This window comes from Triticum aestivum, chromosome 2B (genome assembly GCF_018294505.1).
Source record: "Triticum aestivum cultivar Chinese Spring chromosome 2B, IWGSC CS RefSeq v2.1, whole genome shotgun sequence".
Lineage (NCBI taxonomy): Eukaryota > Viridiplantae > Streptophyta > Magnoliopsida > Poales > Poaceae > Triticum > Triticum aestivum.
This window is the reverse complement of record NC_057798.1, coordinates 675,216,444-675,287,503: the sequence shown is the minus strand read 5'-3', so window position 1 is coordinate 675,287,503 and position 71,060 is coordinate 675,216,444. Positions and strand designations below refer to the sequence as shown.

The following is a 71,060-nucleotide window of genomic DNA, read 5'->3' as shown; positions in this document are numbered from 1 at the left end:
TCCGCAGGAGACGCCATCATCAACAGTGGGTCATTGATACGTCTCCAATGTATCTATAATTTATGAAGCATTCATGCTATATTATCATGTGTTTTGAATGATTACGGGCTTTATTATACACTTTTATATTACTTTTGGGACTAACCTATTAACTGGAGGCCCAGCCCATATTGCTATTTTATGGCCTGTTTCAGTATTTCGAAGAAAAGGAATATCAAACGGAGTCCAAACGGAATGAAACCTTCGGCAACGTGATTTTTTGGAAGAATATCACCCAGGAGACTTGGAGTTCATGTCAGAAAACCCTCGAGGAGGCCACGAGATAGGAGGGCGCACCCCTACTGGGCGCGCCCCCTGTCTCGTGGGCCCCTCGAGCACCCCCCCCCCCCGACCGACTTCTTTCGCCTATATAAGCCTATGTACCCTAAAACCATTGAATATCAAGACAGATCGGGAGTTCCGCCGCTGCAAGCCTCTATAGCCACCAAAAACCTCTCGGGAGCCCGTTTCGGCACCCTGCCGAAGGGGGAACCCCTCACCGGTGGCCATCTTCATCATCCTGGTGCTATCCATGACCAGGAGGGAGTAGTTCACCCTCGGGGCTGAGAGTATGTACCAGTAGCTATGTGTTTGATCTCTCTCTCTCTCTCTCTCTCTCTCTCGTGTTCTCTCTATGGCACGGTCTTGATGTATCGCGAGCTTTGCTATTATAGTTGGATCTTATGATGTTTCTCCCCCTCTATTTTCTTGTAATGAATTGAGTTTTCCCTTTGAAGTTATCTTATCGGATTGAGTCTTTGATTTGAGAACACTTGATGTATGTCTTGCCGTGTTTATCTGTGGTGACATTGGGATATCACGTGCCACTTGATGTATGTTTGGTGACCAACTTGCAAGTTCCTCCCATGAACCTATGCATAGGGGTTCGTACACGTTTTCTTGACTCTCCGGTAGAAACTTTGGGGCACTCTTTGAAGTACTTTGTGTTGGTTGGATGAATCTGAGATTGTGTGATGCATATCGTATAATCATGCCAACGGATACTTGAGGTGACAATGGAGTATCTAGGTGACATTAGGGTTTTGGTTGATTTGTGTCTTAAGGTGTTATTCTAGTATGAACTCTATGATAGATTGAGCGGAAAGAATAGCTTTATGTTATTTTACTACGAACTCTTGAATACATCGATCAATAAGGATAACTTTGAGGAGGTTTCGTACCCTACCATAATCTCTATGTTTGTTCTCCGCTATTAGTGGCTTTGGAGCGACTCTTTGTTGCATGTTGAGGGATTGTTATATGATCTATCTATGTTATTATTGTTGAGAGAACTTGCACTAGTGAAAGTATGAACCCTAGGCCTTGTTTCCTATCATTGCAATACTGTTTACGCTCACTTTTATCATTAGTTCCCTTGCTGTTTTTATTATTTCAGATTACAAAAACCTATATCTACCATCCATATTGCACTTGTATCACCATCTCTTCGCCGAACTAGTGCACCTATACAATTTACCATTGTATTGGGTGTGCTGGGGACACAAGAGACTCTTTGTTATTTGGTTGCAGGGTTGTTTGAGAGAGACCATCTTCATCCCACGCCTCTCACAGATTGATAAACCTTAGGTCATCCACTTGAGGGAAATTTTCTACTGTCCTACAAACATGTGCACTTGCAGGCCCAACAACGTCTACAAGAAGAAGGTTGTGTAGTAGACATCAAGCTCTTTTCTGGCGCCGTTGCCGGGGAGGTGAGTGCTTGAAGCTATATCTTTAGATCTTGCAATCGAATCTTTTCGTTTCTTCTTTTATCACTAGTTTAGTTTATAAAAGAAAACTACAAAAAATGGAGTTAAGTTTGTCTCATACGCTTCATCTTTTCAATATCTTTCGTGAGAATGATGGAAAGGAAAATTGTGCTCAAGTGCTAGAAGAAGAATGCATTACAATGTTTGGTACTAGATCCTTGTATGATGAGCATGATTGCAATGTTGTTAGTATGAATTCCTTGAATATCCATGATGCTAATGATATGCAAAGCCACAAGCTTGGGGAAGCTATGTTTGATGAATATGATATTTTTAGTCCCCCAAGTTTTGATGAGAATATTTATTATGATGAAAGCATGCCTCCTTTTTATGATGATTATATTGATGAAAGTGGGTTTGGAAGAGTGTCAACTTTAGGAAGTAGTGATCCCACTATTTTGGAGGATGTTGAATCTTATTATGATGAACATGAAAGTGGATTTGGAAGAGTGTCAACTTTATTTAGTGATGATTCCACTATTTCGGAAGAGGTTCCAATTGATTATGAGAACAAAGTTGCTATCTATGATGATTATTGTGATGACTTGTATGCTATTAGGAATAATGATAACCATGAAACTTGTCATCATGATTTTAGTTTTCAATTGGATTATGCCTCACATGATAATTATTTTGTTGAGTTTGCTCCCACTATTATTCATGAGAAGAATTTTGCTTATGTGGAGAGTAGTAAATTTTCTATGCTTGTAGATCATAAAAAGAATGCTTTAGGTGCTGGTTATTGTTGAATTCATTCATGATGCTACTGAAAATTATTATGAGAGAGGAACATATGCTTGTAGGAATTGCAATAATGTCAAGTTTCCTCTCTATATGCTTAAAATCTTGAAGCTATGCTTGTTTTACCTTCCTGTGCTAGTTGATTATTATTCCCATAAGTTGTTTTGCGTAGGAAGTGGGTTAGGCTTAAATGTGCTAGTCATATGCTTCATGATGCTCCCGTTATGTTTCAATTCTTATTTTTTATGTGAGCATCATTGCCATCATCATGCCTAGCTAGAAAGGCAGTAAAGAAAAGCGCTTGTTGGGAGACAACCCAATATTTAACCTTACTGTTTTTGTGTGTTCACATGATTATGCTACTGTAGTAATCATGTTTTATATCTTTTGTTTCAATAAAGTGCCAAGTAAGACCTTTGGGATAGCTTACGGTGATAGTTGTGTTGATCCTGCTGAGAATCAGAAACTTTTGCACCCAGTAAATTAGTTTTGTTAATTCACAGAAACGTGCTTCTGATCTGATTCTTTTTGCTCTGGATTTGTAAACAAATTTCTTAGGACTTCCAAATTTTATAGAATTTTTGTAGTTCCAGAAGTATACGTTTGATACAGATTACTACAGACTGTTCTGTTTTTGACAGATTCTGTTTTCTATGTGTTCTTTGCTTATTTTGATGAATCTATGAGTAGTATCGGAAGGTATGAACCATAGATAAGTTTCAGTACAGTAGATATTACACCAATATGAATTTAGAATGAGTTCATTTCAGTACCTAAGTGGTGGTTTTATTTTCTTATACTAACGGAGCTTACGAGTTTTGTTTTGAGTTTTGTGTGGTTGAAGTTTTCAAGTTTTGGGTAAAGATTCGATGGACTATGGAATAAGGAGTGAAAAGAGCCTAAGCTTGGGGATGCACAAGGCACCCCAAGGTAATATTCAAGGACAACCAAGAGCCTAAGCTTGGGGATGCCCCGGGAAGGCATCCCCTCTTTCGTCTTCGTTCATCGGTAACTTTACTTGGAGCTATATTTTTATTCCCCACATGATATGTGTTTTGCTTGGAGCGTCATTTTATTTTGTTAGTATTTGTTTTCTGTTATTTAGAATAATGTTTTGCATCTTTATTTTCAATAAAGAAGTCAAGGATAGCCTTTACCATGCTTATTTTGCTAGTATACATGTTGCTGTTTGAAAACAGAAAGTTTACCGCTATTGCAAAAATTCCCTAGAAAAGTCAGAGAATGGTATAATGTTGAAACTTTTTGCATATTGAGCTATGATAAATTTATTACAGTGGGAGTTTTCTTTCATAATTTTTGGAGTTAGGGAAGTATGATGACTCTTGCATTCTTTACAGACTGTACTGTTTTGACAGATTGCTGTTATGGTTGCATTGTTTGCATATGTTTGCTGGTTTAATGATTCTATTTGAGGATAGGAGTATTAAATATGCAGAGGCATTTAGTATGCAATGTGGGATAATAATTTTAGTGATTTGTTACAGTAGAAAATGATAAGGTTTTGCATTGGTTTATACTAACCTATCTCACGAGTTCTTGTTGAGTTTGATGTGGATGAAGCTTTTGATAAAAAGAGAAACCATGATATGAGAGGAATTAAGAAGACACAAAAGTTCAAGCTTGGGGATGCCCAAGGCACCCCAAGATAATATTTCAAGAAGTCTCAAGCATCTAAGCTTGGGGATGCCCCGGTAGGCATCCCACCTTTCTTCTTCAACAATCATCGGTTAGTATCGGTTGAGCCTAAGTTTTTGCTTCTTCACATGAGTTGTGCTATCCTTGCAATGTAATTTTATTTTGTTTTGCTTTCTGTTTGAATACATTATCATGATTTGAAATTCTTAAATGATAGAGAGTCTTCACATAGTTACATAATTATTTAGCTACTCATTGATCTTCACTTATATCTTTTTGGAGTAGTTTGCCATTTCCTCGTGTGCTTCACTTATATCCTATGAGTAAATGGTTGAATGAGTTGAATGTCATAAATCTGAATTTATATATGTTTCATTTGCTTATCCCATGGGGAGTATTGACTTCACATCTAAGAAGTAGAGGTTGTAAATTTATTGACGGTTAGCAAGCATTGTATTGGTCATTTGAACAATTCATGAAAGAATATTGAAGGAAGAGAGATTTCACATATAAATATATTATCATAGACATCTTTTATAATTGTGAGCACTCATTAAGTATGACATGCTAAAGAGTTGATGTTGGACAAGGAAGACAACGTAATGGGTTATGTTTTCTCACATCTCAGTTAAAGTATATTGTCATGGATCATTCAAACATGTTGAGGTTGCCTTTCCCCCTCATGCTAGCCAAAAATTCCTAGCACTAAGTAGAGATACTACTTGTGCTTCCAAATATCCTTAAACCCAGTTTTTGCCATGAGAGTCCACCATACCTACCTATGGATTGAGTAAGATCCTTCAAGTAAGTTGTCATCGGTGCAAGCAATAAAAATTGCTCTCTAAATATGCATGACTTATTAGTGCGCAAAAAATAAGCTTTGTACGAACTTGTTATGGAAGCAATAAAAGCGACAAACTGCATAATAAAGGTCCATATACAAGGGGTAATATAAAGTGACGTTCTTTCGCATTAAGATTTTGTGTATCCAACCATAAAAGCGCATGACAACCTCTGCTTCCCTCTGCGAAGGGCCTATCTTTTATTTTATGTCTTTTACTTTATGCAAGAGTCAAGGTGATCTTCACCTTTTCCTTTTTCATTTTATCCTTTGGCAAGCACTTTGTGTTAGGGTGATCCTGATATATATATCCAATTGGATGTATGTTAGCATGAACTATTATTGTTGACATCACCCAAAGGTGAATACGTTTGGAGGCAACATTATAAGCCCCAATCTTTCTCTGTGTCTGATTAAAACTTCATAACCATTAGTATTGCGTGAGTGTTAGCAATTGTAGAAGACTATATGATAGTTGAGTATGTGGAGTTTGCTATTCCTGAAAATAAGATGAATTGCAATTGTTTGATGACTAAGAATGAAGTTTGCTAGTTTTCAAGAATGTTTATGGTCTATGCTTTGACATGCGAATTGCTTGTTACTTTATCGTGAAAAGTTATATGAGATGAACTACTGTTATGACATAGATTGATGCTAGTAAAGGTGATTGAAATTATCATTGATCAAACTTGTGCACCTTCTAGCATTCACACTTCATAAATTCTTTCTTTTATCATTTACCTACTCGAGGACGAGTAGGAATTAAGCTTGGGGATGCTGATACGTCTCCAACGTATCTATAATTTATGAAGCATTCATGCTATATTATCATGTGTTTTGAATGATTACGGGCTTTATTATACACTTTTATATTACTTTTGGGACTAACCTATTAACCGGAGGCCCAGCCCATATTGATGTTTTATTGCCTGTTTTAGTATTTCGAAGAAAAGGAATATCAAACGGAGTCCAAACGGAATGAAACCTTCGGCAACGTGATTTTTTGGAAGAATATCACCTAGGAGACTTGGAGTTCACGTCAGAAGACCCTCGAGGAGGCCACAAAATAGGAGGGCCCCCCTACTAGGCATGCCCCCCTGTCTCGTGGGCCCCTCGAGCACCCCCCGACCGACTTCTTTTGCCTATATAAGCCTACGTACCCTAAAACCATTGAATATCAAGATAGATCGGGAGTTCCGCTGCCGCAAGCCTCTGTAGCCACCAAAAACCTCTCGGGAGCCCGTTCCGGCACCCTACCGGAGGGGGAACCCCTCACCAGTGGCCATATTCATCATCCCGATGCTATCCATGACGAGGAGGGAGTATTTCACCCTCGGGGCGGGTATGTACCAGTAGCTATGTGTTTGATCTCTCTCTCTCTCTCGTGTTCTCTCTATGGCACGATCTTGATGTATCGCGAGCTTTGCTATTATAGTTGGATCTTATGATGTTTCTCCCCCTCTATTCTCTTGTAATGAATTGAGTTTTCCCTTTGAAGTTATCTTATCGGATTGAGTCTTTGATTTGAGAACACTTGATGTATGTCTTGCCGTGTTTATCTGTGGTGACATTGGGATATCACGTGCCACTTGATGTATGTTTTGGTGACCAACTTGCGGGTTCTGCCCATGAACCTATGCATAGGGGTTGGCACACGTTTTCTTGACTCTCCGGTAGAAACTTTGGGGCACTCTTTGAAGTACTTTGTGTTGGTTGGATGAATCTGAGATTGTGTGATGCATATCGTATAATCATGCCCACAAATACTTGAGGTGACAATGGAGTATCTAGGTGACATTAGGTTTTTGGTTGATTTGTGTCTTAAGGTGTTATTCTAGTATGAACTCTATGATAGATTGAGCGGAAAGAATAGCTTTATGTTATTTTACTACGAACTCTTGAATAGATCGATCAATAAGGATAACTTTGAGGTGGTTTCGTACCCTACCATAATCTCTACGTTTGTTCTCCGCTATTAGTGGCTTTGGAGTGACTCTTTGTTGCATGTCGAGGGATTGTTATATGATCTATCTATGTTATTATTGTTGAGAGAACTTGCACTAGTGAAAGTATGAACCCTAGGCCTTGTTTCCTATCATTGCAATACCGTTTACGCTCACTTTTATCATTAGTTACCTTGCTGTTTTTATCATTTCAGATTGCAAAAACCTATATCTACTATCCATATTGCACTTGTATCGCCATCTCTTCGCCGAACTAGTGCACCTATACAATTTACCATTGTATTGGGTGTGTTGGGGACACAAGAGACTCTTTGTTATTTGGTTGCAGGGTTGTCTGAGAGACCATCTTCATCCTACGCCTCCCACGGATTGATAAACCTTAGGTCATCCACTTGAGGGAAATTTGCTACTGTCCTACAAACCTGTGCACCTGCAGGCCCAACAACGTCTACAAGAAGAAGGTTGTGTAGTAGACATCAGTCATCAGACGCCGGTGCCAACCCCATCCAGATCAGCAGTGCCGACGGCCTAATGCAGCCGCCCTGCTCCGGGCACGACGCGAGCTCGGGGGCTTGTAGCTGTCGTCGCTTGTCTCCGGAGTCGCGTGGAGCTCGGCGGAGTCGCTGGACCCTCTGGCCCCTCCGCTGCTGCCTGAGGAGCTGCTGGGGAAGCGGTTGGCAGGCCTGGTCCTCGCCACTCCGATGCCCCGGCCGCCTTCCTTGGGGCAGCACTCCAGTCGGCGTCCTTCCGCGTCGAAGACCTTGAAGAACATCGAGGAGGCGCCATCGTATTCGAGATGAATTACGAGGGCACCCCCTGTCCGGCAGACCCGGGCGATCTCGCCCTAGCCACGGGTCAGGAAGACCTTGCCCGGGGCGACAACCTCGACCTCCGCCTCGGTCGCGGGGGTGTTGCAGTCGGCGTGCTGCAGCCAGAGCTCCCGAGGCCCCCTCGGCAGAATCTCGATGGCGAAGGAGGGAGGAAGGTGAATCCAAGATTGAGGGGGCGTGGCGGCGTGAATCACAAGCTCGCGAGAAGAGCCCTCGGCATGGACTCCAGGAGGGACGACGCGCACTGCCGTAACTCGCCGGCGTCGACGGCGGCACCGTTGGTGTCGCTCGACGCCTTCTTCTCCAGGGCCCTCGATTCGGGCGTACAAGGGCAGCGAAAACCCACGCGGCGGCCGCTCGTACCAAGGCCTCGACGCCTCCTGCCGAGCACCCTCGTCTCGGCGGCAGGGGCTGGCCGCTTCTTCGGCGGAAGCGGGTCGGGACCCTCTCGGGGGGCTTTCCCCTTCTCTTCTGCAGAAAACCGGCGGATCGGCGCCATTGGCGTAAGGTGGAGCAAGGGCGAGGAAGAAGAAGGAAGGGAGTAGCAGGAAGGAATGGATAGCGGGGGCTCTCGCCCGCCCGTACTTATAGTCCGGAGGAGGCCAACCATCGGCCACCATGATCTCAGGTAATCATGACCCGTTTTTGCATGCAGGGACTTGTCAAGTCATGCGGGTGCCAAGGCGTCGTGGGGAAGCAGAGACGCCCGCGTCCAATCAATCGTCACGCGGCGCCCGAGGCCGCAGGCTATTGGGGCCCGCAGCGCTTCACACTTGCCCCTTCGCTTCTCTGCTAAGCCAAATTCGGGCGCGCCTTGGGCCCGGGGGCTACTGTCGGCGTTCTGGAAACGGGGGTCCCCAGACTTGCCTGCCTGCGGCCTGCGGCGTGGCTCAAGCGGAGGCCCAGTGCAGCCCAGCTTCATCAGCTCAAGCTCAAGACCCTCGCGAGGGGCCAAGCCTCGCGGGGCGGACGACAGGAAGCTTCCTCAGGAGCAGCCTCGTCAGGCGGGCTCGTGAGGAGGCGGAGAGATCAAGGCAGGGTACCTCGCGAGGTGCCCGTGACGCAAGCCATGACGATCGAGACCAGGCGGGCGTGAGGCGGGCGTCGGCCTGCGCAGTGTCCTTGTTTCCCCTTCGGTGCAAAGGGGGCAAGCACAGGCCAAGGCATCAAGCAAAGGTTACCGTTTCGGTGCAACAAGACCAAGACCAGCGGAACGGCAGGATGGAGGTCACCATGGAGCCCAGGACGGCGTCACCGTCAGAGTCTTTGGCAGTCGAAGACCAATTTTAGTCAGGATAAGTATACTAGATGTTCCCCTTCAAAATGGCCAATTGTTGGCGCCCTTCCTGTTTATTATTTGGGAAGAGGCCCAGGGTCTCTATAAATAGAGCTAGCCACCACAGAATAAGGAGATCCAGATTTTGGGTAGACAAGAGAGAGAGGGGCGCCTGAACTCACCCAAGCAGTTCATCGCACCAGCTCAAGAACACCTCTCGCGGGGTTGTTCTTCCTTTGTATTGTTCATCATCAGTCACTGAGGCAATCCACCACACCACACACTGGAGTGGGGTATTACACCACGATGGTGACCTGAACCAGTATAAACCTCGTGTCCCTTGTGTGTTCTTCCTTTCAGCCTAGATTCCTGGCGAGGCTTCGAGACGTGAGTTGGTAAGGGAGAGATCTTCGCGCGCACCCCAGAGTTCGAACCTCAAGGGTCTTCCAGAACCCGAAATCCGACACCACCACCATGTCCATCTTCTCTCTCTCTCTCTCTCTCTCTCTCTCTCTCTCTCTCTCTCTCTCTCTCTCTCTCTCTCTCTCTCCCTACACGAGCAACACGGACGCATCACAAAACCATGCCCCTACCGCCTCTCCACCTTGTCGATGTCTATCCGCTATCCGCGTCCTCTGCTCCACCTTGCCGCCCACCCTGAGCATGCTGCCACCGTTCTGCTGCTCCTCACACAGCTCCACCCAATGTGGTTCTCCTCCCGCACCCTCCCCTCGATCAAGCTGGCGCAGCCGACGGTAATGATCTCGCCAGCCCTCTCGACGACAATGTGGTGCAACTCCCCCTCACCCCCCCCCCCCCCCTCCCCCCCAAATGTGAATTATATTTCGACTCTGTTTTTTAAAAATTTGTATTTTCATTATTTGAGAATTGTTTGCGCAGGATTATTTCCCCTTACTTTTTTGCAACAGGAAAACACCACAAACAGGGAGGACAAATATGACAAACAGACATCACATCGCACAGCGAAGTAAACACCAACCCCATCACCTCGTGCGTGCATGCACGGGAGTACTGGAAGGCTCGAAGTTGACGGGGACGCGAGAGGAACGCCACGGGCATGGCCCAACAACTTGCAGACACACGGGCGATCCGGCCAATCGGCATTTACGCCGGACGCAGCGCAGGTAGGTACTAGCACCGGATCGGAATCCGATCCGTCCCGCGTCAGCAGGTCACGTACGGTGACGACGCACGCACGCAAGAAGCAGACCGCGGTCCCGTGGTGGCGCGGCGGCACGAGGCAGCCAGCGGGATCGAACGCCACCAGAAATTGTGGCTTGTCTCACGGCGTTGGGCGCGATCTCGCTACATAGTGGGGGAGCGACTAGAAAAAGGGTGTACGGTGAAAGAATAGAAAAACGAACCATGGTCATCGGATCGAAGATGATTGGTACAGATTGAGTGGGAGGGTTGTAAGTGTACATTTCTTCAAAAACCCCTACTAGTATTTACATATGGAAGGTAACTTTTGCAATAACCACCCCAAATTTCTGATATATCAAACATTCTGTCCCTCATAAATAAGACAATTTCTCAAATCTGTACCGGTCCAGAAAAAATTGCATATGTACTGTACGAAATTTGATATATATTTCATTTCATTAGTAGCTTCTGCTACATTCAGAATCATGTAAGAAATCCAAACATGTTCGTCACTAAAATGTATGGGAACATCACAAATTTCTGAGACATGAGAAAATTAATCCATCCACTTTAAACCATAACTACACATACATTTTAAATTGCACGATCCCAGACAGAACAGAACAGAATAGAGACGACACACATGCATATAAAGTGTTACTCCCTCCGTTCGAAATTACTTGTCTCGGAAATGAATGTATCTAGAACTAAAATACGTCTACATACATTCATTTTCGCGACAAGTAATTTCGAACGGAGGGAGTACATAACATGGAGAGGACCATTTTTGGTACATCACAGACAACACAAAGTATGCAGGACTAAAGTAAGCACCGCTGTCTGCTGAACAAGCTTGCCGTCAGAATTTGCATCAAGTTTGCTCTGTTTGGTACACAACAGAAAAGCTACTGCCTTTTGCCTCCAGTACTAGTGCCTCTTGCTTATCAATCTTCTTGTGCTCGGAGAAGTCAGACCTAGCAAACGAGATTCAGTTAGCACAGGTCCATGCAAGTGTCATGAATGTGGTTCATGATTTTTATAATCATCGTTATCTAATGAAATGAATATGCATCAACAATACCATTTGATTGTTTGCTGCACAAACCACATGGAAGGAAAATTAGAGACAAATTCATTGCAAAACGCAACCTAAATGCGACTATGCTAGATAGAGAAAGCCACTGGACAGTTTAATCACTCAGGAGTAGTCATAAGTTCGAGAAGAACAATATTACCTATAACCAGTGAACCACAAAATGGTTATTTTTCTTTTGAAAATATGAAGATTCTTCAGTTGTGCAATTTGTTTCACATGATGATATGCTCTCACATAACTTTCATCTACCTCTGTTGATGAAGGCAAGTGACGAATTTCAGCAACTAAAAGAACAGGTAGTCTTCAAAAGCAAGAAGTACAAACCTCTATTGTTGTGTCATTTGTTTCTTAGAACATGTCCTTGCATCATGGAACACCACTTCCTTGCAAATGCTACATTTGCGTGCGACTTTTTGATGGATTCCAGGCCTTCTTTTCTTCTCACTTGACCCACTCCTCACAGCATCCCTGTGTCCCTTTATTCTAGAGCAAGTGCCCCTTGCATTGATATCAGTAGGTGTGTGGATAGTAACGTGCTTTGGAATGATGCTCCCGATAAATGACTCCTCATTTTCGTGTGTGTTGCATGCTACAGCCGGTACGAGATGGGCTAAAGCCATCTCAGCGTTGCACAAACTAGTGTGCAGGAATTCAATTCCTTCCATTGAACCTTTAGTCTTCCGAATGAGATCTTCTAGCTTGTTCCTAACGAGAGCTATCTTCCTTTTCATAGCCATGTCAACCGGGTCAATTAAATTCTCTTCAAGTATGTTCCCTTCCCCGTCGAAGATAATGTCCCTAGCAATATGAAAAATATTACATGTGATGTGTGTCAAGGCAGATAAGTATAAATGCTTCAATATCTATTTGAAGAGAAATATACCTTTTGCAATTTCTCTCCCACCGCTTAAGAACATAAATTCTTGGCAATTCATTTATTTTCGCACCCCTCAACACTCGGATAATATGGCGGCACATGATTCCATTGGACTCAAAAAGCTTGCAAGAACATTTAGCAGTCATGGATATTGTGTCATAAGACACTTCTCTAATCTTTTTGTATTGATCACTCACAAACATGATTTTAATCCCCTCACGATTTTCCGTGTCCTGAACATCACAATCATCTCTGGCAGCAAGCACCTGGGCCTGAAATAATTCAAAAATCTCGTGGGTGAATACCGCCCTGCCTTGTCTCTCTATTTCCCATGGTGTCACCAACTCACTTGTTGTGTATTCACTTGTGTTATCAGCAATTAACTCATTCTGCCTCTGACACTTCAAAGCAGTGTCAAATCTTAGCCAAAACTCAACAAAGGTAAGCTTGCGACAAATGAAACGCTTAAAAAATGAGTTTGCGCTCTCTGAAACCGAAGTTGTCCTGAGAAGACCAGCTAGGGGAATTTCCATAAAGTAAGCTGGTATCCATGTTGCACGAAGTTCATACCTTTTGCCTTTTCTTGGAATGATCAACAACAACCATACCTTTCTCGGGCCGAAATCCTTCTTTTGCACACAAGAAGCGCTTCCACAGAAGCACATTATCTACGATCTTTTGCTGTCCAAGACGTACACCAAATCCGACATGGTGTGCATATGTCTTGTAAAATTCCATTACTGAGCCAATGTCATCAAATAGCATCCCCACTTTTGGCTTCAATTCCTCATCACACTGGGGTTTATACAAAGAACCCTGCAACATCAATTCAGAGTTTAGTAACATTAACCTCACACGACAATGCTATGAACTTATGGGATCTCATTTTTGTCAGAAGCAAAAAAAATATTTCCAAACAACCTAAAAATTCAACTACTATTTGCCAAATGCAATGCTTATTTAGTGGGTATAACAAGCTGTGACCGGCATTGGTACCTCTTGAGAGAAGGCTTGTTTCTTTTTTGGTGTACTCGCATCATCAATGAGAAGCATTGGGGAATTTATTTCTGCAAATGAGGTAGCATCACTCAAATCTTGATTTTGGACACTATTGGCCGATTCCACAACTGCAAACAAATATTCAGCAAAAAAAACATCAAAGAAGGGATTAACGAAAAAATTAGGTAATCACAACATATTAGTGCTTTATTAGACTGTGTCTAGTGTTGGTACATAGTTTGGGATTACTGGAACGGTGGGCTCTCCTAAAGGCGACGTCCCACTACTTCCCTCCATTTTGAGTTCGAGATGCAGCAACAAAACAGCGGAGGACGAAGGTAGCACTAGTCGACGAGCTTTGATCTATCCATCATATGCAGAGCAGAAATTGCATTTCACTCCAAAATCCAAATATCTGACTTCTTAATCACCTCAAAACATAAAAATCTCTGTAAGCTTCCAAGATACTGTTACTCACGATTAAAATATAGAAAAAAGTCCATTTTACTACCCTGAAAATAGTTGGTGGTTCACATAACCCCTGATCTTTATTTCGGTTCCTTTCACCCCTAAACAATCCTATACCGGGCAAAATCAATCCCTGGATGGTTTTGACTCATCTTGGCGCTGACGTGGCAACAGTCAAATGGTGGTTTTGACCTGTGGGTGGGCCTCCATCAGGTGGACCGCGTTTTGTCGTCGCCTACCTACCTGAGCATCGCTCCCTCGCACCCGAACCCTGCCCCGCCTCCGACCAACGCCGGCGACTGCCGGAGTTCCAAGGCGCCACCCCGAGTGCCCCGCTTCTCCTTCCTCCCTTCTCTTTCCTCTCCCTCTCTCTTCCCTCGTATCTCTCTCTCAGGTACAGGTCACTCCGCCGCCACAAGCTCGCCGTCGTACCATCTTCACACCGCCACCGGAGTCCGGATCCGGTCGGAACCAGATCAGATGGGGGCGCCACCCTCAGATCTGGTCGTCTCTCGCCTCCCCGGGCCGCCTGCATCGTTGTGGCGCCGCCACCTCCACATCCATGGCCGGCCCTTGCTACCGCATCCACACACCCCTGGTCGGCCGCCTCTGGTCAACGGGAGGCCACGACCTCCGCAGCCGCTTTGACCGTCGCCCCGGCCTCCTTTGCGCACGTCTGCGCCTGAGCACGACTGCGCCGATGCGCCGCCGCTGAAGCCCTCCACGCCGGCGACCTCGGAGCAGGACCACGCTGATGTGGCATCATTAGTTTAGGTCCCCTTCTGTTAATCTGAGACATTGACATGTGGGTCCCCTTCATCACTAGGGTTAGTCTGAGACATTGACATGTGGGTCCCCTTCTGTTAATGATGCAATTAGGGCTAAATTAGTCCCTTGTTAATCTCCGTGCAACCGAGATGTGGGCCCCATGTGTCATATTTGACCGGGCCCAATAGTCAGTGAGAGTGTCTAGCTGAGAGGGCCCCACCCACAGGCCAAATACCGCCTTTGACTGTGTCGACATCAGCATCCGGTATAGGCAAAACCAGCCAAGGATGGTTTTTGCCCGGTTTGGGATTGTTTAGGGGGGTAAGGGAACCGAAAAAAAGATCAGGGGGTTATGTGAACCACGAACTTTTTTCAGGGTAGTAAAATGGACTTTTTTCTAAAATATATACCTTCACAAAATGTTCATATGCTTGCCGTTCATATCATTTCCAAAGATCCAGAATTTTTTAATCTTATCATAGAGGATACAACATATGCTCCAAGCACTATTTTAAAGCAAGAGTACTTTCAGATATCTATGTCAAAATATCATGTCCTCCTAATTAAAGTTGATATGCTACAGAATTGTGCTTGAAGTTTGCAGTAAGAGTTGAACCAAAATGATTTCTAAATAATATTATGTACTGCGCGTACTCTTTACGCCAAAGAAGTTTGAAGTACTAATAATATGTATGTCGTAGATGACATGTCGAAGCACAAGTATTCGGCACTTTCAGGCTTTCACACTGTCCAAGTTAGTCTAAAATTTGGCACTTTCAGGCTGTCCAAGCACAAGTCTGAAAGTTTGAATTTTGGTACAAGCACAAGTAATTTTAGATTGTCATCTTTGCGAATGTTATCTTTCAGACTGTCAGTCTGAAAGTATGAAGTTTGGTACAACCAGAAGTACTTCCAGACCGTCGAAGCACAAGTCTGGAAGTATGAAATTTTACTCCGTAGAGTACTTTCAGACTGTCCAAGCACAAGTCTGAAATTTGGTACATAATATTTGCAGAATACTTGGCACCTTCAGTCTGAACTCCAAGCACAAGTCTCTTTAAGTGTAAAATTTTGTCCATAATATTGTGTTCTTGTTTGTGAGGAGTAGATGACATACACAGTTTGCAGTAAAAGTTGAACAAAAGTGATTTCCTAAATAAATGCTACAGAATCAAGTATGCAAATTAGTATCAACCTTTCAGACAAGCATACATGAAGACTTGAGATTTCTTCTACGATGTTCCCAAATGGCGGAGTTACATGCAGGCAACGTGTGAAGAATGGGCTCATTGGGGTAGGAGAAAGAATGGAATGATAGTTTTCTATGGAGGTCGCAGCAGAGTACCTTGGAGAACTTGCCCGCACAAGGTCTCAGCTTCGGACAAAGGGGGTCCGCCAGGGCAGCCAAAACGCCGTCGAGAAGACGGTCGTGGATGGATCTGGACCTCCACCGAGCGCAATCGCCCAGCTAGGCACCGGATCTGGCCCGCCACCACCGTCGGCAAGCTGGAGCTGGCGGCTACGCGTTGGGGATTGGGGTTCGCGTTGCTGTGTTCTTAGGAAGAAGAGAAGGCCCAACCATGTTCCTGCAAAACGAGTAGAAGCAAGGGAGTTTTCTGCAAAGAACCAAGTACCTGTGCACTCAGATCCGTCCACTAGAATCTGGACCGTTCATCCAGGATCAGAAGGCCTAGACTTGTTTTTTTATTTTTGCACCTGTGGACCTTTTTCTATTGTAGTCGTTCCCGAGTGAGAGGGATCGGAGGGGAGCGGACAAGGCGGGAAGCCGAGCAGGGGAAGCGGATAGTGCGGCCATGTGATCCGCGATGGCCGATGGGGCTCACGCGCACGACGCACGGCACGCCCAGCTTTTGACGAGTTTGGTAGCCCGTGTCACCACCAGCCAGGCGCTGAGATGCATTTTTTGTTTTTTCTTTGAGAGGTGCTGAGATGCATTTTTGGTCTCTTTGATAGGCTGACCTATATTAATTTTCTGGCCCGTACGGATCTCAAAGCAGCCTTATGTCTTGCTAAGGAGGAAGAGGGATGCACTAGGCCGCGCTCGGTGTGTATCGACCGCCCATTGGTGGACGGTACGTGGACTGGGTGGGGGATGCGGGTGCCGGCACATTGGCCTTGGCGGGGTGGGGAGTTTGACTTCCCGCGAGGGTTTTCTTCTCTTACGCCAGCTCTGACGCCATCCGCTCCCGCTCCACCGTCGGCAGCGAATGTTGTAAGTAGATGCTTCTCTGATTTTGCAGATTTGATTGATTTTCGGGGAGGGCTTTTTAGACGGTCGCTGGTCCGGATCGATTGGATTGTGCATTGATTCACTTGGACTTTGCACTGATTCAAGTCGCAACTGTTGAACTGATTGGCCTAGATTACATTTTACCATCGTTTATGGGTTGTCATGTGTGGACTGATTGCTAGCAATGTGCATATGTGTAGATGTATGGACGGTTAGCAATGTGCACATGTAGACTAATTGCTAGTGTTTGCTAGGATCATAGTATGTGTTCATGACTAGAGAGATTGGTAGAATTGCTACGTGTGGAACGATCCCTAGCAATGTGCATATGTGTACGCTGTGTATGATCAGTACATTGATCAAAGGGGTGTACATTGGTAATTGGTATGGTCAGTGCATTATCAAAGCAATGCACATTGCTATGCTCGGTGCATTCATCATAACAATGCGCACATGCAGGCGTCCAAACAACACACACACACACACAAATGACCATATATACAATGCAAGCTATTAAACGAGGTGCACAACATGACCAAGAGCTTATTTCTACTCAATCAGGCACAATCGGGCCATAGATGCAGAAAGGCCTAAAATTAATGCAGACAACCAAATAAACTCTTTATTTCTTCAGCCAACACATGACATGGTGCCATGAAACCTCCTATTCCCTATGTATGCGGTGGAAACTGAGGTAACACGCTTACACGCACCACCTCGTCCCCCACGCGCGAACTTGGGTCGGCCCAGGTGCAAGGTGGCTCCCCTGTTTTTTTCGTTTCCTTTTTTATCTTTTTTTGTTTCTTTAAAATAGTTCAGGATTTCAAAAAAAATCCCAATTTCAAAAAGTGTCCATGAATTCAAAAAAATGTCCACACATTAAAAAATCAGGGTTTTAAAAAATGATCATTTTTGTATTTTGATGAACATGTTTTTAATATTTATGAACATTTTTGTATTTGATGAACAAATTTTGAATTTTATGAACAAAATTTCAAACTAAGAACATTTTTTTGAATTGGATGAACATTTTTGAAAATTAATTAATTTTCTTTGAATTTGATGAATGTTTTTTCATATGATGAACATTATTTAACAAAATGAACAAATTTTAAATTCAATGATCATTTATTAAAATTGATGGACATTTTTTGAATTCATTGAAAAAAAGATGTTCAGGATTTAAAACAATGTTTACGAATTTGAAATAAAGTAAAAAAATAAAGTAAAAAAATAGAAAAAAACCCGGTCTGGAACCTTCCCAAAACCGGAAGAGAGATCGTGCGCTGGGCGATGGTGGCGTAGCTTTTCCGATAGGGGGACAGTGACGCGTGAGGGGGCTTTTACGCGGCCTGCAGCTGGATGTTTGGATGTAAAGAGAGGTTCTGCCACCAGGAGCAGGTCGCCATCTCGCCACTCAGTTTCCTAAACCGAGTAATTCAAAGATTTTAATCCTCTATGATTAGTCTCACGGTGAGAAAGTTGTGGATGTCTTCGTTCCGGAAGACCTCGGTATTCAGGGTTAGGATTATCTACAGTAGTACACATAGACCTGGGAATGGTTTGGACTCAAACTTCAGTTTTGGATCAGTTTTCCTATTGGACTCTTTTGGTTTGGATAAAACGGGCTGAGTTTCTAATGTAAGTTGGTTTGACTTGGGTTTTTCTCCCATTGTTTGGTCTGTGACCAGACCGAACCAAACCAAACCAATAATAAAAAAAAACCAAGTCAAACCAACTTACATTAGAAACTCAGCCCGTTTTATCCAAACCAAAAGAGTCCAATAGGAAAACTGATCCAAAACTGAAGTTTGAGTCCAAACCATTCCCAGGTCTACCCAGACTATTTCAACCATGGACTGAGAACCAAATCGGCCACTAGCTTCTCCTCCTCACGGTTCGCACCTAATGACAACGTCTTCTCATAGTTACAGCTCAGACCGCGGATACCGCGGCGTGGCGGAACTCAAACCACCAGCCATGGTCTCGCGTGGTGCACCAGAAATATCAGAGAGGCGGGCTGAGGGCTGTGTTTAGACGACGTACCGGCTTAGAGCATCTACAACCGTATATGATAAATATGATCCCTCAAACATTCACGGACAGTGATCAGACGCTCTTCAAATTAGCATAACTGCATCTGGACATCTCATACTAGATTATTAAATTCACAAAAGCATGGAAACGTTACAACCTACTCTATCGTCAGTCTGACATGGTGGACGCGCTCGAGCGCCCTATACCCGCTCCATATTTGAGCTATATATGAGGAGTGCCGGTTAGCCCGGACATTTAAGGCCCGTTTGAGGCGCCTGTCTGGGTCAAAAAATTGTGACCGGATGGCCCGTTCGGGCGTATGAGGCGTGTTTGGGATGTTTGGCTGAGCATCTACAGCGGCGGACACTAAATTACGCCCCTCAAACGCCTGCAGACGTGCGCGTCCGCGGGCAGTGACCGACTGACCGGTCACACCTTATAATTTATCTAATGCATCCAAGTATCTCATATTTCAATCCCCAAAAAATGCGTCGGCGCGGACGTGGCACCTAGATCCGGAGAGGATCCCAGTGCCGGCGGCGCTGCGATCGGCTAGGGCGCACGCGGAGTAGGTGTGGTGCCGGCGGGCGCTCCTGACGCCGGAGCAGCGCCGTGCCCCCGCCTATGCATCCGACTCGCCCAACTGGACGCGCTAGTTCGCCTTCGAGCACGAGAAGGCAAGGCGATGCGGCGTCCGCGAAGTCGACTGCATTGTGCCACCGCCCCCACTCGTCGTCCGCGAGGAGGACCAGGCGGCAAGGCCGCCTACCAGGTTGCCCTTGCGGCGATCTACCGGGAGAGTGAGGAGGACGAGCAGCATAGGGCGGCGGCGGCCGAGGAAGAGGAGGCGGCGTACGAGGCGGCCATGGCCCTCTCCGCGGCGGGCGACTGCGTCCTGCCGCCGGTGACCCCGCCATCCCCTGTGAAAGCGGAGCCGGAGCCGGAGCCGTCCCCCATCGAGCGCTACTTTTTGACGGGAGTAGTGCGCAAGTGGGTCAGCGCGCCATAGGTCTGGTTTGGGGCGACGCCGACGCAGGAGGCGGCGTACCTCGAGCATTGGCGCAGCGACGGCTGGCCGAGGAGCGCCGCCACGGCGAGTACCTCGAGATGCTCGAGTGCGACGCCGAGGACGAGCAACACAAGGCCGAGGAGGAGGCGCGCCAGACCGCGGCGGCACATCTCGCGGCCGCGGATCCCGCTCCGGCACTGCCCGCGCCCGACATGAACGCCCTCTGGAACACGACGTTCCCCTGGGCTGGCCCGGCGCCGACGCTCATCGACCTCATGGAGGACTCCGAGGAGGACGAGGACGACACCTAGGGCAGCGTTGGACACACGCGCCGACCCAAACGCGGAAGCGGACGTTCGTGTCCGCCTGACCGACCCAAACGGACAAAAATGAATAAAATCACCGTCCGTTTGGGTCGGTCCGTTGGAGTTGCTCTAAGGCTTCCGGTCATGCATTTGTGAGCACGGTGAATCCATTTGTTGCAGGTATGATGAATCTGTTTGTGAGTGTGTGGCTAGCTTTAGAATCCACATGCACGCATGCATGTTTCGTTGGTCGCGCATTTGAAGGACGGCAGCGATGGAAATTAGTAGGCATGCAGCCCGCCCGACGCCTCTCTTATTAGACACTGGACAAGCCCATGGTTTGAAACTTCGGGTACAACCTGTATATAGAGAATGGTCTGGATGGGTTTGGATTGAAAATATGTACAGTTTGGATTGGTTTGGATTGCATCCCTTGCTGTTTGGTCAATCTGGTTTGGTTGCTGAACTTATACACGTATGGATTGGGCTGGGTTTAGTCTGGATTACAAACTATTCCCAGGTTTAAGTACACGATGAAATACGATCACTGCCACGTGGACCCGATACCATTTGTCATCTGGACTAGGCGGTGGCGAATTACAGAAATCTCACTAGGTTGAACCCTTTTACATATTGGTGTTTCAAAGGAACAGCATACTTGATGAAATGTGGCCATAATAGCCAGATACTCGTACTAGTACTGTATTTCTCAAGCAGAGTAAGCACTTTTTCAGAACTTTTGTCCTTTTAGAACATGAAGGGAATAGCAGCGACAAACTGAGCTTTGGACCGAATTGAACTATACATGTATCCTAAGACTTTGACCCAAACCTTTTCAAACTCTTTTCCTTCCCTTTGAAGTTCGAACTCTTGCTCTTCTCCTATTGGTTTTTTCCTTCCTTCACTTGGACTGCTTGATCTTCTACAAGCTTAACATGGACTGTTGCCCTCGCCTGTAATGTCCTACCGAGTGCTAACAGTCCACGACAGCTTAAGTTTGGTGAAGTGAGGAAATCCACCTGATATGCCATACATCTATGATTTTGACCCCTTTGTTGCAGTAAATCTACTACCTAGATATTAACATAGTAGGACTATCTCTGTACCTCAAACGAAAGTTTTTTCCTCCTTTACCTCTCGTGGACTATCTCTGTGCATAAATATCAACAAGTGCCTTTGCTGCCTCTGGGGCGAAGAATTTGGCCTGCATGGAAGGGAGTAAATTTAGTCACATATGGCATCCCCAAGATGGAAGACACTGGATTCTCTTGAATATTCCTCGGATGGAAAACTCTGTCAGTCAAGGCGGGTGTCTAATCATTTCTTGTTACTGGTATGTTTAAATAGCATATTAATTTGCAATTGACAGCTGAGAACTTTGGTGGCTTGATTACAACGAAGTAGATCTTGCTTAGTCATGGGGTTTCTAAAACTTAGTCTTCTTGCAAGTCTTGGCCTCTCTATGTATGACTGGAGAGGTGGTGGACTGGTGGTAGACTGAGAGTCCTTCCTGGATGGGGCTCTCCGTTACTTCTTCTCCAAGTCAGATAGGCTTGCCATGCTTGAATAGGGCCCCCACCGGCTTTGCATACCTAGGCCCGTAGGGCCTGTTATATGGTATACATGGTGCAAGGGCATGGTAATATGCCTACCCATCGACACCGATGGACCTATATATGTCTAAAATAGCATATTCAGACATAGGCAAGACTAGCAAAAGAGCCCGTGCATTGCAACGGGAGAGAAAACATAACACACACTCTTAAATCAACAACCATCACTCAAGACCACAATAGATTCATCTCCTTTATTTTTGCGAGGCATCATATTTGTGTTGCCACTTATCCTCCTTCTTACCCTCGCCGATGATGGCCTCGGTTGTTCACACAAAACAACAAAAACCGTGTGTTGAATATGGTTAATCCTAAGGCGTCTCTCTCTCCCTCTCTCCTCCCTATCTCTCTCTCTCTCTCTCTCTCTCTCTCTCTCTCTCGCTTTCTCTCACTCTCGCGATGAGAAATCTGTTGTTTTCCTTGCGACATTTTTCAGAGGTATGCACGTGTAGTTATCGATGTTTTCTTTTCCGTATATGGTTACAGTGGGGTGTTTATTTGCAATCAGGATCGTCGCCGGTATGAAAAAAACGGATCTTGCGCTATAAATTATAAGTTTGCTTCCATAAAAATATTTTAAAGATATTTAACAGGTAAAATTAACATCATATTTAGATTCCACACATTTTTCTAATAAAATTTCATATATAATATGCTAAAATCGAAGTTACGGTTTAAAAGATACATATAATTTAGAAAATCATTTCGTTTGACTCAAATATATTTCAAAATAATATTTAAAAATACTTAACAGGTAAAAATAATCTCATATTCATATTCTACATATTTTTCTAATCAAATTTCATATATAACATGTTCAAATCGGAGTTACGGTTTAAAAGATATGGATGATTTTAAAAAGCATTTGTTTGACTTAAATATAATCCGCGGATGAATTACCTAAAACATCGGGGGGGTTTTGAAAAATGTAAAATAACGGTTCGGGTGTGACTTAAATCCGGACAGCGGGTTGATTTCAAGAAAAAAGAGAGACTTTTGTGTAAAATACGAAAACAACGATTCGTTTTAACTTAAAACAAGACTGTGGGTTGAATTCTCTAACGGACGAAAGAAATCCAATTTGCTTTATTATTACTAGTAAAAGAGCCTGTACGTTGCAACGGGAGAGAAAACATAACACACACTCTTAACTCAACAACCATCACTCAAGACCACAATAGGTCCATCTTCTTTATTTTTGTGAGGCATCATATTTGTGTTGCCGCTTATCCTCTTTCTCACCCTCGCCGGCAATGGCCTCGGTGTTCGCACAAAACAACAAACAACGTGTGTTGAATATGGTTAATCCTAAGGCGTCTCTCTCTCCCTCTCTCCTCCCTCTCCCTCTCTCTCTCTCTGTCTCCCTCTCTCTCTCGCGCGATGAGAAATATGTTGTTTTCCCTTGCGACATTTTTCAGAGGTATGCACGTGTAGTTATCGATGTTTTCTTTTCCGTATATGGTTATAGTGGAGTGTTTATTTGCAATCGGGATCGCCGCCGGTATGAAAAAACGGATCTTGCACTATAAATTATAAGTTTGCTTCCATAACAATATTTTAAAAATATTTAACAGGTAAAATTAACATCATATTTAGATTCCACACATTTTTCTAATAAAATTTCATATATAATATGTTAAAACCAAAGTTACGGTTTAAAAGATACAGATAATTTAGAAAATCATTTGGTTTGACTCAAATATATTCCAAAATATTTTTTTAAAGATACTTAAAAGGTAAAAATAATCTCATATTCATATTCTACATATTTTTCTAATCAAATTTTATATATAACATGTTCAAATCGGAGTTACGGTTTAAAAGATATGAATGATTTAAAAAAATATTTGTTTGACTTAAATATGATCCCGGATGAATTACCTAAAACATCAGGGAGGTTTTCAAAAAATGTAAAATAATGCTTCGGGTGTGACTTAAATCCGGATGGCAGGTTGATTTCAAAAAAAGACAGGGACTTTTCTGTAAAATACGAAAATAATGATTCGTTTTAACTTAAAACAGGACTGTGGGTTGAATTCTCTGAAATAGAGGGACTTTTCTGAAAAATGGCATAACGGACGAAAGAAACCCAATTTGCTTTATTATTAGGTAAAGATATACAAATTATATTAGTTAAAACATTAGATCATTCAACCAATAAATTGGATATATCATCTCTTTGTCTGAATGTCCATGCATCGTTACGGAGAAAACGTATGAAAAATACTGTTTTTTAGAACCGTATTAAAATTACTTGTGGTGTGAGACATATACTCCATTTAAATTTTAGAAAATTGGGCACTTTCTCAAATTAAACAGAGAACAAAAAGTGTGGTTCAAAACGGGCTAAGAGAGTGCCTGATTTGTTTGTTTCACGACAATTCTCTGAGGCTATCAATTGCAACAAGAGTAGTGGTGCATTGAAGTGTGATTGTTTATATATAACTTTTTATTAATGTTTGAAAAAAATAAGTTTTTACTATGTTGTTTTAGAAAATGTTGGTTGTTTGGCTTGCAAGATTAAATTTCTTTTCTTTCTTTTTGAACTGGGCCCAAACACAAGCATTTTACGCAAACGGTAGGCTCTTTTTCTAGAAAAACACGCGCACTTATTAAAAAAAAGCACGCACACTTTTGAGCGATGCACACGCATTCTTCCATTTGTTGGCCTAAAAAAATTATATTTGTGGGATAACCACATACGGAGAACGACAGAGGCAGTAGCCAGCGTGAACCAGCTCCTCCTCGTGCTCTCCGCCTGTCTCTCTCCAAGCTTTCCTCTTCCTCCGTTCCCCTCCCCTCTCCCTCTGGCCTCCCTTGTAGGTAGTCAGTAGTTAGCAAGAGGCGCTCGCCGGCTGGAGGCGCGTCTGCAGCCTAGATTCTCTCCCCGCTGCTCCATGCTTGTCCCGGTTCTTGGTGTCCTCTTTGGAGTTGCTCCATGGTTTGCTGGTGGATTTGTTTCTCTTCTTTTTTCTTAATAAATCCCTCTGTTTTTTCTGTGCTTGATCTATACTCACCTGTTTGCGTCTTCATCTTCTTCTTCTTATCTCCGTTGAATAGCAGAGTCTCCCCCGCCGCTCATGTTCCCTTTCCCTTGCAGGAGCTCACCGAGCAACCATGGCGCCACCCCGAACTCTGGATCCGGCGCCCCCAAACCTCGACGGCCTCCCCCGCGCGCCTCCCTGACCCTCCTCCATCTGGATCCGTCCGGTGGCAGCCGGATTGTCGCCGTTCTCTGGAGTCAAACCCGGATCCAACACGCGCTGATTATGCCGCTGCCCCGCCTCCCGCGCGTCCTCCTCCTCCCAGTCGTGGCCCATGGCGGCGAGGAGCGTGTTGAGCAGCCCGATCGTGGTCGGCGGCGTGCGCTGCAGCCAGCCGGCGCGGGCCTGGAGCGCTGCGGCCTGGGCCTCGCTGTCGGCGAACCGCGTGCGGCGAAGAGGAGGCAGGCCGTGGTGTGGGGAGGAGGGCGCGGCGGAGAGGAGGTAGGCCGGCGCGCGGGGATGGCGTCGCGGATGATGCGGACCGGCGGCGGGGAGGCGGAGGATCCAGATCGGGGTGGGAGGCGCGGTCGCTCGACTCTGGGTTTTTTTTTTTGGCAAACCGCACACGCGTCCACGGATGGATTAGAAATACGAAACATTTTTTTTCACATATTTACTGGACTGTGGGTTAATTACTTAATATCATAGGGTTTTTTCTGTAAAAATGCCGACGACGTACGGCAGAAACCCAATTTGCTTTATTATTATATTATATTATATTATTATTATTATTATTATTATTATTATTATTATTATTATTATTATTATTATTATTATATTATATTAGGTAGAGAAGTGTTCTACAGACAGCTTGGCCAGTCCTTAGAGGTAGCCCCAAATAAGTGGAATGGAAATCCCCTCTTCTGCAATTTAGAGTGTTGGTGAAGTGCTCAACTCAACTCTATCCTTCTGGGTGTTATTAGGTACCATAACTGATTTGTAGTAATTAATTTTGAGGCCAGTAGACATTGAAACCGTTGGTATGTGATGCCACAAACAAAAACGAAACATGCTCTTGAAAGGAGATATCACAAACGAAGACAATACCTGAATAAACATTCTTTCTGCATCACCTGCCTTGCCATTTTGCTTCAGTATAGCTCCCTGTGAAAGTGAAATCAAAATGTATACCGTCACTTCACAGTAGAAACAAATAACTGGTCAAGATTAGACTATTGAGAGTCCACAACTATTCAAAGTAGTGACTTTGCTTAGTGGTAAAATCAAATAGCTGAATCATGGTATGTTCTAAATATCTCCAACAACAACAACAACAATAAAGTCTTTAAAACCCAAACAAGTTGGGGTAGGCTAGAGTTGAAATCCATAAGATCTCAAAACCTGGTCATGGTTCTGGCACGTGGATAGCTAACTTCCATGCACCCCTGTCCATGGCTAGATATGCCCCCTTATTTATTTTGCTAATATTGTGTATAATGAATTGGCATGTCGAATCTACTGAAAAATTAAGGACCTAGCTGATGTTCACTCTTTATGTTGTCCTAAAAAGCACACTTCAAAGTTCCAAATTCCTAGCTAAAGCGCAAAGTATGCATCTTATCAATACCTTCGCCAAATAACCACGGAAGTCTTCAGGATGTTCAGTGATTAAGTTATCATAAACAGTAACAGCATCACTGATATGGCCCCAATCAGAATAGGCCTTTCCAAGAAGCAGGTCAACCTGCGATAGCACATGAAAATAACTGAGCACTTTGAGTTTTGTCTAACTCCCATGTTAACAATCAGTAACTCAAAGTACATTGTCCTAACAAACAGTGCTACAGTAGCCGCGCCAGGATTTCAAGCGTGGGTTGGAAATTTGGAATTGAGGAACTTGATAGAATTACACAATTACACATACATGTTGGCATATATAGAAAAACTATTTTTTCCGAGAAAACACAAAAGCTTTGCATTTCGATGTATTGAATAGGTAGGAACAAAGTTAATTACACATCCAAACGGGCAGAGCAAAAAGGGAAATGAAAACACTGCTCGAGAAATCGATGAACATCCCAGCCCTCAGGCCGGCACGCTGTCAACCGGGTGGCTCCCGCTCTAACCCACTCACAACCCTCATGAATGATATTGCTGAGGACACGAGAATTTGGGTGTGCATTGCGAAGGTGCAGGCGTTTCTGTGCTTCCAGATCATCAAGGACGTGAGGAGCACAGTCCTAGCAAGGCCCTTGTGCCTCTCTTTCGATGTCCTCTGCTTAGCTTCAAGCCACTGGTCAACGAGGGTTTCACCAGGGACAAGGCCTCCGAAGGTGGCACAAATTGAGGAGAGAACCTCATGCCAGATCACTCTGGAAAACAGGCAGTCGGCCAAAAGGTACTGCATTGTCTCCAAGGTTTGGCCACGGAATAAGCAGGCTTGTTTGTGCGGCAAGTCTTTGAGAGCGAGATGCTGCACTGTCCAGCAGCGGTTCATACCAGCCAGCCAGAAGAAAATTTTCACCTTCCATGGAGCCCAAGACTTCCAAGTTAGTTTCCAAGCATGACAGCAGATGGAACCGTGAAAGGTCGCCCTGTAGCAATCAGGCGGAGTAGACCCCAGACTGTCCAGCGCCAGATAAGGCAATCTGGCTCATCGGAAAGGTTGGTCGCGTCCATAGCCCACCCCCACCAGAGCAGCACGAACGGTTGCAGTTCTGTCAGCAAAAGGCCACCAGGGATGTCGTCAATCCAAGTCCCGTTATGGGGCCGCTGTGCTATGGTGCAGACTTCGGTTGATGCTTAGGGACCTTGGCAAGGATGTCAGGTGCAATTTTTGACACCGCATGTCCGTCGAGACATCATTCAGACTAAAAACGGCAGGACTAACTATTACCCAGCTTGGTGTAGCTAGAGGTGTGGAACAGGGCATGCTCTGAGGATGAGGTTTGAGTAGCAAGCCCGTTCCAAGGCTTGCATGGGTCAGTTTTGCTGAACCAAAGCCATGTAGATGTAGGGCGCAGATACATGCCCATTCTGTCGAGGTCAAGGATGCCTAGGTCGCCTAGCTTGAGAAGGCAGCAGACGCAGCTCCAATTGACCAGAAAGTTGCCGATGTTAGCCTCCTTGCACCCTGCCCAGGTAAAGCCGCGTGGAATTTTGTCACACTGACGGCTTTGGCCAGGAACTGCGCCTTCCAAGTCTATGCCTATCAAATTCCTCACAGCAAGCCCTCTGGCTGTATTCAGCACACTAGCTATCCCATTATGAATAACAGTTCAACATGTATGCTGTCAAATTTTTTAGCAGAAAGCTTCACTAACTCTGCTAAAAACCAAGTAATTTACAAAAATATTAGTAACAGCTGATCCCGTGATGAGAGAAACAACATACTTGGATAGGATCAATATCTCGAAACTCCTGACCACCATTCTCATTTGCAGCCTCCAAATCAGGTTGCCTGGTTTGACGCTTTTCACTCAACTTGCGACGGCAAGACAGAATTACTTCGACTGCCTATCAGAAATTAAGGCCGGTTAATTGTGAAAATATGGCAGATATTTTGATATGTACAAACTGGGCAAAATTAGAGTTTAACTTCAAATAAGTTATATGTCAAGGTATGTCTTGATCATAATTTTATTTACAGACCTGATCAGGCTTCTTAGCAGCAACTAATGAATTTGTCAGCCCACGGAGAACGTCAAAATCAATGCTGTCAGATGACTGTATCACAAAGTATTAGAGTTAGAAAACCTGTATTGTGATAACTAGTCAACGACAACATATATTTTGTATAAATATAAATGTGCATCAATACTTGCTTACAGATAGAGAGTTCCTGTATGATGAAGAACTCCCATCATAATCCTTGAGCTCAAACTTTACTTCACCTAACAAGCGGTATGCTTCTGCTTTCTCGGGGATTACCTACATCAAGTAAAATGTGCATTTCTGCTAGATAAGTTCACAAGCTAGACAGAACCTGCAAATATTTCCGAGGTGGCTGCAGGGGGTAGATAAGTCGTTACGCTTATTATGGTCAGGCTGCCGGTTTTTTGGCCCATTTGGCTACGTAGAAATGATCTTGTGTTTGTGAAAAAGGAAGTGGAAATGATGTTATGTTTGACAAAAAGATGAGTTCAATCTTGTATGCAGGTTTTGCTCTCGTCTACCAGTTGGCTGTGGTCCTGAACGTTGTTACAGAAAGTGCAACACAAGGAGTCGATGGAGCTTGGCGCCAAGAAGCTCGAGTGGCTTACCAGGGAGTACATTCCCTGTTCTCTTCAAATAGAAGAATTGAGGAACTCTTCGTAATTCTATTCATGTGCAATGGCAGGGTATAAATACAAGTACATGGCTTGGTTACAACAGTTCGCTATACAACTGACTGAGCTATAGACGCGAATGGGCGCACGATATGCGCACGCTGTGGGTGCGATGGGAGCACGCCGAAGTGGACGAAGTCCATGCAAAGGACTCGGGGCTAGTTTGGTTCGATCCCTGGGCATCGTGCCTGGCAAAAAGTGCAGCCTGGAAGCTGCCTGGCAATCTGTCCATTTTCGCCTGGTCAGGCACGCCTGAGTAGATGCTGTTTGGCGGAGGACCTGGCCTGGAGAATGTGTTACGCAGGTGATGAGGTACTAGTCTCTGACAAGTGTACTAGAAATCACTTGATTTGGCCCAGGCAGCTGTGGTCAGTCGTCCCAGGCGTCCAGTTTCGGTTGCCTGGGCCAGGCTAAGCAAGGCCAGCAGCTTTTTCACCAGGCTAAGTATCCCCCCGATGACCCAGGCCAGGCTAGCCCCTTTTTCTCCAGGACATAAACCAAACGATCTCCAGGCGACTTCCAGGGAGGCTTCAGGCCAGGCAGGTTCAGGCCAGGACACAAACAAAACACGCCCTCAGTCAGTATGGTACGAGCGCATCTTCCAACATGAATGGTGCCCCCCAGTGATAGGCTTCTTAGTCTGTGATGATATATGTGGCATGTCACACCTTTTTATTAGATTTGTGATGATGATTTGTGTGGTCTATGTGACTCTTTGATTAGGCTACTTTTTGGTGACTTTGTAATAAACGATGTAATAATTGAGGTTGTATCTGTGACGAAGAGGCCTGGGGTAATAAAGCTTCCATTTCCTAAAAAAGACAAAAACTCCAAATAGCAAATATAACTTGCACCAAATAAGGGTACCTTAACTAGCTTCTCAAGTAGATCTGAAGCCTTCTGATATTCACCTAGTTCAACCAACGATACTGCTGCACCCTGTGAGGCCATGTGAAAAGTAAACAGGTATGTCATAGAACAAAATTGGCAGTTTTCAAATTCAATTAAATATTTCCACAATGTTTCAAGTATTTATATGCATGTATTATTCTCAAAATTTTATTTCTGACACATCAATCTCAACAGCATAAAGAAAATAGGACAATTGCATTCCAAAAAAGGGTCATACAATTCACCCACACAACCACTAGCTTGCGAGGTAGTGCTACTAGAAGATAAGTGGAGTAAATACGATGGAGTCTAGCATATGACTGTCCTGAAACTGCCAAAATTTATCCCAACCAAAGGTGGCATGTCAGGTGTCCCGTGATCATGTACAAAAAACCGCTTTCACCACAAGTGATCACAGCGTTGAGCACTTTGGCGGGCATTGCCAGGAAGTGAAAGATGGACCTTACAAGATGTTTCCCGCACGATAATGTTAGCCCTTAATGCTCCCATGTTGAGGCAGAGGCGTCATTCGATATGGATGAGTTCTCTCTGGCGAGCGGTGGTCAGTTTGGTTGCACTTGAGCCTCACCCTATTGCTTTGGGCCTTGGCGCTCTGGTGTCTGGCTTAGATGATGTCCCTTGATGTTGCATTTGTCTTTTGTCCCTATCCCCAAGGTCTAGTGTCTTTTTTCTGTTTTTTTCTCTTTTCTTTTTTCGGGTTTTCACTCGGTTTTCTCTGATTAACCGAGAATGTCAGGTTTTTGGGATCATCTCTCTTCTTCTTGATAAAATGCAGGAACCCCCTGCCCCGCGACGAGGTTTCTCAAAACAAAACAAAAAGGTGTCCCGTGGTTAGGAGAGATTGACATGGAGAGGGAGGTGCAGCTGGGCTGGATGTATTGCTGCATACTGAGGATGGTGCCACTTGGATTAGAGAACAGAGAAGATACGGAAGAAATTAGGGTAACTTCTCGTCTGCTTTATTCAACAGCCCGGGTCTCCTTGTATAGATGCGGACACCCTCAAATATGGAATACAAATCTTTTGTTCAAGAAAACGTAAAAACTTGCATCTCGATGCATCGATAGAGAGAGACTACGTTTTGTACAAGCCCAGGACCGGACTAATACTCCAATTTACAACTCCACATGCCTAAGGAGCAATCGCCGGAAGTAGTGTGCCAAGACCCACCGCCCCTGCCTTTGCCCATGACCGAGTCTCGACCTTGATCGTGTCGAGCAAACTGAAGATACTGGGCTGTGCATTGTCGAAGACAGCATTGCGATGCTTCTGCTGCTCACCATACTTGACACTCGGATCATGATCCACAAGATCGCTCATGGTGATTGCGGCAGCAGAGATTGAGGTGGAGGGAGCGGTGTGGCTATAGAGGGTGGTAGGATTTATGGGAGAGAGAAAGAGACGAGAATTTTTTTCACAAACTGGAGGGGGGGGGGGGGGTGATGCATGGGCGCCCCATCTGGTGCAGCCTGAACAGGGCACACCTTGGGTGGCCACTCCTCTTGTATTGTTGCCCCCACATAACATCAAGACACACCAGTAAGGCCGGTAATTGCTGGTGGCCAATTAAACTTTTACTGACTAAGCAATTATAATTCATGGACAATTATAACGAGGAGACTAATTATGCAAGTTGCATCAATAGATAACAAATGAAGTACCAATGTGGACAGAAATCACATAGTAAGAGCAGAAAGTTCTAGGACAGGATGCATAGCCCAAGTAAAAGAAAGAAGGAAATAACAGTTCACCTCAAGAGCGGTAGGATCGTTAGGTGACTTGGCCAGTGTTTCTTCGTATCCTTCAAGTGCCCTCTAATCAAAACAATTGACAATATCTTAATAAAATAACAAAGTACCAAAATGAACTGAAAACATTTCCTTAGATATTTTTGTTATTGCGGCTGAAATAATTCTTTGACCCTTCGTGTCGAAATGAAACATCAGAGGTACAATACAAGTATACAGCTCATAAGCAAGCGCATTCCGCAACAGTTTCTAAGCATGGCATTTGTTTTTACTACAATTCTGAATACTTAGATGATGGCCATGACCGCTACGCAATACGCCATACGCCTGCTGTCTAGACTGATTGCTTATGCTTCCTTTTTATTGAGCTACACCTTGCGACAGAAAATCACGTGGCTATAAAACATTATAAGGATGACATGGACATGGTTGTATTTTTCAAAAGCAAAACCTTTTATGAACAATTTGTGGGTAATACTGCACATACACTGTGTAACATTCGCTGTAACTGGAGTAGTTCATATATTTAAAAATCAGCAATATTTTTCTGGGTGGGTGGGTGGGGGGGGGGGGGGGGGGGTACCTTATAGTTTGTTCTTTCCTCCTCAGAAAGCTGTTTGTTAACCACAGTGCTTTCATTGCTAGGGCTAACACTGTAACAAGGGGAGTATAGTTCCTCGTAAGAAAATGATTATGTACATAGGCATACAATGAAAAGTCAACTTTTAACTGCAAAATAGAATAATTATTTTCTCTTATGACCTACAGTTTTGTTCACACATGAATCACTTTACTTACCAGCATCACACGTAAGAGAAAAATGATGTAAGGTTTAACTGTATTTCCAAAACTGTCACCAATTAATAATACAATAGATTTGTTACTAGATATTTCAAACACAAAAATAGTATAAATTAAGTATTTGATAGTAATATTCTAGTGCATAAAAATGTGCTGGCCCATCAGACTCTAAAGCATCACTTGCTACTTCCTAAAGTAACTAATTGTCCGTAAATTACACTCTACACATACCTGCTAAGCACGATCCACACGTACAATGTATGTTGAGCAGATTGGACTAAGCTAAACCAGACCGACTATAAATATACCCAAATGATAAGTGCCACACGTGTGGCACGAAGTAACAGCGCCCTGACATTTTTACAACTAAAATTGCCATCCGAAAAAAAAAACCAAAAAAACTGAAACTTGCCATCAAACAGAAAGTTGCCATGCTTCACAACTAAAGTTGCCATCCTTGGGTAACTAAAGTTGTAATAAAAAAACGTCAGAGCGGAACTGCTTCATGCCACACGTGTGGCAATTATCAGGGTCCTAAATATATCTAATATAACACATTCAGTACTTCAAAAGCTTCCTAGAGAAACTCTTAACACTAGTCCAAAACCACAGACCATATTCACTTGCTACTTCCTAAAGTAACAAATGTGTAGTCCATTAGTGTCCATTAGTGTAGTAGACGTTAAGCACCTTCCAGAAGGGAGGAAATCCCCAAAAGTGAAGACTAGTCCAAAAACCACAACAGCTATGCCAATTCCAACCTGCCAGAGAAATTCCGATGTACATGATATGGAAGCTACCAAATAGTGAAAACACGTAAACGATGTACATGTATACTGACCCTTGTACCAAGGCCAAGTGTACTCTTATCTGATTCGATTGGAGCATCATAATCAATAGCTTGATAAGTTTTGTTCTCTTCAACTTTCTTTTTATCAAGTGCAGACCTGTAAAAAAACATAATAACAACAGAAGCCCCAAGCTTAGAACATGAATAAAAACATTAGATTCGAAGAAGAGTGAATTGCAGCAAAACACTCCTTTTTGAACTGAAACTGTAGGGGAGGTCCCAACAGTAAAAAATTATTAATAGAAGAAATATATACAAGAGACACTGTACATAGGGGGGACCAGCAGGGGGGGGGGGGCTATACAAGAGGGGAGCCAAAGAAGGCACACACATCAAGCAGGATCTAAGAGAGGAAGAAAAGCCCCTCCATTCTGTAAGAAAGAAGGAAGCAAAACACACCTTCGAGGGAGGGTAATACCAAAAAACTATAGCTCTGAGGGATTTGAACACTTAACACCCCGAGGCTAACCTTTAGCAAAAAAAAATACACTGCCTAGTCCTTTAACTGAAATCTCATTGAATGGGTCTCCATGTCATTGTCAGAGTCCTGGCTCGGCTTGAGCTAAAGCCGGCATTTTAGCCAGCTTGCCAGAACCTCTTCAAATCGCCCACACTCTGCCCTCTCACTCTCAATCCTCTGTCTCACCCACTCCTGCGAGCTGCCGCCAGATGGACGCGAGGGCGGCGGCGGAAATCAACAACAGCGCCCTCACCTCTCCCCCAGCAGAAAGGCAGTGGGTCAAGCTCAAGCCCAGCCATAAGGGCTCTAACAATGACAGGTGGGTCCACTCTGTCAGATTTCCAGCAGAATGGCATGATGTAAGGCCACAACGGACAACAGTTTCAACCAAAATTTCCAGCGATACAAAAAGATAGTGGTCATTTGGGCTGGTAGGCAGATATGGGGCGGCAGTAAAACTATAGTCTACATCCTGGCAGTCGTGCAAGAACGCGGCATGCTAAAAAGACACTAGCCAAATCAGGTGTGGGTTGGAAAAGTGGAAAACGGAGCGCGAATTGCGGCCGAAGGGAAAAACACTGCTGGTCAAAAATTACCCGAGGGGGTTCCCGCGGCTAGGGTTCCCCCGCTCCCCTCCCGCCGCCGCCGCCTCTCCCGCCGCCGCCGGCCGTCGGCCCCGCCCCTCGCCTCCGCCCCCCTTCCGCCCGGCCCCTCCTCCGGCTAGGCCGCCTCGCGCCGCCTCCCCGGGAGGTGGCCGGGGCGGAGCTCGCGCCCCGCGCCCACAGGACCCCGCCTTCCCCATCTCCCTCCGCCGCCGCCGGCGGGCGACCCCGGCGTTGGCCCGGGTGATGCCGGCGACGGCGGGCCTTCCAGTCCCCGCGCGCGCGTGCTCCCTTCCCGGGGCAGGGAGGCGGCGGCGGTGCAGCTCGGCTTGGCTGCGGTCCGGCGGCCCTGTGGTGGCGGCCGGCGGCCGGCGTGGTGACGGCGCCGCTCCTTGGCGGCGAGGCGGCGTGGTGGTGCTGGGTGGCCGTCGTCGCGCCCCCGGCCCAGATCTGGGCACGTCGGGCCCAGATGGGGCCCTAGCGGGCCGGCCCCCCGGCATGGTCTCGTTGTCTGCGGCGTGAGGAGGAGGAGCGGCTCGGACTTGGGGCGTCGGCGCCGATGGCGTGCCGGCAGCAGCGCGAAGGCGGGAGCTTTACGGGCCCACGAGGGCTCGGCCGGGCCTGTGGGCCTACGGGCCTGGTGTGCTCCTGCTATTGCGTCCGGACGGCTACTGTCGCTGACAGTGGAGGTGGGGCCCTCCCGCGTGCCGATGGTGCTGATGCCCTAGTCCCGGCTCTGATTCTTCGTCGTGCTGTCCTCACTTCGCGGTGCCGTGGTGAGACGGCGTGGAGGCCTCACGACCGCGTTGGCGCAGGGTGGTGGTTGGTTTGGTGGCGGGATCCGAAGCGCCCGAGGTGCGGGTTGGGATCGGGGGAAACCCCTGTCGGCGTGGCCGACTCCGGTGCGGTGGCGCCTGTGGGTGCCGCCTGTCCTTCCGGGAGGGCGTCGGGGGCTTCTCTTCCTCTCGCCTCGTCGTGTACCGGGGGAAACCCTTGGCAGCAGCGTCGTCATCGTCGCGATCCTTCTTGGAGGTGTTGATTGGTGCCGGCGCTTCGGAGTCTTGGAGCCTAGTGGATGAACTCGGTGGGCCTAGCGATCGCGAGACTTCTTCGTTTTTGTTGATCCGCCGTTGTCGGCATTTGTTTCTTTTGCTCTTTCTCTGTTGTTTCTTTTGGGCGTGACTGTGCTGCTTCCGCCCCAGCACCTATCCCTGTATGATTCGGTTGGTTGCTTTGTATACAAAGCGGGGGGAAACCCTTTTTCGGTAAAAGTGGAAAACGCAGCACATTCTTCTACATTTTTTTATATTTTTCATCACATTGGCCAAACAGAAGTTTAACTATGAACCTCTTACTTCCATATCATATTGAATCTTAGTATCTCGTGCATCGAATAACTTGCTCACAAACTTTCAAGCAGTAGCAGTTGAAAAATGAATTTGCTTTTTCACTCAGTATAGCATGAGGTAACTATTGAGTACCTTCGAACAGCTTCAACTTTTTCCAGAAATTTCTTATCCATGACCGTTTTACCAGATTTGTTTTCTCTTCCAATTCCTAACTCTGGTGCCCCTGAAAACACAAATGTCCAAGTATTGAGAAGTGTCAGTGGTGGGTGAAGTGGCAATAAAATCATATCTAACAAACATCAAAGGCTAAATGCAAAAAGTAAGTTATGCAAATTATATTGATAGTGGAGGAGGTATAGAGTTGGTGGTTTAAAGCTGGCGATGCCATTTCACCAATATAAAGAATAAAGAAACAGTGGTAGCACAAGAAAGAACTCCCTTTACAAAAAAGAAGATCTCAGCAAACTCCTGCAAGAACTTATGCAAATTCCAGCCAAAAGATTATCGCTGTTTCTTTGTGGGGGCTGTGGAATTTGAGCCAAGGAAGGATATGTGAAGGGCTTGGGTCCTGCCTTGCTGCCAAAAAAAATTTGGGCTGGCCTTGCTGAAACGATGTTGAAGTACTGACCGACCGTTTGGCCCGTCAGGGCCTTGATCACCAAGAATGATGCCCACTTTGTGATCAGGAGGACGAGAATGTGCAAGACTTGCTTACCACATTAAATTCTCAAGGAGTGTGTGGCTCTCTGGTGTTGTCCTCAGTTGGATTGTGGCAAAAAAAACCAAGGCCGGATGTTGTTTTGTTTTTACCAGGTGGCGGCGTCAAGCTTTGCGGCAAGTTGTCAAGCAATACAGCAAAGGCTTCGACTCATTAGTAATTTTGGTCGCTTGGTGATTATGGAAGCATAGGAATGGATGTGTCTTTGAGGGGGCCTCTCCTAATTTCAATGTCATTATGCAAGATATAAGGGATGAGGCCAAGTTGTGGAGTATGGCAGGGGCTAAAGGCCTCAGTAGCAGTAGCATCTGGCCATAGCCTTTGTTTGTATAGGTTGCTGGTCATTTTTCTGTTTGTTTTCCTCAGTGAAGGCCATGTATTAAACCCTACCCTAACAGGTGTGTATGTTCTTCTTAGACTCCCTTTCTTCTTACTATAATGATGTGTGTCTCTCCTGCGCGTTCGGGAAAAATCCAGTACAAGAAAACATAGAAAGATAACAAATATTCCATAAGGCCAACCATATCATTAAGGCATCCGATGCTAATTCTCACTTCCCTTTCTTGGCATCAATAATTATGTTGCACTGGGAGGTGCTTGCTTTTTTCGGGTTTTTTTTTTGAGACAATGCTTGCTTTTTTTGTGGAATTGTATGTTGATTATTTGATACTAACTCCAGGAAACAAAGGATGGGCCACAAGTAAATGAAAACGTAAGGGAGTGAGAGCATGTGAGGAAAAAAAACACAAATCTGAAGTTGCTAGATAAGCATACTTAGCAATCTTGGTAACATACTTGCCACACAATAATGACAAATTAAACTAAAAATTGAAGTGCACTCACACTGTCCCTGGTTCTTTGAGTCTGCAGATGCTACCTTGCTGCATCAAAAGGAAGTTGTTGATGAAACAGTTCAGCAATCTCTCAATAATAATATGAATAACCAAAAAAAGCATAACTAAATTAAACTAAATATCACTATGAAGTATAGAACGGAATGAATAAAAAAAATTGAAGTCTTTAGTTTGAGCTGCAGATTCTGCCAACATAGAAGATAACAAGGCACACCTGAAGCCCAAAATAAAGAGAAGGAACCCAAACTTCTGGAGTTAGCTGCATGCATCACAACTTCGTAGTTCATACATCATGGCCTTGAATTACCAGGATATTTTTACATACAATTTATTGTATAGGTTGTTCTGGAATCTACAAATTAAATTGTACTGAGAACCAGATCTAACACGTAAGCATAACAAATGAGCTATAGCCCGTAGGTAGAACAAACATGATAAACAGAGCGAAGTTGTTGGCAAGAGGCCAACCCCATGTAAGCAATAATGTGGTATGTGGCCAAACAGTTTCACAATTAAGATATATTTTAACACTTTAATCTGCATATTAAATTCTGTATAATGGCTGACAAAACAGTTGAGCTTCAAAGATTATCAAATAATGTTTCAAATGAGGATATATTCCTAAGAGTTAAATACCTCTAATTTTCCTAAAAGCTCCCATTTTGGACACAGGTAAAATCAAACTTTCAAAATTTTGACTTCTAATGTCTTCAGAAATATTTGGACAACATACTTGAAAACAATATGAAGGTCAATAGGGCATCCACACTAATGAATCAAGGTATTAAACTCAACTTCCCCTCACCCTCTAAGGGCTGATGAGCTTGACAGCACAAGCATACGCAGGAGATGAACAGGGCCACCTGTAACACCCTAGTTAAAAGTTAAAATTTGTTTAATACCCGCCCACAAGTGGGATGGGAGTGCACATACGGATTGCACCCCGCTTACACTTTCTTCCTCAATGTGTGTAAAAGAATTAACCCAAAGGTGTTATTTTTGGAAAACACAAGGGTATATACGATGGGACCAAAGTACCAAACCTGTCCAAACTCTCTATGTGGGACTAACCACCACAGATACACCTGAGTACAAGGGCCTCCACACTAATGGGCAGGGGTATTACATGAAAATTGTGTTTCTCCATATCTTTCAGACTTAGAATAACCTGGTCAGTTTCAGAAAACCTTACAAATAAAATAATCATAATGCATTGCTACGTTTTTTATTGCAATGCTTCTGTTTGTTGCCTCTCTGACTATTAATGAGTTGGGTCATACAGTAGCATTAGTAAGTATGTTTTCGGCAACTAATACCAGTGAAGGAGACTGGAATCTCCAATGCATCAATTTGGAAAGGGGTGTGCTGTTTAGCCATGTCTAACATGAAACATTAGTAGTACCGTGCACCATTGTATCCAGAGTATACTATATAGTACAATTGTGGTGCCGATTTAAAACTTACGCACATAGATTTTGGTGAAAATACTCATATATCAAATGTTACATGACTATTCGATTATGCACTTCTTTCCATTGGAATTTCGAGGTGTACTTAGATGTTACATAATACAAGAGGTACATGGTATGGAAAAAATGTGATGACAACCACAACCATAAGTGGCAACAAGGACAGATTAGTTCATAATGTGACGAAAGAAATCAGTTGCAGCAAGTTTGAATACCTTGGGTCCTGTACAACATCCTTTGCCCTCTTCCTGCTTTTAATCTGATGATAATGCAAAGGCAAAGTAGACCATTAAGGACTCAAACTTCTTAACATAACATGCATATGATGTAGGACCCCAGTAAAGAGAATTTCATAAAATCAAGAACCTCTAATATATGGGGCAAGAAAGTATATGCAGTCCATATTTTTAATAATTATATTAGTGAAAGATGGAACACACTGCAGATAAGCAGAAGTAGGGAAGGGAAAAATTAAAGACTGAAGGAACCTACTCTTTTCTTATTTGTAAAATCAGTCCCAAATCCACCCCCGCCGGAAGCAAAGCACTGAAAATTGAATGCCTTCTGCATTCGGTGGTTGGCAATCTTTAAACCAAATATTTCCACGTCAGTACCTCGCCCAAATTTTTGCAGGCATCCCTACAACATAGACATATACATACCTCAAACAATAAGCTTATATTCAAAAGAATTAGACTAATGTGAAATTCTGCAATCGAAAGCATGAGTAAATTAGATATTATTCATCGCAAGCTTTACAAAAAATATAATATACAAAATGGAAGGAAGTGGCAGACAAGAAGATTGTTTTGCTTACGGGAAACCCCTTTGTACTTTGGCCAAACTAAATTTAACTGTATGGCTTCCTTTAGGGCTTCTTTGGTTCGCAAGAATAGGAAAATTGCAGGAGTTGGATGTCATGATATGTCCTTTCCTACAGGAATTTAAACCACATGAATAAGAATTACAAGTTGTTTAGTTGTAGCACCGGAAAAACACAAAATTTCAGAGGGATAATGTGTGTGCCAAAGTTGTAATAGACATAGAAAAGTTTCCAAAAGGTTGAACTCGATAAAAAATTCCTTTGGAAATGAGTTCGAAGTTAACCATAAGAAATATTCGTAAGGATTTTAAACCTACAAATCAAACAAGCCTTGAAAGAAAATTTAATAAGGATTCTAATCCTACAAATTTCCTTGGAATTCCTAGGAAGAATGCCCTTAAAATGGACATAAATACACTAGGCTTCAGCAAGGGGTAATGGCAAGTTGAATCGATATTAGTTACTTCCCTTAAAAAGTGAATTTAACCACAAAATATTTGTGTGAGGTGGTCATCCTCAATGTTCTCTCCCTTGGCTTGCCATCCATAAGTGCTTATGTGTGCTCTCGGGTGGGATGCTCTTCCTTCCAATGGTGTGGCACCCTTCGATCTGGGGCGAGAGGGCACGGGGCCTTCTTCGGGGGTAGAGTCAACAGAGACGAAGGCATTGTGACGGTGTCTGGCCAACCAGGAGCTGACGAAGGCATGTTCTTTCTCCAATGGCATGCCTTGCTTCAAGACCTATAGCTTCTTCTCTGGTCTGGTCTAATCGCAGGGAAGGCCATGGCCTTGAAGTTCAAGCTGCTTTTATTTCTTTCCCTTTTTGTTTCTGTTTGCTTGCTTTGTTGGTTGCCTGAAAGCTATCAGCACTTAGTATCTGCTGTTTGGGGCTTTATTAATTTAAAGCTAGTGTAATGCCTTTGATTTAAGGCTGGTTTCCCTCAGTTCCGGCCATAGCGGGTGGCAGAGGTGCCCTGGGACATGGAAGGAGGCGCCTTCACATCCCTCCTCCAACGGTCAACGCTCCTCATATCTAGCGGGATTCGTCGGGGGTCACTGGCGTGGCCGCTGGCCCACAAAAATTCAGCCTTGGCAATGAGGCAAGGGTGCCCTGGGATGCGGAAGGAGCCTTCTCGTCCCTCCTACGGCAGTCAGCGCTTGTCCAATTTGGCAGGTTACCGACATGGCCGGCTCTCTCGCCCAAAATCTAGTCTTGGCTATGAGGCAGGTGTCCTTCGTTGGATGAAGGACTTGACAACAGAAGGTGGTGTAGGGTCTTGGATGCTGGGGCGGAAGTCTTGGAAGGTGGGACGCACAAGCGGCTCTTCGGCTAGCCCCGTGGTGAGGTTGCTGCTGGTGGTGGAAGCCGGACCCTAATCCAAATCTGAAGGCCCAAATTCATCATGGCGGCGGTGGGCCTCCTTGGAGTGGGCTCGATGGTCAAGTTTCCACAACAATGTATGAGGGAGGAGGTACCGAGCGAAAGCTCAGTGCTTCTACGTCGGCGCCAGCGACATTGTAGGTGTCGGTAGTAAAACCGGCAGACCTCGGGGTAGGGGGTCCCGAACTGTGTATCTCAGATTTATGGGTAACAGGGGACAAAGGAGACAGTATTTACCCAGGTCCGGGCCCTCTCGAAGAGGTAATACCCTACGTCTTGCTTTGATTGTATTGATGATTGTGTATCGAGTACAAGCTTGATCTACCTCGAGATCATAAGTTGCGTTCTAACCCTAGAGCTAGATGGTTCCAATTGTGACCGTCCCCTCCACGAACTAAACATCCCAGTTTATATAGATACTGGGGGTACCCAGGATTACACATGGTCGGTTACCAATCTAGGGATATGCACACCGCCAAGCCAATGCAAGTCTTGGAGTGCACGTCAAGTCTTTGGTGAAGTCCATCTTGATTACGCCGAGGTATGAGGCTTCCGGAGTCCTTCCTTAAGAGAATGGTGGGCCATAAGCTCAGCCCATGGACTGTGAGCCAACTAGGTTGGTACCCCTAGTCCAGGACACCGTCAGCAAGTGTCCCTTCCCCCTTCGGACCTTGTTCGGTTAATCCCCTCACCAAAGGGTTTGAAGGGGATTGGGGAGGTTTGAAGGAGATTGGGGAGGTTTGAGGGGATATTGACTTGCAAGGGATTTAATCCCCTTTGACGATGTCCTGGACTAAGGGGTACAGGGGTACCAACCTTTGGCCGAGCTTATGGCCCACCGATCTCATAAGGAAGGACCCCAGAAGCCTCAAGCCATGGCGTGGTGAAGCTAGATTCTGCCAGAGACTTGGCATGCACTTCAAGGATTGTGACGGCCATCTACGTATGTATCCCTAGCTAACAAACCGACCATGTGTAACCCTAGATACCCCCAGTGCCTATATAAACTAAGGGGTTTAGTCCGTAGAGGCTAGATTGATCATTACTCACCTTAGGGTTAGAACACATACGATCTCAAGGTAGATCAAGCCTGTATTTAATACATCATCATCAATATAATCAAATTAGGAAGTAGGGTTATACCTCTTCGAGAGAGCCCGAACCTGGGTAAACAATGGTCCTTTTGTCTCCTGTTATCCATCGATCCGAGATCCACAGCTTGGGGCCCCCTACCCGAGATCTGCCGGTTTTAGTACCGACACCATTCAATCCCTTTCAAACCTCCAAACCTTGCCTAACTGAACAAGCCCTTAGGGAAGGGGGTCATGGTTCTCCTACCTCCTCATGTCAACACTATGGGTGAAAACCCTTGTCCGTGTCAGCAGACTCGTCAATGGCGGCGCATTTGCATCGTAAAGCTCCTGTCGTTGGTCAGTGCGGGTCTCCTCTAGCCATGACGGTGTTCTTGGTCTAGTTGGAATCGTCTCTTGAGGCTTCTTCGGTCCCTACGGTGACCGCTCTAATTTGCCTCCTGTCATATACAGATCGTAGTGTCGAGGTCTCAGGTCCCCTTCTGGTCACCGACAGGGCTGGTGCTCCCCGGTCCGAAGTGAGAGGGTAGTGGCCCTCTCCGACGACAATGAGGTGGGACTTGGCAGCAAATTCCGCTGGTTCATCATGGAGTCATGAGGTCGTTTGTCACCAGGCGTTGTGGGCTCTTCTTGGGGTGGTTCTGCCATTCCCATGCTTTTGCTCGACGACAAGCTGGCGCTCCAACAGTGCACCCCTGGTGCTTTGTCTGTGTTGTTAGTCTTGTGTAGTCTAGCTATCTTTGATCAGCTTTGTGACTAACAACACAGACAAAGCGGGGTGAAAGCCTATTCTCTAAGTGTATAAGATTTTTTCAATAATTAAGAAGTATTTCATCGAGCCATAATTAAAGTCTGTTGGCCCCAGGTGTAGTTTCATTACATGTTCTGCTTCCTAGAACATACAATTCTAATATATTTTTTCTATTTGTTTCCCCTATTTACAGCCTCAGCAATTTTGTCCTGAATTTTTCGCATAGACAGGTTAAAAGAGGCTTAAACTTATCCATGGAGGCATAACTTCAGTCTGAAATGCTAGGGATAAAATGGCGTAGAAATGCGCACTTCCACTTTCAGTTAATAATAACAATGAAACTGGTGAAGATCCTCATCTAAACTCTAAACAATGAGATTTTGGATGGGAAAATCACCCGTAAAGAAACTGAAGGCTTCCTCACCTCCGGTGACGCCGGGCTTCTTTGGAGCGAAGAGCGAGCTGGAGCCATGCCGAATCGGGGATAGCCCCCATGGCTGGCGTACGCGCCACGCGGCCACGACCTCGCGGACGCCGAGGTGCCCGAGCACCTATAAAATCCCCTCGCCGTGACCAAGGTAAAATCGCCCATGACGCCGCTGCTTTTTACTGTCGGCTCGGTGCTTCCAGGAGACTCGCTCGTGCTAGCTGCAGAGAGGAATAGGGGGTCAGAGCCCAGCACAGAGGAATAAGCATTATTCAACCGCTCCGTCGCAGAGGGAGGGGGAGGGGGGCTGCACCACGAACGCCGACGCCTTTGCTCAACCGCGCCGCCGCTCCTATCCAGAATCGCAGCCGCCGCTGCCTTTTCTTTCAGGGTGAGCTATCGGCAGCAGTTTTGCACCGAGTATTCTCCCTATCCAACTAAATGCTGGAAACTAGGCCTGATCAGGTTAGCACGGCCCAGTCCCGTTCTGCCTCCTCGCCTGGTACTGTTGGCCGGCCCATTATGGGTTCTGCACCATACCGGTTTTCTCATTTTTCCTTTGTTGTTTCTTCCAGTTTTTCATTTTTCTTTCTTTTGCATTTTTTCTTTTATATTTCTTTTCCTTTTTATTTTCGTTTTCAGCTTCTTTTTGGTTCTTTCCTTCTTTTCCTTTTTCATTCCTGGGCACATTTTTCAAATTTGTGAATATTTTATAAATTCATGATCATTTTCGTGAAATCATGACCAATTTTAAAATTGTGAACATTTTTTTAAAAAATTCACGAACATTTCCTAAATTCATGAACTTTTTAAAACAACCGCAAACTTTTTTGACTTGGTGAAGACTTTTTGAAATTTCAGATTTTTTAAAAAATTCACGATTTTTTTATTGATACAAAAATTCCAAATTTTCATGAACATTTTATGAACTGATGAAATTTTTGTGGCATTTAGGAAAAATAAATAAATCCACAAACATTTAAGGTTTTATTAATTAAAAAACATTAACATTATTTCAATTTGAGCAGAAAAATTTAAATACATGAACTTTTCTTGAATACACGAGCTTTTTCAAAATCATGAGCATTTTAAAAATTTACAACATTTATTCAAAGGGAAATGATTAGGATCACCCGAGGATAACAATGTGTGCGGGTTTATGAGAATATTCACAAACTCCGCAAAAACAACACGCCAACCCCTTGATCTAAAGGAATAACATGGACGAACCGTATAGGCTCAGTTGTTAATCTCCTACGCGTCGTGTCGAAGGAATTCACACGCCAGTAGAAATTTTGGACAAGAATTCTCTAAACTCAATAATGACGGTCGGCCGGAACACACACGGTGTCTAATTCATCTAAAAAATAACCTCCGTACAATGATGCACTAACCTTGCTATTTATAGTACATGCGAATACCTCTATCTTGGAAAAATAAACAACCGAACCTAACAAGCAAAAGCAATCTAGAAAAATCCCTTGGACTCTTTCTATCCTTACTAAGTTACATGCCTTATTTTTTTGGCATGCAACCTGTACAAACGAATGTACTAAACAAAACACCAGTGGACAGTGGTATTTCCAACCCATCAGGGTTTAAATCCTGGTGCTCGCATTATTCCTGAATTTATTTCAGGATTTCCGGTGATGCGCTTTCAATGGGAGGAGATGTTCCCGTCGATAACGAGGTGCCTACGGTGAGTTCGTAAATCTCAAGATGATATGTTGGCTCAGTCTCTCGAAGGTGCTCATAGGGATAGGATGTGCGTATGTGCGTTTATAGGGATGAGTGTATGCACGTGTATATGAACGCTTGTGTCTGTACTGATGCTTAAAAAAAGAATGTACTATACCGAACACGAAACTAATTTGACTTGACTCTAATAAAGTTGGTGCATTACATCTAGTTTGCCAGGTGGGCCCCAACCGGATTCCTTCAAGGAAAGCAGATCACACGTATAGGTTCTCATAACCATCGTGTTGTACTCCTTGCATGGTAAGAAATAAAACAAGAAATATATATCGATTTTGTTCCTTTCAAACCAGCTCATCTTCTTATCTTCTCGTAGCACGTACGCATGGAACTCCTCATGTTGCGGGCTTGTTGATCTCAACAAGAAATACAAAAGCAATTTAAACCTTTCCTCCTTGTGGGTCTCAAACGAAGCTTGGCTTAAGTCATGGTTGAACACAACACACTTTTGCACCATTAATCCAACCGCATGCATGGTAGTAGGACCAGGCGTGGCTGTATCAACTGGTGTGTGTGCGGGATCTGAATCTGGATCCCCACGAGAGCAGTGGTCACCCGTGCTCCTCCCAAGCTCCCCGTTAAGGTGACGCCTCCTCGCGCTGCTTTGACTGCCGCCACTGGCAACACGTCGATGAGGCCGCCGGTGTGGGCGCGACCGCTGTCGTCCGCCTCCACCATGAATGTCGGTTGTCGCGGTGTGCCCGAACTCAAGATGCATCCGTTGTCCTGGGGAAGCATCGGCATCCACGTCCATTGCGAGGAGTTGCATCCATCCCCGGTGATCCCGAGGGAGCATTGGCTTTTCTTTCGGCCGATGTGGTCGCTGCTTGCTGCTCGCTATAGTGAATTTCTGCAACAAGGTCTCTGTTACAAAAATAACTATGGCAATACCTTTGTTACAAAGCAAATTAAATTCCAACTAGACCTCCGCTGCCAAAAAATTGCAACACGACCTTTGTTGCAAAAAAACTGTAACAAGACATGTTGCAAAAGTAATCTGCAACTTGACCTATGTTGCAAATTTTCCGCAACATAACCCATTGTGAAAATTTTCTGCAACACGACATGTGTTGCGGTGGTAGAAGGTGACCCTTGATTGCTCAATCCGTCTGATCTAACGGCTCCCGAGGCGGCGGATGTTTTAAAAATACCCGTCGGCCGACGCGTAGCAGTGCATAATTTAGAAAAAAAATCCGAGAAACTCTATAGAACACCCGGCGGATCACAACCCGCATCCGTCACCTTGTCTACATGCCACGTGCCCCTTGGTCACCACCACTAGTTTTTGCAACTGGCCCGTTGTTGCAATCTCTCTCATCGCAGCAACGGCTCTGTTGCAGGAACTAGATCTTGAGAGAAGTCGCCGCTCGTGCTTCTCCCAAGCTCCTGTGAGTCGCCGCCTCCCCACGCTGCTCTGACTGCCCCGAGCTCCAGTTGAATCGCGCGCCTTCCCATGAAGCGATCTGGTCGGAGGCTTGATGCTCGCCGGCGGCAGTGCCATGGCGGGGATGGGCGGCGCCGCTCCTCCGTAACCATGGTCCAATGAGCTCACGGCGAACTACGACGGTGTTTTGTTTTGCAACATCCATCTATTGCAAGAAATATTTCTGCAACATCAGTCATGTTGCAAAACTTTCTTCTGTAACACCATATAAAGGTGAAGACAAAGAGAGAAAATTCTGCAACATCACCTCAGTTGAAAAAAAATCTGCAACAATACCTCTGTTGCAAAAAAAATTAAGAGGAAAAAAATTTCTACAACGACCTACTTTGCAAAAAAAATCTGCAACACAACCTATACTGCAAAAATATCCATAACACAATCATTGTTACAAATGTTTCCGCTACAAGTGCTTTGTTGCAAAGAAGAGGAATTTGTTTAGCCCCTTGATTTTGTCACATCCGACTGCTTGTGTGGCGGCAGATCTTTTAAAAAGATCCACTGGCCGACGCGTAGCAGCCCCCTTATTCAAAAACCCGAGGATTTTTGGCTATGAAGACATTTTATGATTTCTTGAACATTTTTTAAAATCATGATCATTTCATGATTTCTTAAACATTTTTAAATTTGTGACTGATTTTTTCAGTTCATGTAAAATATTCGATTCACAAGTATATTTTCCAAGTTTTGAACATTATTAGAATTTGCAAACTTTTTTTATTTGCAAGCAGTTTTGTTCGTTGAATTAAAAAAATGTTCATCAATTTGAGAAAAATATCATAAAATTCAGATTTGCTCATCAAATACAAAAATATTCATAATTTTGAAAACAAATTCATCTAGTTTGAATTTTTCATCAAATAGAAAATTCAACAAAACTCAAAATATGTTCATAAAATCTTCAAAACCTTTTGATTAAAATACAAAAAAATGTTCATCAAAATTCAGAAAATGTCCAAGTTTTAAAATCGTGACCATTTTATAAATTTACTAGTTTAATTTTGAATTATTTTATTTTATTCTCCAACCTTTTTCAACAAGCAAATTTTTTGTTATGATTTCGGTGTGTTGGGGTGTGCTTGTATGGGTCAAGGACTTCGTATGTTGTTTTGCGATTTGAATACAAGCATATTTTCTCAAAAAAATGTTGCCTTGCCATGTTCGTGTGTGCGTTGTAAGTCGGAGACACCAGATTTACAACGGGCTGATTGGGCAGGTGGCACAAATCTTATGCAGAAGCCATAACGAGCCTCTATTGCGCCGGGCCGCGTCCCCATGCTAGCACGCCATGACTTAGCGGGAAATGCCGCCCACGGAATAAATTTTAAGTCCTAACTTGGTATGCATTCCCCGGCGATCCCCATTTGGCGCGTGGGTCGGCAAACCCTCCCCATGCGCCATTTCCATGGATGGGGCGATGCATACTAAATTTTTTCCCATCAGTTATAGGAAGAAACCTTTCCTGAACAAGTTTTTCTATTCTATTGTTTTTTCGCCTGGTTTTCTTTCTTTTTTTTTTCATTTTTCTTGTTTGTCTTTTTCTTATTTTCTTAATTTAAATTTTTTAACCCGCGCACATCTTTTGAACTCACAAACAATTTGAAATCATGAATATATTTTCCCAAGTTTTTGAACATTATTTCATTCCTGAAATTGTTTTGGATTCAAGAACATTTTTTTAATATGAGGACACTTTTTAAAATTCAAGAATTTTTCTTACAATCTCTTGAACAATTTTTAGGATTTCAGGTTTGTCTTTCAAACTCGGGAGCTTTTTTCTAAATTCCTGAACACATTCTGAAATCATGAGCATTTGATGGAATTTTATAGATTTTCTGAATTCATGAAGATTTTTTTGAATATGTGAACTTTTTTTCATGGATTCTTTTTGGATTTGCAAACATTTATGTAAATACAGAAACATGTTTGTAATACGGGTATATTGTATGATGTTCCAAACATTTTCTAAAATAGACAATACTTTTTCCAAAATCATGAACATTTTTTAATATGCGGACTTTTTGAAATCTCGTAATTTGTTTTGAAATTGGAACTTTTTGGAAATCCTGAATGATTCAAAGAAAAACAAATAAATAGAAAAACAGAGGAAAAACAATAAAAACTAGGACGTCTGGCACAGCATATAGGCCGGCACAGAAGCGCTCGCTGGGGTGCAGGGGCTGCGCTTTTCGCGTTAGGCAGCACATTGTGCGCCAAATAGGGCACACCTATGTCTCGCTTGAAGCAAGAGATAGTGGGACGCTCGTTTCAGGCAACCGCGTGATTGAGCCGAACCAGCATGGACACCTGCTGTCGGTGCTTTTTTTCTTCCTATTTTTTCACTTTCTGCATTCATTTTTTTTCATTTGCTTGCGTTTTGATTGTTTTAATATGTATATTTAAAAAACACTTTATGCACAAAGTTGAAAATGTTAATTATGCATTAGAAAAATGTTAAATGTGTAAAGAAGAAAATATTTCTGATGTATACAAAAATTGTACAGTGCGTATGGAATGTAATCATGCATTTAAGAATGTGTAAAGTAGAAACCAAACAATGTAAGTTTTCATTTTTTTTAAATATAGTCATGCATTTAAGAAATTTAAAATGTGTATAGAAAATAAATTTCTGATGTATCTATATCTATATCAATATAAAAAGGCCAAAAGGAGCTGATCCAATTAATCACCGCCATCAGTCCACGCTAATCTAAGAGCCCACGTGGTTTCGATGATTAGCACCCCAACACGTTTAGTGCTCTAATCATAGCCCTTAATCTCTAATTACTAACGAACAAGATTATTCCAATGGCGTAGAAACGTCCAGCGCTCGGCCCATGATCCCGCAGCCTCCCCTATTCCGCCCGTGAGACATCACGATCGCAGAATCATCCTCAAACCGCTACCGACACCTGCGCCGCCTCACCTCATCTCCGACATGGGTAGCGACGCACCTCGCCGGCAGCATCCAGGCCAACGCCCTTCACGGTGTTTGCCATGTTAGCCCAGAACTATTCGCTAGCACTCGAGTACACTGATACACGACCGGCGGAAGAGCCAAGTGCTACTACTGCCTGCGCTCAGCACACTAGCAAAGCACACACACTCACTAGTGATGCTTACACACACACGCACATGGAAGAGAGAAGCTGAGCACAGGCCCCCGTGTCGCTCCGTCCCCAGGGGCGACACGGGCGGCGACCCAGGGCACCGAGGCGCTCGGCCCCTCCACCCAATCCTCTCCCTCGCCGTCGCCGGTGCCTCCCGCGGGCGAAGCTCGCGTGGAGTGGGCGGCGGCGGGGACTCTTTCTCGCGCTGCTGGTCGCCGCGAATGAGGGATCTCGTGGCGGCGGGCGGCGGCTGGTGTCGACGAGCTACCTCCGGCTCCGGCGCGGAGGCGTTGCTCCTGCTGCGGTTGACGCGGAGGCGTCCTGCGGTGGTCCGGCGTCTCGGCGGTGGCAGCGGGGCTTGGGCGGCTCGATGGGGCGACGTGCCCGATCTGGCAGCATGGATCTGGCGGCTGGTGGTGTTCCGGCGGCTCCTGGCAGCGTTGGTCTGGCGGGTGGTCGTGCTGCCGGTGGCTCCTGGCAGTCTGGCGACGACTCCCTGGTGGTGCTGCGGCTGCGGCGGGTTGCGCGGGCTTCGTCCCGACAGCGCTGCTCGGTGAGATGGGGCGGGGTGGCGGCCCCCCCTCCCTGCCAGGTGCTGTGGTTCTGGCCGGCTTGCTAGCCCGGCGTGGCTAGCGGCATGGTGGGGACGGCGTGGCGGAGACTGCCGGGGCGGCGGCCCCGGATTTGGTGGAAGCGGCTTCGGCTAGGGGGTGGTGCGTGCGCCTGGGTGTGGTGGGTCCGGGGATCCCACGGCCAGTGCAGGGTCGACCTCGGCAGGATGGGGTTTGTTGGCTGAGCAGGTGCATGCAGGTGGTGGTTGAGCATCTCCAGGAGAAATTCTATGTCCGGCCTTTGCCAGATCCGGCGACGGCGACGTCCGTGGGCGTCGTGCTTTTTCTTGGAAGCGTTGCTGTTGTGCGGTGCTCCTCCCCCCCTCCCCGCGGCCTTGTCTCCGGAGGGAAACCTCAGATCTTCGGGATCGGGCGATGAAGGCGCCTTCACGTCTTCTTCCTCCTTGGGGGCATCGTCTCGGAGCCGGCCACAACCCGGAGACCAGTGGATGGCGGCATCTTCGCCGCGTGGTTGCAGCATCTTCGCCGTGTGGTTTGCGGCATCTTCGCCGCGTAGTTTGCTGAGGCGGCCATTTCGGGGACGCTAATTTCTGTTTGGCAACGGTGATGGCGTCGAGAGGAGCTTTGGTCGCGGCTCGGGCTTCGGTAGTCGGATCTTCCCGGCGTGTCCGAGGTGCTCTTCCGTTGGTTGCTTGATTGCTTTGAAGTCGGAGCTGTGGTGGAGTGTGTGCATGCGGTGACGATGACAGGCGCTCGGTGGTCAGTTACGAAGGGCACGGTCGGCGCAAGTCCTGCATATTTCCCTTGTGATGATCGTCGTCAGAGTCGGAGCTGTCGGTTGTTCGCGCGTGTGGCCTTCTGTTGGCATGTGCCGCATGGTTTCTGTGCAGCTATTGTAGCTTTGTGATCCCATGTTGGTGGCCAGGTTGGCCGGTGGTACCCATATTATGTGGGTTGGATTGTATCGGTTTTAGCCCGATTTTCCGTCAATTAATCGGGCAATTCTCTTCTTCTTAATCAACGAAAATGGCAAGTCTTTTGCCTCGGTTCAAAAAAAAAGAAGAGAGAAGCTCACGGACACACTAGCTGTTGTGAAGCTCAAATGGATTTGGAATGGAATGCTACAACCGGGTGGAGTGCAGCCCCTTATATAGTGCTTACAAACCGACTATGGGCTAAAATATCTGCTAGCTCTTAGCTAAGCACATAAAGCTACGGCTTCTTACCGACTTGCCGACCTGCAGCTGTGTACGGCTATGCTGATCTACAATAGTAGAAAAAACAAAATGGTCTTGCAAACTTACTGCTACTCCCTTCGTAGCTAAGTAACACTACCCTGGTGCATGCATGCTGCCGACATGCAGCCTTCGGAGACAAGTTTGACACAACATTCTCCCCCTCAATCTTGTCGAAGGAGCTTGGTGTTGATGATCCCGACCTTGTCGCGCAGCTCCTGAAACCGGACACGACCGAGTGACTTGGTCAGGATGTCCGCCTTCTGTTCACCAGTCCTGATGAACTCCACGATCACCGAGCCTTTCTCGACGCAGTCACGTATGAAGTGATAGCGGAGATCGATGTGTTTGCTGCGGTCGTGAAGCACTGGATTCTTACAGAGGGAAATCGCCGACTTGTTGTCGACGAAGATGAGCGCAGGGGCGGTGTCCTGATTCAGCATCTCGCCGAGAAGGCGAGCAAGCCAAATCCCCTGACATGCCGCTATAGCTGCCGCGATGTACTCTGCCTCGCACGAAGATACAGCGACAACCTTCTGCCTCACCGATTGCCAGCTGACGGGACTATTCCCGAGAAGGAATAGTATGCCTGAGGTGCTCTTTCGAGAGTCCACGTCACCAGCGTGGTCGGAGTCGCTGTACCCGACCAAGCTCTCGCCGTCGCCACGACGATACACGCATCCATGCGTGAGCGTACCCGTGATGTACCGGAGCAGGTGCTTGATGGCAGCCAGGTGATCGCTTACCGGAGCTTCCATGAACCTACTCAGGTACCCGACAACAAACGTGATGTCCGGTCGGGTGTGCACGAGGTACCTGAGACTCCCGATGATGCTACGGTAGAGTGTGACATCCACCGCCTTCTTGGGGCTCTCCTTGCTGAGCTTCAGCCGTGCCTCCATTGGAGCATGTACAGCATAGCAGTCCTTCATGCCTGCTCGCTCGAGCATCTTGGTGGCGTAGGCCGTCTGTGTGATCGTGATGCGACCACCCTCCTGGTACACCTCCAGCCCAAGGTAGTACCGGAGCAGCCCGAGGTCGCTCATACTGAAGAGACGATGCATCTCTCCCTTGAAGCGTTGAACCTCTTCAGGCTCTGCCCCGGTGATGACCAGGTCGTCGACGTAGATGCCGACGATGAGCAGCGTGTTCGCGGTGCCACGCGAGTACACACCGTGCTCAGAAGTGCTGCGTGAGAACCCAAGGGATGCGAGGCTTGCATCGAGCTTGGCGTTCCACGCCCTTGGGGCTTGCCGGAGACCATACAGGGCCTTGTGTAGTCGATACACGCCCTGCTCGTGGCCCTTTGCAACGAACCCGGGTGGCTGGGAGACGTACACCTCCTCGTTAAGGTCACCGTTGAGAAATGCCGACTTGACATCCATGTGGTGTACCTCCCACCCGCGGTGAGCGGCCACGGCAAGGATGAGCCGTACCGACTCCAGCCTTGCCACCGGAGTGAAGACTTCCTCGAAGTCCACTCCCTCACGCTGCACGTAGCCCTTTGCGACGAGGCGCGCCCTGTGCTTGACAATGGCACCGTGCTCGTCCTTCTTTACCTTGAACACCCACTTGAGCCCGATGGCTCGGTGCCCAGCAGGCAGTGTGGTGAGTGTCCAAGTGGCATTGTCGTTGATCGACGCCAGCTCGTCCAGCATCGCGTGGCGCCATCAATCCTCTTGCTCGGCCTCCGCGAACGTGGTCGGCTCCTCGCCGGCCATCAGATGCAAGACCTCGTCGTCATCAGCGTCCTCATCCTCGGGCTGTTGCGGTGTTGCCGCAGCCTCGCCGAGGAGATCACCCATGCGCCGAAACCTGTGGGGGGCGCCAACGCTGTCGTCGGCGTCGAATAGCTCCGACCTCGCCGTTGGCGGGGTTGCGAACTGCCTCCCGGGACCCACGTTGCTTGACGTCGTGGTGTCCGGCGACACCGTACCCGGGGACGGTGTTCTCGGGGTCGCTGTTCCCGGATCCACACCTCCCGAGCTTCCCGGGGTGGTACTTCCCGGGGTCTTGCTTCCCGGGGTTGTAGAGTACATCGGGTACTCCACAGTGAAGGAACTGCTTGCCGGGGCCTCCCCCGACGCCTCCCAAGTCTATCGCGCGTCTTCGTCGAAGATGACGTCACGAGAGACATGCACACGCTTTGAGACGGGGTCATACATCTTGTACGCCTTAGAGCCCGTCCCGTAGCCCATGAACACCATTGGGGTGCTCCTGTCGTCGAGCTTCTTCAGCTGTGGGCGCGTCATCTTGACGTGCCCGACGCAGCCAAAGGTACGGAGGAAGCGTACATCTGGCTTCCTCCCATACCACGCCTCGTAAGGCGTCTTTCCGTCGACGCTCCTTGTGAAGGAGCGGTTGAGGATGAAGACGGCCGTGAGCACGGCCTCCCCCCAATACGTGCTCGGCACCTGCTTTGCCTTGAGCATGCAGCGTGCCATCCCGAGCACCGTCTGGTTCCTTCGCTCGACGACGCCGTTCTGCTGCGTCGAGTAAGGGGCTGTGAGGTGACGTTGCACCCCTTTCTCGTCGCAGTGCTTGTAGAATGTGGCCGACGTGAACTCGCCGCCACGGTCCGTGCGCAGCACGTGCAGCTTGTGGCCGCACTCGACCTCTGCTGCCGCTTGCTTCTTGACAATGGCTTGCTCCGCCTCGTCCTTGGAGGCGAGGAGCAGCACCCACATGGACCTGCTATAGTCGTCGACGAGCAGCAGGATGTAGCGACGCCCTCCTGGCGTTGCCGGGGTGATTGGGCCGCAGAGGTCCCCGTGAACCAGCTCCAGGGGTTTCTGCGCCCGATAGCGTGCCTTCTCGGGAAACGGCAGACGCCGCTGCTTCCCCGCAAGACATGCATCACACAGCTCGTCGGCGTGCTTGATGTGAGGTAGCCCACGAACAAGGTTGCCTCGCGCCATCTTTTGCAACCCGTCGAAGTGCTGGTGTCCTAGCCGGGCATGCCAACGCCACGCGTCAGAGACATGGCCCACGGAAAGGCACACAGGATGCACGGGTTGAAAGAAGAATTTGTAGAGGCGGTTCGGCGAGCGGGTAACCTCGATGAGCAGCCTCTTCTGCTGGTCGTGCACGGTGAGAACACCGCGCCGGATGCCGATGTCGAACCAGCCCTCGTCGAGTTGTCCGACACTCACGACGCTGCTCGTGAGCGCCGGGATGAAGTAGACGTCCGTGAACGCCCTGTGATCACCCCCTTTGTCGGCGAAGACGACGGTCCCGCGCCCGTGGATCTCCACCACGGATCCGTCCGCGAACCGCACCTTCCCGGTGATTGAGCGGTCCAGCTCCGCGAACGCGTCGATCGAACCATTCATGTGGTTCGTGGCGCCGGTGTCGAGGAACCAACCCTCACTTTGCTTGCCGCCTGCAAGCGTGGATGTGGTCACGGCTCTCTCCTCGTTGAGGAAGACGTAGCCGCACGCACATGCTGTTGTCAGGGAGCCATCTCCCGACAACACGGTGGACCCCGAACACTTTGTTGTCGGGGTGTGGCTGACCTGAGTCTCCGTGCGCTCCTGCACGGAGTCGATGGTCGCCAGCATCATGGTCGGAGCATGGTCCGCCATATGCGTCGTTGCCGCGCCAACTTGCACGATCTTGTCGGGTCCCGAGGTTGTCGGGGACGCCGTCGCTAGGGTGTGGCTCCCCCACACCCGAGCCTTCATCGCCTCCCAGTCGACAGGCCCCGAGAACATCATTGTCGAGGTGTGGCCTGTCACTGGAGTGATGGTTCCCGTGGACGGGCTCCGTGCCTCCTGCACGGAATGGGTGGATGTCGGGGCCGTGGTCGTGGGAGACGCTGAGCTCTCCTGCACGGGCTCGACTCTTGCCAGCATCATTGCCGGCCCACCATCCACGTCAGCCTGGACGAGGTTTGCCGTTGCCACGGCTGCCTCGTCGGCTTTCCTCCTGTGGCAATCCCGGATCCAGTGACCCGGCATGTTGCAGTAGCGGCACTTGCCACCGTTGCCAGCGCCTCGCCCTGCCTGGCTTGGCCTGCGACCGCGGTTGCCACCACCGCTCTGGGCGCGGCCTCCGCCTCTGTCGCGATCTCTGCTTCCCGTGGGGGCGCCTCCCCCACTGCCGGAAGAGCCGTTGCGGCCGTGCTGCTGAAGCTGCGCGTCCCACTGCTCCCTGGTGAGCAGTAGTTCGCCGCCAGCATGGCTGTTGGCGTCGTCGCCGCGCTCCTCGACGACCTTCAGCCGCCCTACCAGCTCCTCGATCGTCATGGTGGAGAGATCCACCAAGCTCTCGATGGACCAGGCCAGTTGCTTGTACTGCCTGGGGACGACGCGGAGAAACTTGAGAATCACCATCTTGTTGTCGATGGGATCTCCAAGCGTTGCGAGCTCGTTGACGAGACCTTGCAGCCGCAAGGCGAAGTCGTCGACTTGTTCACCGGCCTTGAACCGGATCTCCTCGTACTGGAGGCGCAAGGTCTGGGCCTTCGACTCCCGTACGCGCTCCACGCCGATGCGCAGAGTCTTGATGGTCTCCCATGCTTCCTTGGCCGTCTCCTTGGCACCAAGGTTGAGCACCATCTCCTCTGGGACGGAGCGCAAGATCGCTTCCATCACCAGCCGGTCCTCCTCGTACTCGACATCGCCGGTTTCCACGGCTTTTCACATATGCCGCGCCTCCATGATGACTTTCATCATGACGGACCAACTGGGGTAGTTGGTCCGCGTGAGGAGAGGGAAGGAGGTACTGGACATGCCCACGTCTCGCACGGAGCATGGCGCACCCAGCTCACCTCCCGGCCTGCCTCGCAGCGCAAGCGCGTCCGCCGCACGGGTGTCCTCAGCCGAGCTCTGCCCGGTGGTCTTGGAGCCGTCGCCGGCGACGCCTTCCTTCGGCATATGCTTCGGCATAACCTGAGGCTCTGATGCCAATTGTTAGCCCAAACTATCTACTGGCAGAACCGCCGAGGATCAGAGGCAAAGAGGATCTATACTGCAGCTAACTCAAGCCAGCACCAAAGCAATCCAAGAGTAGTAGTACTACAACCAGCCTCACTACGTGAGCATCTTCACAACGAGTGTGTGCGTGCTTCACTTGTGTCCTGCTAGCTTCAGTTAGCTGCAGTATAGATCCTCTTTGCCTCTGATCCTCGGCGGTTCTGCCAGTAGATAGTTTGGGCTAACATGCCACTCCCCTCACTCCTACGTCGCGAGCCACCTCACCGGTCGGATCAACCACCTGGACACGACCACTGTCCATTGACGGTCCACGGCCTTAACCCCTTCGCCGTCCTAGCTGATCTACTCCTCGCATGGACGCCACGATCTCGACGGCGTCGTCCCTCTCGACGCTCACCGGGGCCGGCATGAGTGGCGGGCCGCCCTGGGACCCACCACCAGGTATATGAATGAGCACACCTTCCCTAAATCCAAGCCATTGGAGCTGCCATTAGAGCTCCAAAGGTTGTTCTGTGTCTCAAGGAAGAAGGTAGACCATGCATTATTTTTTTAGGGACACACGATGCGTTATTTGCGTTTAGGTTTTAGCGGAATGGGCCTTGGGCTAACCTTTTTCTACGATCAATCAATGTGCAAAGGGTTGGCTTTTTACAATGAGTGATTCTTTACCAGCTGAAGATTTCACAGAACTTATTGTTACTATGTGGGCAATTTGGCATGCACGTTGCAAGGTAATCCACGAGGGAATTTTTCAAACACCTTTTGCGACTCACGACTTCATTACAGTTTATCTATCCGAACTCCAAATGTTGAAGAAGCCGATTCTGAGACCGACACGTGAGCATGCAAGGCCCACCTCCTGGATACCACCGACGACCGGACATGTGAGGATCAATGTCGATGCAGCTACTCCTAGAGCGGGAGGTTTTGGTGCGGTGAGCGTTGTTGCACGTAATTCTGACGGTATCTATCAGGGAGCTTCTGCAGTAATTTTCAAAAATATTGATGATCCCGAAGTTCTGGAAACTCTAGCGATCAGAGAGGCGTTAGCACTGGCTAATGACCTGTAAATTCAGCAAGTTCGTGTGGCGTCTGATTGCAAGCAGGCCGTCGAAGCCATTAAAGGTGGAACAACTTCATCGTATGCGGCAATTGTGCTGGAAATTAAAGCAAAATCTACTTCTTTAGTTTCTTGTTTATTTAGCCATGAATTTAGAACCTCGAATGTCGAGGCTCACAGACTAGCAAAGCACGCGTTAACGCTCGGGGTTGGCCGCCATGTCTGGTTAAGTCACCCTTGAGATCTTTTGTTCGTCCCTGTAAACTGTGTGACGGATGAATAAACTTTGTTGGTTTGCCTAAAAAAAAGTGGTGGACCGACTGGGCAAGGAAGCGCACCTTTTCAGCAGTAATTAGCGCCTTTCCCTTAAAAAAATCTAATTAGCGTCATCTTTTTGAAACAAATTGATGCAGTACATGCACCTGCCTCTCACACCTTCGTGTTAGGACGCGACATGGTTGGTAGATTTCGTTTCACTGCTTTGTATCAGGTATTTTTCAAAGGAAAAAGTCTAAAATAAACCTTCAAGTTGTAGACGAAAGCTAAATCAAACCCCGAACTTTGAATCCCGAAAATTGGCACTCTAAACTTGCAATCCCGGCCTATTTTGGACCCTAGACCTGTTTGGCAAACTGGGAATAGTATAATCCCGGCCGGGATAACCAGCTACTCTCACGGACAAGAATCTGGGCCGGCCCACTATAACACAACAAGAATTCATGAAGTTTAAAAAATGCTCGCACATTTCTAAAATTGTTCAGAAGTTAAAAAAATGTTCCCGTTTTCTATTGTTGGCGCAAATTCAATTTATTTTGTGTTTTTCAGAAAATGTGTGGAATTTTAAAATTCTATTCACATTTGAAAAACTGTTTGTGATTGCAAAAAAATCACATTTTTCAAAAAATGTTACAATACCAACAGTTTTCAGATGCTATGATTTTTTCAGATTTTCAAAATTGTGCTACATTTTCAAAATACTTTTTCGGAATTTCTTAAACTATTTCGTAAATAATGTTTCTAGAAAATGTTTTGAATTGTTGGTTGCGGAATCGACATGGCCGGCCTATTCTTTCTTTCTTTCTCTTAACGCGCGACGTAATAATTCCAAAACAAAAAACATGCTGTGGAGTCGAACTTGGGAACTGGCATGGTTGACCTGATTTCGCTAGCCACTACACCAGACGACTATGACTGACATAATAATAGGCCGAAATTATTTAAGCAGAAACCAAAGCGTCAAACTTTGAAAACTTTTTTTTAGGGGCAAACAAGTATTGAAAATGTATTTATTTCTGAAATCTTCGAACATTTCATAAAGTGTGAGAACTTTTTGAAATTTTGGAATAATTTGAAAAACCAACAACTTTGAAAAAGAGAACACCTTTTGAAACATAAACATTTTTTGAAACCTGAACAAAAAATTAAAGTGCAAACACTTTTTGAAACATATTTTTTTCTCAAACCTGAACAAAATTTTAAAGTGCGAACACTTTTTGATACATAAACATTTTCTGAGTATGTGACATCTAGAAAATACAACAAATTCTAAAAAAATGTATTGGCCAATTCAAACAAATATTTATATAATGTATAATAATATTCGTGTGATTAAAAAAATTCGTACATTCAAAAAACTGTAACATTTCAAGAATGTTCACGAGTTTCAGAAAATGTGTTTGGGGCTTTTTTTTATAAATAAGTACAATGTAATGAATTTTTTTACGTGTTGTAAACAAATGTGTCATAACCTTAATAGAATATACGTGACATGTAATAGAAAAAGTGTATGCGAATTTAAAAATGATGAACCATTTAAAAGAGTGTTCGTGTAGTTTTGTAAATTGTGTATTGTCATTAAGAAAATGTAAAATATGTATTTCGAAAAATATTACCATGTATTCAAAAAAGTTTTGAAAACATTTAATTTTAAAATGTCCATAATGTATTTAAAAATATCAAAAGTTTATCAAAAAAATTAATTTGTGCGTTCAAATATACATTGGGTACTGAGAAAAATTAGACATGTGTAAAAATGAAAAAAGAAAAAGAAAACGTAAAAGAAAAAAAGACTAGTGCGTGCGCTAGCGGCTGCGCTATTGGGCCGACCCAATTCAGCAAATACCGGCCAACTCGTTTCAAGGTTTAAAATAGACCGGGATTATAAAGTTAGGTGTGCTGATTTCAGGGATTAAGAGTTCGGGGTTCGATTTAGCTTTCGCCTACAAATTCAAGGTTTGTTTTGGACTTTTTCCTTTTTCAAATACATGTTTATATTCGGGGTAAAATATATTCCATGATTAAGTAATGATAACTAACTGTTTTAAGACCATAATATATTTGGCATCCTATTTTAATCTCAATATTTTCATATAAGCTTATTATAGTTGTTATCTGGCTTATTATAACATAAATACTCCCTCCATTTCATATAAGCTTATTATAGTTGTTATATGACTGCTAACTGGAATAATAAAAACAAACCCAAGATTACACGTGTGTTGCATGTGTGTATTTACTAGTACAAAAAATGTACACTTGCATGGAAAAGGGTAAATAAAAAAAAATGTAAGTTTTAGAAAATGTTAATAATCTATTTCAACAATATTAAACATGTATATATATAATGTTCCTGATATATACAAAAAAATGTAGAATGTGTATGGAAAAAGCGAACATAATAATATCTGAAAAAAATGTTAATCTTGAATTTAAAAAATGTTATATATATATATATAATTTTTCTAATGTGTAAACATTGTACAATGTTTATGAAAAATAAGACATAACAAATATATGTTCTAAAGAATGTTAATCATGTATTTTAGAAAATTTAAACGTGTATATAAAAAATCTGATATATACAAAAAAATGTAAAATGTATATGAAAAAGGTAGACATAAAAAAGTATAAGTTATAAAAATGTTAGACATGCATTTACAAAATGTTAAATGTGAATATAAAACTTATTCTTGGTGTATACAAAATGTACAAAGCAAACGAAAAACCCTATACAACAAAGAAAAAATGATGGAAGAAAAAGAAAAACAGTGAAATATATAAAGAAATAAGAGAATAAAAGGAAAAACCAGTAAAATTTTGAAAGAAAAAAAATGAATAAAAACAGGAAACCGTTGAAAAGAATAAAACCAAAAGAATAAAACCAAAAGAAAAAATAAAGGAAAATGGAAAGGAATAAAAACCCCGACGAAACCGTACTTAGAACGAGAGAGCAGGCGAGTGAAGTGCCGAGCTAGCGACGGTGCTAATGGGCCAGCTCTTACATTGAACCCTACAAAAAGTGCCACAAGGTGGAAATCGAGGAATGGGCGACCGCGCTTTGGGCCCAAACACAGTGCGAGGCTCCCAGTTTTTTTTCTTCATTTGTTTTTGCTTTTGTTAACTTCAAAAAAAGTTCAGGAAACCCAAATCTGAAAACAAAGTTTAAAAATTCAAAAAATATTTGTGGAGATTTTTTTCTCAGAAATTCAATTAATGTTCATAATTTCATAAATTATCCGTGAATCAATAAAATGTTTTGAATTCAAAAAATATTATTTATTTAAAAAATTGTCCACAACTTCAAAAAAATGTTCATGAATTCATAAAAAAGTTTGACCAATTAAGAAAATGTTCATGAATTCAAAAAGTATAAGGAAAAAGGATAAAGGAAAACATAAAAGAAAAAAAGAAAAAAAGGAAGAAAAAGACAGTTCGGGGAAGATTGTAGAACCTTCAAAAACTAGTGGGGAAAACACCTTGAATGGGCCAGCCCATACAAAGGATGAGGCACGTGGGAGGGTAAGCGTTTGATCACTATTCCCAGACCTACGCGGGGAATAAGATCCGCCCTATCTCACCGTCTCACGAGCGCTTCGTTTTTTTACACAAGATCACTATCACATTTTTCATACACGAGAAAGAGAAACAAAGCCAACTAAAAATAGCATGATTAATTGTGTGAAAAAACTCTTCTATTTGGAGCTAATTAAACATGTTGCATGTGGGGTCTCTTTCTCTATGGCTACATATGAAATGTTTGCATTAATAAGCACCATTTTATGAGGTAAAAGCCTATTCAATTCTTCCCGAGAAGAGATAGTGACCTTATATAGATGCAAATTGTATTCTTGATAGTGATCTTGTATTTAAAACCAGAGGGAGCGGTTTTTGCCTTTGTCTTCACCAAGCGATATTGAGGTGAGCGGTTCTTGTACCTATGCCGTTGCAGCCATCGGCCCCCCTTCTCTCCGGTCGTCGCCCGCCGCCGACGGTTCGGCGGGGGAGCCCTGGTTTCCTTCTGTCTGGTGTCTTGGTTTATGATTAATTTTATCAAATGACAACACTCGGTTGGTGCTAATGTCATCATCATGAATGAAGCTTTCCAGGGTACCTCCTTGATGGCGTTCTACGGCGGCACCGACGATCTACAAATTTGTGTCTAGCGAGGCCTTCAAGACAACGGGGGATGTCTTACTGGCGGACCTGCTTCCTCAACTATCCACGTCATGTCAACAATTTCTCCAACGCCATGGCAGAGCCAAAAGTGTTTGCTTTGGAGGTGGATAGCACAAAACTTCAGGGTCACAAGTGTAATTTGTTCACCACACCATGCTTTACCTTTGGAGAGAAACCACTAGTGAACATATGGATCCCTGCCCATCTTCTTTCTATATTCTTTCAACATCAATCAAACACTCTTTTCAATTCCTTGCTCTTACTTCTCTTGGAATCAGATCTTCCATACACTTGGGCTTTTAATCCTTGTATAAGTTGTAACTAGCAATAATGCTTGTGAGATTGACAACCTCGCTAGTTAGGGGCCAATGTAGTTTTGTATCCATGCATGCATGTGTTGATCATTGCATGTGTTCCCAAACTCACATGGGTTCGATAAACCTGATGGTCACCTACTTTAAGGGAAATTGTTGCTAGATACAAAACCTTGCACTTGGGTCCCAACAATTTCGTAGTTTAGAGGAAGCAAGAATCCAGAGAGAGGTGGTCGCCCGCAAGATAACCTCGGTGACACGGTAAGCCTGCCGCCTCACAAAGAAGATAAAGGATCAAGAAGAGGTAGCGACTGGCAAAAAGAAGGGCTAGGGCAGGGACGAGGGGTAGGGGATGGGCAGGGACGAGGGGTAGGGGATGGGCGGGGATGGAGGCGCACTTCCGCCGCTGTCGATGCACACACTGCCTTGGCCAGAGTAGTTTCAATCGCCCTACTTGTATATCGCCAAGCAGCTCGGCCGTCAGCAGCAGTCCTCGCCACCGTTGGCTATGTGCCATATCGCGTCGACCTCAGCATGGGTCTGCTCCATTTCGCTGACTCGCCATCGCTGCGGCTTGTTTGATCACGGACGCTAAGCATGGATCAAATGGGTGCATGCTCGATGTTCGTCGGTATGTCTCAACCGGACAAGATGACGTATGATGATGCAGAGAGGGAGTTGATTCTCGACGGAGGCGGCTTTGAGGACGGACAAGTGGATGACTCGTAGCCAGAGGCGTACGCCCAGAAGTCGGGAACGTACACCTAGCACCTAGACTCATACACTAGGCAGCTTGAGCAGGACATGTACACCGACGAGATGGGCCTTGATCCGTAGGATTGGCTGACCGATCCAAATAATAAGAGGGGTAGAGGAGAAATTTTCAACACGAGGGATGAATTGTTTTGTGCAATGCATGGTTGCCCACTAGCATATATCCGATCTATGGCAAGAAGCAAAGGGGCGCAAAATTTTGGTCCAATATTCATTCTTGGTTCCATGAGCACACAAATTTTGGGCCCTACTACTGCAACTAAGTCACCTAAAATCGTGGGACAAAGTCACTCGACCATCGATGGTACACCATCCAAGAGTCTGTGAGTAAGTATTGCGACCAGTACAAATAAATAATCAGTTGATGGCCAAGTAGTGGGAAAAACACCGAGCGAGTAAGTTATTCTATGTGTTTGTCATTTGTCCGGATATGCAAATTGTTGGCCGAATATGATCTCTGTGTTGGTCATTTGGACGGATATGCACCATGTTGACATTGCCTTTTTTACTAGTCCTCCCGTGCGTGCAACTTGTATTTTAATGTGGAGAAGAAGGGCTTCGCTCTCATACGTTCTTGGTTGAAGTTGAATGCACAACCCATGTGACAACTATCCATTGCCAAGTCCATCAAGGCGGGCGGCATCGACAATGAGGACGAAGCGAGTAATCCAAACCGACCCAACAAAGGAGTTGTCCAAGAAGGTTAGAAGGGGGTTTTGAGGAAAGAAGTGGGAGGATGAGAAGGAAAAGCGAGAAGGGACGATGACCAAGATGATGGAGAGGTTCGAGGACATCTTGGTGAAGGAGGAGGCATATGTCAAGCGTTATGACATGAAGGAGGAAAAGAAGGCGGAGAGGTTTAACATCTTGATGGCAGCATCCGAGAAGATCAACCTTTAAGAGAAGAAGACTAGGCTCAAAGAGAGGAGGGTTGAGCTCGGAACCGCTTCGAAGGATACCAAAATGTTGACCATGAGGATGGACGAGTTGGATCCCGAGTGTTAGGATGGCGGCCGAGATGGAGGTGGCCGAGAAGGAGGCGGCTGATGAGGAGGAGTTGGCGGCTGAGTGAGCAAGGAGGCATGGCCAACCGGTCTGGCGGTGCAAAAATATTGCTTTTTTGCATGGACTGAAACTTTTTTGACCGCGCGCATGTAAAAACTATAAACATTCTTCTCTGTGATCGGACGCTCTGAACACTGCAGTTTCATTTGTTCATATTGCTATGTATTTGAAATGAACGATGCTGGACCTGGATGGACATTGATGAAAAAGGGTTCCCCCGCTTTATATTATAAAGCAATGAACAACTAGAGTAATACAACACGACACCACAACACACCCAAGCCAAGATACAAAGGTGTTAAGGATCAACACCACCACTCCGTACGACTCTCAGCAAACACAAGATATACACTAGGCAACACTAGGAGAGGACGAAGCTATCAAAGCACACATAAGAGACGAAGCTGAGCGTCGATGACCTGTGAACTCTAAGACGGTGCCTTCACAAAGGACACGACGCAGGAATGCCGCACCGCCTGATGCAAAGAATCAAGTTTTTCATTTGGAAATATACGGAGGTCAAAGATCAACAACGGTGAGGCCTTCAAGAAGGGAGCTATGCCCATGGGCGTTGCCTCCGTCGGCCTGACCAGAATTAGACAGTTTTTCACCACGGCAACACGCTCCACCCTGGCATAGAACACTGACCACCAGCCACCGCGCCGCTCGCGCGACCATGACGGCCAACTAGCACCCGAGTTGCAAGCCCCGCACCTCCCACCAGTCGGGCAGCTGCCCAGTACCTAGACCTCCTAGAGCACAACCGTGAGCACAAGCCGAGCACCGACCGACAAGCCAGACCACCGATGGAGCCGCTAGTGACCAGCTTGACCAAAGCAGATCCAGCACTAGGAGACCCTAGAACAGGGAAAGGGGAGGAAAGGGAGCAGAACTCGTCCATGACCGGCGCACCCCCGCACCAGTGATGGGTGGCTAACCGTGTTAGAGCCACCCATCCCTCCCATTGGCCTCCCCCATGCCACTTCTAGTGGCACCCCGCCATGACTCTCAGTCGAAATCCGTAAGTGGCAAGGTCCAGCCTACCGCCTGATACGTCTCCAACGTATCTACTTTTCCAAACACTTTTGCCCTTGTTTTGGACTCTAACTTGCATGATTTGAATGAAACTAACCCGGACTGACGCTGTTTTCAGCAGAACTGCCATGATGTTGTTTATTGTGCAGAAAACAAAAGTTCTCGGAATGACCTGAAAATCCACGGAGATAACTTTTGGAGAATATAAAAAATACTGGCGAAAGAATCAACGCCAGGGGGCCCACACCTTGTTCACGAGGGTGGGGGGCGCGCCCCCTCCCCCTGGGCCCACCCCCCTGTCTCGTGGGCCCCCTGCTGCTCCACCAACCTCAACTCCAACTCCATATATTCTGTTTCACGGAGAAACAAACAGAGAGAAAGTTTCATCGCGTTTTACGACACGGAGCCACCGCCAAGCCCTAATCTCTCTCGGGAGGGCTGATCTGGAGTCCGTTCGGGGCTCCGGAGAGGGGGATTCGTCGCCGTCGTCATCATCAACCATCCTCCATCACCAATTTCATGATGCTCACCGCCGTGCGTGAGTAATTCCATCGTAGGCGGTGATAGGTTGAATGAGATTTACCATGTAATCAAGTTAGTTTTGTTAGGGTTTGATCCCTAGTATCCACTATGTTCTGAGATTGATGTTGCTATGACTTTGCTATGCTTAATGCTTGTCACTAGGGCCCGAGTGCCATTATTTAAGATCTGAACCTATTATGTTTTTCATGAATATATGTGAGTTCTTGATCCTATCTTGCAAGTCTATAGTCACCTATTATGTGTTATGATCCGACAACCCCGAAGTGACAATAATCGGGATACTTCTCGGTGATGACCGTAGTTTGAGGAGTTGATGTATTCACTATGTGTTATTGCTTTGGTCCAGTACTCTATTAAAAGGAGGCCTTAATATCCCTTAGTTTCCACTAGGACCCGCTACCACGGGAGGGTAGGACAAAGATGTCATGCAAGTTCTTTTCCATAAGCACGTATGACTATATTCGGAATACATCCTACATTACATTGATGAATTGGAGCTAGTTATGTGTCACCCTATGTTATAACTATTACATGAGGAATCACATCCGACATAATTATCCACCACTGATCCAATGCCTACGAGCTTTTCACATATTGTGCTTTGCTTATTTACTTTTCCGTTGCTACTGTTACAATTACTACAATACTGCTATCGTTACTTTTGCCATTGTTACTATTACTATCATACTACTTTGCTACTAAATACTTTGCTGCAGATACTAAGTTATCCAGGTGTGGTTGAATTGGCAACTCAACTGCTAATACTTGAGAATATTCTTTGGCTCCCCTTGTGTTGAATCAATAAATTTTGGTTGAGTACTCTACCCTCGAAAACTGTTGCGATCCCCTATACTTGTGGGTTATCAAGACTATTTTCTGGCGCCGTTGCCATGAAGAACTTGAAAGACGCAAGAACTAAGATTTTTCCCTCAACTACGAGGGGAGGTAAGGAACTGCCATCTTGCTCTGGACTAGATTCTCCTTCTTTTATGAGTAAGCTTGCGACAGCTAAACCTGCTACTGCTATGATGATATGTCGCATGTTATTGATGATGCCACTTCTGCTATGCATGATACTTATGATGAAACTACTTCTATGCTTGATACTACTGTGCCATTAGGTGAATATCTTGATGAACAACTTGCTAGGGTTAGAGAGAATGAAATTATTGAAGATGAAATTATTGATGATAGTGATGATGAAGGTTCTCCCCCTAAGTATGAATTGCCTGTTGTTCCTAAGGGTTATGTTATGGATGAAGAAACTGCTAGAGATCTTCTTGCTTGCAATGATAGATCTGATCTTAAGAAGTTACTAGCTAAACTTAAACAGAAAACTCTGAATGCTATAATGAAATATGACCCTGCTTTTGCTACTTCACCTATCTTTGTTACTGATAAGGACTATGAATTCTCTGTTGATCCTGAGATAATTACTTTGGTTGAATCTGATCCTTTTTATGGCAATGAATCTGAAATTGTTGCGACACATCTTACCAAGTTGAATGATATAGCCACCCTGTTTACTAATGATGAGAAGTCTCGCTATTATTATATCCTTAAGATATTTCCATTCTCATTTAAGGGTGATGCTAAAACTTGGTTTAATTCTCTTGATCTTGGTTGTGTGCGTAGTCCCCAGGATATGATTTATTACTTCTCTGCTAAATATTTCCCTGCTCATAAGAAACAAGCTGCCTTGCGGGAAATATATAATTTTGTGCAAATCGAAGAAGAGAGTCTCCCACAAGCTTGGGGGAGGCTTCTCCGATTACTTAATGCTTTGCCTGATCATCCTCTTAAGAAAAATGAAATACTTGATATCTTTTATAATGGACTAACCGATGCTTCCAAGGACCACTTGGATAGTTGTGCTGGTTGTGTTTTCAGGGAAAGAACAGTCAACCAAGCTGAATTGTTATCGAATAATATGTTGACTAATGAAAATAATTGAACTCTTCCTAAGCCAATTCCTGAGGCAACTCCCGAGCCAATTGAGCCAACTCCTGAGCCTATTCCTAAACCTACTCCGAAGAAGAGATGTGTTCTATTTCTCAGTCCTGAAGATATGCAAGAGGCAAAGAAATCAATGAAAGAAAAAGGTATTAAAGCTGAAGATGTTAAGAATTTACCTCCTATTGAAGAAATACATGGTCTTAATCTACATTTTGAAGAAACACATTGTCTTGATAACCCGACATAGGTAGTAAAGGTAAATTCTCTCTATAGATATGATAAAGTTGAAATCCCGTCTACTAAATTTCATAGCTCATGTTTAGATGAATTTGATGACTTTATGGCTAGACAAGAAAATTTTAACGCTTATGTTGGTAGAGAATTAAAGAGTAATGCTTTCGTGATAGGACGCTTGAGTGATTATATGGCTAGAGTTAAAGGTGAACTTAAACTCATTAGCAAATATGCTTCTATGGTTACCACTCAAGCGGAGCAAGTACTTAAGGCTCAAAGTGATTTGCTCGATGAATTAAATAATAAACATGATTTTGCTGTTAGAGTGGCTACTAGAACTGGTAGAATGACTCAGGAACCTTTGTATCCTGAAGGCCACCCTAAGAGAATCGAGCAAGATTCTCAGATAAATAATGTAGATGCACCTAGTCCTTCTAAAAAGAAGAAAAAGAAAAATGATAGGACTATGCATACTTCTAGTGAACCTGTTGTAGACACACCTGAGAATCCCAATGATATTTCTATTTATGATGCTGAAACACAATCAGGTGATGAACATGAACCTAATAATAATGTTAATGATAATGTTCATGTTGATGCTCAATCTAGCAATAATAATGACGTAGAGATTGAACCTGCTATTGATCTTGATAACCCACAATCAAAGAATCAATGTTATGATAAAAGAGATTTTGTTGCTAGGAAGCACGGTAAAGAGAGAGAACCATGGGTTCAGAAACCCATGCCCTTTACTCCTAAACCATCCAAGACAAAGGATGATGATGACTTTGAGTGCTTTGCTGAAATGATTAGACCTATCTTCTTACGTATGCGCTTAACTGATATGCTTAAAGTAAATCCTTATGCTAAATACATGAAGGATATCATTACAAATAAAAGGAAGATACTGGAAGCTGAAATTTCCACCATGCTTGCTAATTATACTTTTAAAGATGGAATACCAAAGAAACTTGGAGATCCAGGGGTACCAACTATACCATGCTCCATTAAAAGAAATTATGTCAAAACTGCTTTATGTGATCTTGGAGCCGGTGTTAGTGTTATGCCTCTCTCTTTATATCGTAGACTTGAATTGAATAAGTTGACACCTACTGAAATATCTTTGCAAATGGCTGATAAATCAACTGCTATACCTGTCGGTATTTGTGAGGATGTGCCTGTTGTGGTTGCAAATGTCACTATCTTAACGGACTTTGTTATTCTTGATATTCCCAAGGACGATAGTAGATTATCCTTGGTAGACCCTTTTTGAATACTGCAGGGGATGTTATTGATTGCAACAAAGGCAATGTCACTTTTCATGTTAATGGGAATGAGCATACGGTACACTTTTCGAGGAAACAACCTCAAGTTCATAGCATCAATTCTATTGGAAAAAGTCCAACTATTATTATTGGAGGTTTTGAATTTCCTCTTCCCACTGTCAAGAAAAAATATGATATTCTTATTGTTGGGGATGTTCATATCCTCGTTGAGGTAACCTAGTGTTATTCGAAATTTCTCCGGTTCCATGTTATTCAGAATGAGTTTGTTAACAAGACTTGATCAACCTTGCTAGTGGATTCCTTTTGATGATCATGAGATGGATGAAACTAGAAGGCACAACCTTCTGTACCCTCTTTTTACTTTTTGTTATTTAGAATAAATAAAGCAAAAATAGTATTATCTGTCAGTTTTCTAAATTATCAATGCAATAAAAAATATCCTGAAAATAAAAGTGCTCAAAATGCCCTGCTAATTTAGTATTGATTTTTTTGGAATATTTGAGGATTTTAGGCACTAAGAACACAACAGGGGGGCAAGCACCTGGCCACGAGGGTCCAGGGCGTGCCCACTCCCCCTGGGCACGCCCCCTATCTCGTGGGCCCATGGTGCCCCCCTCCACTTATTCCTGCACCCACACACTCCATCTTCCTCCCAAAAAATCCCCATCCAGCTCAAGCACGAGTTCTAGCTCATTTTGCTGCGATTTTCGATCTCCTTGCTCAAAGCTCCATTCAAAAAACTGCTTTGGGAGATTTTTGCTTGGTATGTGACTCCTCCATTGGTCCAATTAGTTTTTATTCCAGTGCTTTATTCATTGCAAATTTTTGCTGCCTAGGTGACCCTGTTCTTGAACTTGCATGTCAAATTTATGAGGTCCCAAGTAATTCTAATGCATGATATAGGCTCTAGGCACTTGTGGGAGTAGTTGCTATCAATCTTGTTCAGTTTGATTCACTTTTATTTTGAAGTTACTAAAAATTTCAGAAATTTTTCGGAAGAAATATGTCCAGGAAAATGTACAAAGGTGGTTCCTCAACAAAGAGAGGACCTAGGCGTGCTATCACTACAAAAAAATACACTTCCGTGATGATACGTGTTTGTCACAATAGGTCGCGTTTTCTGTCATGCATGTACATCCATGACAAATTTATGACAGAATCAAGATAGTCATACCTGTGCTGTCGTAGAAGTGTTCCATGACATTATCAAAATTATCATCACGGAAGTGTCCACTTCCATGACGATAAATCGCGTGTCACAAAAGTGCTTTCGTCAAGGGTGACCGACACGTGACATCCACTGTAACGGAACGCCGTTAAGCTATCGGGTCCGATTTTGGATCCGATAACCCGTTAACAGCCACGACCAATGCCGGTTTTCCACGTGTAAAATTCTCATTGGCTGACGGATCCACGCGTCAGCTCCGTGTTGGCACAGGTGTCACTCATCCAACGGTCGAGATGACCTATGATATGTTGACACGTGGACCACCCGAAAGTGGCCCACAAAGTTTAAATGGGCCGGCCCAACTGAAGGCCCATAAGATTTAGCGGGCCATAATGGGCCGACCCAGCTAAAGACCCACAAAATTTAGCGGACCATAATGGGCCGGCCCAACTAAAGGCCCCCACGAATTTGCAGACCATAATGGGCCGGCCCAGCTAAAGACCCACAAGATTTTGCGGACCACAATGGGCCAGCCCAGCTAAAGGCCCACAAGATTCTGCAGACCATAATGGGCTGGCCCAGCTAAAGGCCCAACATTCTCTGTCAAATCGGCCCATCAATGGCCTGCCCTAAACTTGTCATCAATGCGGCCCATGGTCACTTCTGGCCCGTTAACTGTCCGCTAAGTAATTGGGCCGAATTACGGCTTGATGTATTTCCGGCCTGTTAAAGGTTCGGCTTCATTTGGGCCCATTTATAGGCCATCAAAACTTTCGGCCCATAAATGACCGTAAAGGATTTGGGTCATATTCGGACATGTCTGACATTCGGCCTATTAGAGGCCCACTATAGATTTGGGCCACTTTCGGC

General features: G+C 45.4%; 2 protein-coding genes and 1 long non-coding RNA gene across 16 annotated transcripts; 1 reads left to right on the top strand and 2 right to left on the bottom strand.

Moving 5' to 3' along the window:
* Window positions 1-10,849: 10,849 nt before the first annotated feature.
* Window positions 10,850-16,295, bottom strand: LOC123046646 (protein FAR1-RELATED SEQUENCE 5). 11 transcript variants are annotated; one of them, XR_006422495.1, is made up of 7 exons: window positions 15,684-16,295; window positions 13,250-13,380; window positions 12,824-13,069; window positions 12,260-12,525; window positions 11,701-12,174; window positions 11,516-11,627; window positions 10,850-11,254 (listed from the first exon to the last, which is right to left on the bottom strand). XR_006422495.1 is itself a non-coding variant. In XM_044470053.1 (7 exons), the coding sequence occupies exons 3-6, from the start codon at window positions 13,304-13,306 to the stop codon at window positions 11,703-11,705; spliced, it is 1,041 nt and encodes a 346-aa protein (XP_044325988.1). In that variant the 5' UTR covers window positions 13,307-13,380; window positions 13,487-13,683; window positions 15,834-16,284; the 3' UTR covers window positions 10,850-11,254; window positions 11,701-11,702. The 11 variants fall into 11 exon arrangements, 10 of the variants coding, with proteins under 10 accessions (XP_044325988.1, XP_044325987.1, XP_044325979.1 ...); XM_044470053.1 differs by lacking the exon at window positions 11,516-11,627 and adding an exon at window positions 13,487-13,683 and having other exon boundaries at window positions 15,834-16,284; XM_044470052.1 differs by lacking the exon at window positions 11,516-11,627 and adding an exon at window positions 13,487-13,674 and having other exon boundaries at window positions 15,834-16,284.
* A 4,428-nt stretch (window positions 16,296-20,723) lies between these two features.
* On the bottom strand, window positions 20,724-43,674 carry LOC123046644 (uncharacterized). Of its 4 annotated transcripts, XM_044470043.1 has the most exons (19): window positions 43,564-43,674; window positions 43,248-43,471; window positions 39,596-39,712; window positions 39,271-39,417; window positions 38,994-39,037; window positions 37,299-37,336; window positions 35,870-35,960; window positions 33,318-33,423; window positions 33,167-33,237; window positions 32,259-32,328; window positions 31,679-31,741; window positions 29,883-29,954; window positions 28,516-28,617; window positions 28,339-28,413; window positions 28,081-28,203; window positions 26,315-26,431; window positions 25,795-25,851; window positions 21,197-21,294; window positions 20,724-21,109 (listed from the first exon to the last, which is right to left on the bottom strand). In XM_044470043.1, the coding sequence occupies exons 4-18, from the start codon at window positions 39,346-39,348 to the stop codon at window positions 21,235-21,237; spliced, it is 1,167 nt and encodes a 388-aa protein (XP_044325978.1). In that variant the 5' UTR covers window positions 39,349-39,417; window positions 39,596-39,712; window positions 43,248-43,471; window positions 43,564-43,674; the 3' UTR covers window positions 20,724-21,109; window positions 21,197-21,234. The 4 variants fall into 4 exon arrangements, with proteins under 4 accessions (XP_044325978.1, XP_044325976.1, XP_044325975.1 ...); XM_044470041.1 differs by lacking the exon at window positions 39,596-39,712 and having other exon boundaries at window positions 21,225-21,294; window positions 43,221-43,471; XM_044470040.1 differs by lacking the exon at window positions 39,596-39,712 and having other exon boundaries at window positions 43,221-43,471; window positions 43,562-43,646.
* Window positions 24,366-25,484, top strand: LOC123046645 (uncharacterized). The gene is made up of 2 exons (XR_006422494.1): window positions 24,366-24,652; window positions 24,804-25,484. It is a non-coding gene; the product is annotated as an uncharacterized lncRNA (long non-coding RNA).
* Window positions 43,675-71,060: the final 27,386 nt, after the last annotated feature.

Excerpts from the sequence above, each read along its gene's own strand:
- LOC123046644 (XM_044470041.1), bottom strand. The coding sequence starts at position 43,415 with ATGGGCGATTTTACCTTGGTCACGGCGAGGGGATTTTATAGGTGCTCG. Across the intron at positions 37,337-38,993 it reads GATGTTGTACAGGACCCAAG|CAAGGTAGCATCTGCAGACT; the intron begins GTATTCAAACTT and ends CTTTTGATGCAG. Across the intron at positions 29,955-31,678 it reads ACGATCCTACCGCTCTTGAG|GGTGCAGCAGTATCGTTGGT; the intron begins GTGAACTGTTAT and ends ATGGCCTCACAG.
- LOC123046646 (XM_044470044.1), bottom strand. Across the intron at positions 13,070-13,249 it reads AACAAGCCTTCTCTCAAGAG|GGTTCTTTGTATAAACCCCA; the intron begins GTACCAATGCCG and ends TTGATGTTGCAG. Across the intron at positions 12,526-12,823 it reads ATTCCAAGAAAAGGCAAAAG|GCCCAGGTGCTTGCTGCCAG; the intron begins GTATGAACTTCG and ends GAATTATTTCAG.